At 48.5% G+C, this 72,089-nt stretch overlaps 1 protein-coding gene across 3 annotated transcripts; it reads right to left on the reverse strand.

Annotated features, from left to right (window-relative positions):
• Positions 1–430: 430 nt before the first annotated feature.
• On the reverse strand, positions 431–60,073 carry meis2b (Meis homeobox 2b). 3 transcript variants are annotated; one of them, XM_048985939.1, is made up of 13 exons: positions 59,386–60,073; positions 58,671–58,900; positions 57,740–57,881; positions 57,445–57,495; positions 56,848–56,898; positions 56,052–56,201; positions 48,992–49,106; positions 32,690–32,835; positions 17,695–17,771; positions 7,593–7,651; positions 5,567–5,677; positions 4,831–4,926; positions 431–2,229 (listed from the first exon to the last, which is right to left on the reverse strand). In XM_048985939.1, exons 1-12 carry the CDS (start codon positions 59,395–59,397, stop codon positions 4,868–4,870), a joined length of 1,203 nt encoding a protein of 400 aa, XP_048841896.1. In that variant the 5' UTR covers positions 59,398–60,073; the 3' UTR covers positions 431–2,229; positions 4,831–4,867. The 3 variants fall into 3 exon arrangements, with proteins under 3 accessions (XP_048841896.1, XP_048841899.1, XP_048841898.1); XM_048985942.1 differs by having other exon boundaries at positions 5,567–5,656; positions 59,386–60,070; XM_048985941.1 differs by lacking the exon at positions 59,386–60,073 and adding an exon at positions 59,112–59,359.
• Between the last annotated feature and the right edge of the window lie 12,016 nt (positions 60,074–72,089).

A 72,089-nucleotide genomic window follows, 5' to 3' on the forward strand; every position in this document is an offset into this window, starting at 1 on the left:
CTCACACCATTTCCGGTGTTGTGGTAATGCGTCAGCGAAAACACACTCGCACACACACTAGTCACATCATCATTCTGAACAGTTAGAACTTCCGAACCCAAAATTCTGCATTTGGCTGCATTGTTGTTTGCTGCGCTGCTGAATGCACCACTGTCATTAATTATTAAATGCGCGCATTTTGCTCTCGCGTCGCCCGTTACCTATTGTGCGTAGCGTTTGTACTTTGCCTATAACGCGATGGCCCTACGTATTAAGAACAAAGGCGTGGAGGGGAACAAGTGCGCACCACCTGTCATCCTACCTGACAGTTACAAATATACATAAAAAACAGAGACACACAGAGGCACACTACTCTTAAGATTTACTACACTGTGGGCAAAAATTGCTACTCAGGTTAAACTAAATACACGTGTAAAAAAAATCGTTGCTGTTCCTTTAAAAATTTATAATCAACCTTTTACACTTGGGTAATAAATAAATATATACATGAACACAGCAATCCAATAATAATAATAATAATAATAATAATAATAATAATAATCTTCCACCATCGCATGGAACAGTCATATAGGGAGAAAGCAAAATTTGTAATCAATACTTAAACAGACAAACATCTAACAAATATCAAAAATGAATTATTTATTACAGCATTTGTGACTCAACATCTTTAAACATAACGTCACAGTCCTCATACAAGTATGAATGTCATATTTGACAAAGCTTACGGGAGACAGCTTTTTTTTCTTTTCTAGTGAGGAACACGTGCTGAAAAAGGAAGGATTCATAGACATACAATATCAATGTCACAGCAGATCTGAAACTAGCAAAAACATTCTTTTTTTTTCAATTGAGGTAAAACACATAGAATATCTAACAAGAAACAATGAATAGACTGAGCTCTGTACGAAGTTTATTACAATGCTCTCTCTGCTCATCCCTTAGCGTCGAGTTCATAATTTAAGTCCTTTTTTCCTTTTAGGTCTTTGGTGCATCAGCAATCAATAGTTTCCTCCATGCCAAAGAATCCAGCACCGCTCAGCGTCGTCTGTGCGGATCCAGAGGCAACAACTATCGCGCGTTGCTGTTATTCCACCGTCGAGCTTCCAGTGAGCATCAGGCTCTATCAGCCAGAGTCCCGGTTGTAAAAAATAACGGGCAATGAAATATGACGAAAAGTGTAAAAATAATAAAAAATAATATCGGTGAAACCAAGTCGATCCAGTGCTTGGGAAAGTCAGAACGACAGTTTTACCAACAGAGCAATGTTCGTCGGAGGAGGAGAGGCTGGCGAACCGCTTTCAGATGTTTTTTTTTTTTTTTGGGTGGGGGGGGTGGGATATGGGGGCTTACATGGCAGCCGCATCCAGATGTTCCCTCAGATCCAGGTCCGGGTCTCCTACTCACTTTGTTCTGGGCAGTCAAAGTCATGCTGGGGGTTCTGTCCATTTAGCTGCACGAAGACAGTCTCTCTTCAGCGATGAACATACAGTATGGAAAATGGGGATGGACTCTTATTCTAAAACTAGCGCAGGAAATGAGTTGAGCGATCCAAGGAAAAAAATGCACAAGTTTAAACTCTGATTTTCTATTTTACACTACAGTAGTTATAACTCTTGGAGCCTCTGAAATCTTTTTTTTTTTCATCGTATTACGTTCGTTTAAATACATACTCCGAAGTGATTGCTGTAAAAATGATGGTGTCACTTGAGAAACGGTGTGCGTACGAGTGTGTGTCCGTGCATGCGTTTGTGTGTGCACGTGTGTAGCGTGGACGCGCCTTTGCATCTGTAACAGAAGATGTAAGATCATCTATTTTTTTTAGCAAAAGCCCAAAACTTAAAGTCTGATTGGTCCTCTGTTGCTGTTAAAAACGGGAACAAAAAAAGGACGTGACAAAAATAATCACAGTTTCTCTAGATTCCCTATGTCCAATTATGATTAACTTTTTATTGTTTTTTTTCTTTGTTGTTTTTTTTCTTGATGTGGGAACGCCATTCGGTGCCAGGGGTTGACGGGAATGAAGATAGCCAGGCTCTGTGCAGGTATGGTGTAGGCGGGGTCCTCCTGGAGGTGGGCGTTATTGGGTGGGGACGGGGCTGGGGTTGGGATGGATCAGACGTGGGGGGGACTTCTGTATCATAACAGGGGATGGGTGTAATTCGGCAGTGCCTCGTCCATACCCACAGGACCACTCTGAGGTAAAGAGTGCCCCTGACAGGCCTCGTGAACCTGCAATAGACAGAGTGCGCAGATTTTACACACTGACGTGTTAACGTCGATGGTCATGTGACCAGAATGAGCCATGCAGCTGTACCTTTAAGAAAGCTATCGTTTATTGCACCATCTATACCCGTCTATATTACGTTTCATTGTACAGAATCGATTAATTGTTAAAACAAAATCGGTGATATAATTTGCAATTTGTAACTTTTAACATTTAACATAACAAAGTTAATAAATGGTAAAATACATTTTTATATATACATTTCTAAATTATAGAAAGGCAAACACAACAGTGTTTCAGGTAAAACATTCATGCAGGTAAGAAAAGCGAAAGAGACGGATAATAACGGGCGAGAGCGGCATGCCGACGTGGTGGACGGCAGCACTGAGATTCGTGGCACCTCCATCAGATCGGGAATGTGTGTGTTATGTGTTTCATGCCTGACGAAAGGATGCTCGCTCGCTAATGCTTAGCCTGTTGAGTGCGTGGTGATTTTAGCACGCTGCACGGAGAGAAGATTGAGCACCAGCAGGGGGCGCTTTCACATACAGTCTCGGCCCACAGGGAGCCCGGTGTTCCAGCCCACCTTCACTGGCGCTCCCGTGAAGGCAAACCGGCAAAACTTTGAAATATCCCAAGAGATCCTCAGCATTGCCACCTGCTCTACAATGCTCCGACGATCTTTCACAGTAGAAGACTGTTTAATACAGAACCATTTTTTTTATTACAGCGTTATGACCTCATTTGGTGTAGATGAGAGGTCCGGAAAGTTCCAGAAATAGGCACTGGTGGGAAATACGATGGCCTGCTCAGTACAGCCAATGTAAACGTCTATCGGACAGGCTTTTCTAGAGGCGTTAGGAAGGTGGGAGTTACACTCCAAGAGGGTATGGAGGCTGAGGAATGATGGAGCCTGGGTAGAGAGAGAGAGAGAGAGAGAGAGAGAGAGGGAGAGAGAGAGGGAGAGAGAGAGAGGGGGAGAGAGGGAGAGAAAGAGCAGAGTCCTACAGAAAGATGAGGCCTGGGCTGTGAGGAGGGTTAGGGGTCTGGACTGCAGACCCTGCAATATGACTCTTCTGGGGATTAGCTCAGCCTGGGGGGGGGAGGCATGGCGAGGTCTCTCAGAGGTAACCAGGCATGCTCAGTAGGTAGGCACTTCTACCTCACACCGCAATTAAGAAATTGCACAGGCATAAACAAAGACGGCCATGAGGGCCGAGATTAATGGCCGTTATCATGTTCTGAGAGAAGCTGCCCCACCCCCCAGCCCCCAGCCCACTCTGCTCACAATATTCACTTTACACTTAAGTTCATTCACAACGCAAAGCGCCGTCTTAAAATCCCACTACTGCGGTCATAAAAAAGTAAATTGATCCGATGTGTGTGTACGGGGGGGGGGCGCGCTCACCTCTGTTTAACCCGGGGTCGGCTGCCGGTAAAAGACCCAGCAGATGTTTACAGCGCTGTGAGGCAGCCTGGCCTGCTGTACGCAGCCCCTTGGTGGACAGAGGCGATAAACTTGGGGATGGGCGATAACCCGTGCCGCCGTACGGCACTGCCACGAGCCGGGCGGTAATGAAGTATCAAGCTTGCCATATTGTGTGGCTGCACAATCAAATCAGCAAAGGATTGCTCTCCTATGTATTCAGCCATTAATGTAATTGGTCATGAAGCATAAAATATGTTGTAATTAAATCGTCTTGAAATTATATGGCCTATATTAAGAATTATCCGAGCTGGGCAAATGTTGTCTCTGTGAGGCTGTTTTCGGGAACATTGCTCCTCGCGCCTCCGTCTCCATTTATCCCAAGCTGGGAGGAGAGAGGAGGCTGGGGCTCGTACCCGGGGCCGGCCGTCTGACCCCACAGAGCCCCCGCCTGCCATTTACATATAAAGGCTTCTGTTAATCAAGGTAAGTGTTTTTATATTGTGTCTCATTGAGCAGCGGCTCCTAGGTGTTAAATAAAAGCTGGTATGGCCCAGTGCCTCTGGGAGGCGATACGTCTTCATTTCTGAAATGTCAGCAGCCTGTGTGTGTGTGTGTGTGTGTGTGTGTGTGTGTGCTCGCGTGGGCGTGCATGACGTCGCCCCCTCCTGGCCTACCACCGGGCTGAGGCTGTTAACGGCAGCGAGCCCGGGATGATCCTCTTTTATGTGCGCCCCCCTGGTTAATGACCCCCGCCCCACAGCGACCGTGGCAACGTCCCTGCAAGCCAGTGTATGCACGCATCCGCCGTTGAGCTGCCGATTGGTGGATATGGCCGCCATACCCGCGTCCTTGTGAAAGCCCCCCCCCCCGACAGATTGATGGTGGCCGAAAGGGAGCCTCCCACCCCCCCCTCGGCGATGCTCCACTGGAGCCTGAATAATTCCCCCTGCCCAACGCCAGCCGTGAGATGTTATTTTCCCCTAAGTGTCCAACATTTGCATGGGCCCTGCATTGGTGGGGGGGAGAGAGCAGCCATGAGAAATCCTCTCTCAGAGCCACACAAGGGCTCCACCCACATTTGCCATGTCATTAAACTAAGGTATATCTTTAACAAGCCATGCAGCTTTGAGTTTGTGAGGGTGGGGGGGGGGGGGGCTGAGTAAAACGCGGAACTTACTTCCTGCTGTGTTTGTGTTGGCTTCGCAGGATGCACCTTACATGTAGTGCCATTGCCCGTCCATGCCCATATTCATGCCCATTCCTCCCATTGGCCCTACAGATGGAGAGAATATCACACATTCAGACATAAAGGGAGCAGTAACCAATCACAGAGTGGTAGAACCACCCAGTGAACCAATCAGAGCAGCAAAACCACCCACTGAGCAAAGGTCCCATATCCACAGAATTTCTCTTCTAACATTCAGGCACATTTGTCATACAGCATATCTGTACAAAGTGACCAGCAATTCACTTTGTGCATTAGGATGAACAATAACTTCACATTTGCATACAATGTATAAATTGAGGCTAGCTTGAGGTAGCTTGGCTTTAAAAAAGCTTCAGGTTTTAAATTGCCTAAGACAGTGAACGGAGTTAGTACTGATTCTGAGCCCTTGTGTGGCTACAGGGCAGGAAGCAGAGGATGTACACTCTGTGCCCAGCGATTGCGTATCACAGGAGCGAAATTGGCCATTCAGGATCTGAATAATAAAGTATCGCCACTTCTTAAGGGCTCGTGGATTAGTGCCATTGAGGCAGACGCCATCTGTTCTATAAATCTCTTTTTTTTCTACATGTGACGCTTTTTTTTTTGTACTGTATGGGTGAAAAGAGGACAAGCCGGACTGTAGGAGAAGGGCAGTGGTGGGGGGCAGTCTGACAGGCTGGAGGAGTGGGGGGGGGGGGTCACCTACCAGCTGGCCGGATCCCCATGTGCTGCTGACCATCCAGCACGAAGCTGCCCATGGGCTGACCCTCGGGACTGTAGGCCGCTCCCTGGCTCACTGAAGGATCAAGAAGAAAACCTGATTGTGGTCAGAGTGCCGACGCCAGGAGAGAGAGGAGAGAAGACACAACCAGAGTGTCAGCGCCCGTCCCGACCTGATCCCAGACCAGTCCCCGTCAGTGAGAGAGGCACGCGGCAGACTCGCAGGATGCAGCGGCATGCTGCGCCGAGGAGAAGCATGCTGTGGGACACGACTCTAAATATACGCATGCAAGTAGGCGATATGCGCATTAAATTAGCAAGTGCTGTACTTATGCTACAGATATTCAGTCCAGCGCTGAATATTGAATTTTTTTTTAGATCTGCCACAGCATGCGTCCCTTCAGTGACCAACGAGAGGGAGCTGATGAGGATGGACATGCAGCACACGGTGAGGAACCAACATGATGGGGAATGTCTGACATCACAGGATACCTGACCAATCACCTTCAGTGAGCACACAGAGCACACGTCACACAAAGCATTCTGGGATGCTTTGTAAGAATGGCTGCGCTGAATATCCAGAATTTGCCCTGCCGTTATTTAAAGAAGCGCTAATACTTGAATTGTTTGTCGGTGAAATAAAACTGACATTAAGCTTAAAAGAGCGTGTGTTTTTGGTCCGCAAAGAAGTGGGTTAAGACCATTTAAGACCTTCTTAAAGTCACATCAGTAGACAAGAGGCAGACTTAATACAGCGTCTGCAACAACATGACAAAACTTCTCACCATGACGACAGTCATCACTTCACGAGTGCTCTACTATCATTACTTTGCATAATTCCAATGCAATGCAGTATTAGGAAGCCCTGTACTAATTTAGATGAGATGGGTGCAGAATTGGGGCAGCCCAGCATTGGTAATAAATGGCATATCCAAGGACTAAAGTTTATTATCCAGAATAATCTGCAAACCCAGGAGATTAAGACAAGCTGGTATCTGTGCAGCCTTTTGAAGGTCTGCAGCTCGTGAGAATTTAAAGTATGCTTTTAAACATTCAGATCACAGCCTCGTAACTGTAGCAGAAGCCCCCGCTTTCTCAGTTTCTCTCGGTGCGCCTCCTCTCAGCGCTGGTTCGGTTTCATTTGCCTAGTCCCCCCCCCCCCCCCCCCCCCCGCTCGGGCAGCTCCTCCACCGGAGTCGGACGATTATGCCTGGGCATTTTCTCACAAATCCTTGGGTCCACCTGCGTGGAGGACTTCCCAGAAGGTTCCAGACACGGTCCGTTGACGACGAAGCTCTGGATTTCCACTAACCACATCCCAAAATCGTGTACGTGTTTTGCAGCTGTTGTTCCCCTCTGTACTATACCTCTTTCACAGGCACGGAAACACGCAGACTTTTCTTACAACATCCTGCTCGCATGCAACAGTGGAACCAACAGAAAGGACTAGAGAAACATGCAACTATACACTGAGAAACGTGAGAGAGACAGAAACAGAGGGTGTGGAACATGGACTTCAACCCATGATGGTTTTCTTTACATTTCATAAAACACTGCATGTAGCTTTCAGTTGTCTGTTAATTTCTCTAACTGGCTGTTTTCTAGCAAGCATATTGCTACCGAATACCTAAAGTAGTTCGACCGGATTGGATGAAAACGCAAAGCGGTGCGCTTCTGTGTGTGTGAGAATCGGGCCAATCGGGCCAAGGGGAGATTAAGGCAGCCGCTGAGGCGGAGGTGGCTGCGAGTTCGCACTGCCACCAGCGGAACCACGTGCGTGCGTCAACAATCCTGACACCCGCGCCCAATTACTGCCCCGTGGGGAATCTCTCAGAATGCGCCGCTCCAGTCACTACACTGGACGGCGTCCAATCTGGGTCAAATAGCTCCGGTGTGCTGTGATCCTGGAGCGGGGGCCGAGGGGCGGATTTAGAGCAGGCGGTGGCCTTTGGCGGGCGAGGCGGAGAGATTTGGCTGAGGTTCGGTTTTAGAGATGAGAGGCTGGGGATTACCTGCTCTGTTCGACTGATCGATCATGGGCTGCACTATCCTTCTTCTCGCGTTGATGAACCTGAGGGAAAGAGAAAGAAAATTTACATTTTTTCACCCTTTTCTTCTGCGGCCGGGGATCCATAAATGACCTCAGATGGCATCACTCCCTTAGCGGGCAGAGCGCAGACAAAGAGCAGGGCTGCGTTATGAATGTTACAGAACAACGAAATGCCAGAAACCGGGGGGAAAAGGTAATTATTTAAAGAAAGGGTGCCCATTGGTGGCTTATTTTAATGTCCCTCGTGATCAATTCCTCTTTTCAATAAAGCTTTTACTGTCCTTTACAACCTATTCTTCTTGCTTAATAAAGCTGTTGATTACATTCAGTAACTATGGTGACCGTGGAGAAATTCCACAGCCATAAATAAATCCTGCAGCTCTTGTTCAGTCAGGGCTTGACTGCAAGGAGCCGCAACTTTTTTCCCCTCTTGGCTGGCTCTCTCTCTCTCTCTCCCTCTCTCTCTCTTTCTCTCCCTCTTTTACTAACTCTCCCTCTTTTTCCACCTGCATCCCCTGGGAGGAAGAAGATAAACATGTTATTCTCTGCAGGTTATGACTCATTAGAAGCTCTCAATAACAACAATAGTACGGTGGAGGGGTGTGGTGCTGGAAGTGTTTTCTCCGGAATCCGTGGCACTGGCACCCAAAACCCTCAAAGAAAGCCTTCTCTACATTCCTGTATTCTGGACTCCTGTCAGTGTGCCCCCCCCCCCCCCCTCACGCTAGTTCAACGAAGAGTAACAGGTTTATGGCAGGAAAGTGAAAACCGTGACATAAGGCCTTCCATGTTACTCACGGCTCCATGCACCCCGATAACTGCAGAGCTTTGTGAGCAGTGTGAGTGAAAACACGACTGGGCCGTGCGAATGTTCACGAGGACACGACGGGAAAGGGCCTGGATTAGACGGCCGCCGGCGATTCAGCCCGGCACTGCCGTACCTGGGTGTCCCCGGCGGGGACCAGGCCTCCCAGATTCACAGGCATGGGCAGCCATTGTTTCACTCTCCAAACAAGTCGCCATAGTAACAGCCAAAGTGGGGGCTCATCACTGTTTTTTTGTCCCCACTGTGTTGGTTTATCAGTTCAAGGCAACTGACATTCTCATAGGTGGGGGTTATTCCCCCCACCTACCAATGCCAGATCATTTTTATTATTTACATCTGCTACCCCCATGCCCACCCCCCCTCTACATGCCCCCCCCCTTCATACCCTTGAGCATAACTCAAGCAGTCCCTTGGGCATTGGGGGGGACGTTGACCGGTTCCTTTAAGCATGGGAACTCCACGCTGTACCCCCCAAAAACATGATTAAAAGCAAGGTTATGGGGTGGCAGGGAGGGGGGCTCATTCCTTTGGATATTCATCAGCATATTTACATTACTAAAGACAGGGGGGAGAGAGGAAGAAAGGAAAAAAAAAACATTCACGGCCCAATCAATGTGCAGAGCCCACGTAGGATCACAAAGGAGTTCAGAACCTTCTACGCGCACACACACTCCCTCCATACCTGGGAAAGCGGGGTGATGCGTAAGTGAATGTGTGTGTGTGTGTGTGTGTGTCCAGCCTTTAGCTCCTCCAAAGTACCCTGGCAGCTTCAGCTCCATTTATTCCAGAGATGGGGAGAGAGAGAAAGCGAGCTTCTCCCCCCCCTGTCCCTGTCAGTGCACGGCCTTTCCAAGCAGTTACGCGGCAGGATTTATGGCTGCTTGTTGTTCTTTACAGCGCACATAAAGTGAGGAGAGGCTGCGTTGAGTAACAGTGTGAAGCGCTGGGGCCCTCCTAGGAGCAGCCAGTGGGGGTGAGAGGGCCAGTCATCTGATGCCCCCCTGCACAGGGCCCTGCGAAGAGCAGCCAGAAGGGGCACGAGAGCCGAGCGTCTGAATCCCCCCTTTACGGGGCCCTGCCTCTACATCCAGCGGCATCCAAGCACTAGGGAATGCGGCGCTAACTCACTAACTAGACCCGTAATCAGGACTACCTCACCAGTCTTTCCTGTGGACACACCTGGCAGCCCAGTCCTGCTGTCAGCATTCCTGCTCAAGGGAACATTCATGCCAGACCATGCTGTCCTGGAAGCCGGCCAAGAGAGAGGGGCCTCTCATAGGGCTCCGCCAATGAGCAACAAGAGTTGAAGTCAGCCCAGCCAATGGGAGGCCACGTCACCAGTCAGACAGGTTTCCAAACTTTGTGTCTGTAGGCTCATCCTGAAATGCATGTCATCTGCATGTCTGCCAGCCCAACCTGAACAGAAATCCCTTTTTTGAGAAAAACGTCTTTAGAAAATAGCAGAAAATCTGACTCTCCTGTTCCATTTTCACCAGCGAACATACGCATTAATGAGACAGATGTTGGGAGCTATTAATAGCATCGTCTTAAAGCCGGGGTTTTAAACAGGAGGGTGACTCTTGGGTCCGGCGCAGCACTGGGAAGGCCGAGGACTACCCCAGCGACCGCTTGATCCTGTGCAGGATGGGAGTATTGCTCCTGCTGGTGCCTCACAGACGACGACTTCCTCTCTCAGAGTGCAGAGATCATTACAGCCAGACCGTTAGGACAGACTTAATTGAGCTGTTAAAGAGCATGACGCAGCGAGTCAGACCCCTGGATTGGGCGAACCCCTGTGCCGGGAGGCAGAATCAGAAACGATTGGGGGGGGGGGGTCTTGAGGACACAGCCCCGCCCTCAGATATCCCCTGGCTCTCATCCACTTCCTGAGCTGAGCATGCTGGGTAATGTACATTGCTCCATACGCCAGCCAGCAATCTCTTTCCTCAGATTGCCTCCCACCTCCTAGTCTCTTGCCCCTGAGGCGCGCCCCCCCCCACCCCCCCCGAGCCAAGGGATGGGCCGGCCTGTAAATGCCCATCAAAGTGGCGTGTCAGAGAAGCGAGGAGGGGGCACCGGGGTGTCACACTTTGATCCCACCAGGAGCCGCGTTTTCCCCACACGCCGGGATTCTCCTCCTTGGCCGCTCCTGCGCTCCCTGTCCTACGGCAGGAGCGTGCGGAGAAACGGGGGTTAGGGGGAGGAAGATTTGGGGGAAAAAAGCTCTCCTCTGTTCTCTTGCAGCGTCAACAAGCTCTGACAACTGAAGCGAGTTTCTCTTGGCATCCGCAAACCTCCCGGGCATCGCCTTGGACGACTCACCCTTGTTCCTCCTCCCCCTCCCCTTTCTTCCTAGAGATATGATAGTTATTGTTCAGTTCAGCCTGGTGTAGGGAACAGGCCGCGGCCAAGCCTGCCTGGGGCGTAAATACACCTGTGTGAGAGAAGCCTTGTTGTGTAACCCGCCACACCGCTAACCCGCATTAGCGAGGCCTTGTACACCCTCGCTCTGATGGCATTCAATTCCTCCCCCCAGTCTCTGCCGGACGGATGGTGCTGTTCTGGAAGGTTCTCCCGGTGCTGTTACGGTGATTAACCCTAGCAGAGGAGCTCTGGGGGACTGGCTTATCCGGCGTGCTTCTTAGCCACGTGTCCAGGAGCCAAAACGCGCCCTCTCACTCTCTGTCAGTACCCCCCCCCCCCCACCCTGTTTTACACATCGGCCCTCGGAAAGCCGGATCGGCTGTTAATGATCCGCCCGCTTCCCAGTGCTCCAACGGCACGGAACCTGCCAGCATGCTTCAGGTCCGGAAAGTAAAAGTCCAGACCAAGATTTTGTTTCAACCAAGCAGTTGAGAATTCTGTGAATGTGACTGGCTGGCTGAAACAAAATCTTGGTCTGGATTTTACTTTCTGCACATGAACCATCCATCTCCGCCTGCCAGCTATGGGGCGTTAGGGAGGTCCTGCTAGAGAAGGTGGGTCCAGCTGGGGACCAGCCCCCCTCAGCCAGGGCTAACGAATCCCCTCCGAGATCACAGCCTGTTCCGGAATCCCCCTCCTATGTCCTGGGGAGGACAGGCTGAGAGGCAGGTACCCTGGAACGCTGACATGTGATCTCACAGCGGGTAGTGTGTAAGGCGCTGCAGGGCTTCTGCACTGCACTCAGAGTGCGAGGGGAAGTCATGTATCCTTATAGCCTGCTTCTGATTAGACCGTAATACTCCAATAGGCCCCCTGCCCCAGGGCTGCACGTCTACCGGTCTCCCAGGGGAGCCGGGCCGCAGTCAGGCCGGCCCGCCGGGTCAGGTCGGGGTATCGAATGTACCCGCGTTCGTCGGGCGACGGTCCCCGCTTCGGCTCGGCACACTGGCGCATTGTCTGGGAATCCCCAGGGCGGCTGCCTTCGTAACGCGCCTGTGCCGAATGAAAGCAGATCCGCGCTGCGGCAGTGCCGTCCCCCGGGCGAGAGGCAGCCGGCTTTGCCGGGACTTACGGCATTAGCAGTGTGCATTACCCACTGCGCCATCCACACCTGCCTGCCTCTCTGCTAATCACCTAGGAGCTTAACCCCGTGGGCCGGGAGTGTGTAGAGCGGGGGAACCGGGGACGAATGTCTGCGAGGATTCCACAGGCACGTCGTCACCTCATCCTCAATTATTACCATTATTATTATTATTATTATTATTATTATTATTAATAATAATAATAATAAGAAGAAGAAGAAGAAGAGGAAGAAGAAGAAGAAGGAGAAGGAGAAGTAGAAAAACAGGATGGATAATAATAATAATAATAATAATAATAATAATAATAATAATAATAATAATAATAATAATAATGAATGAACTTTCCAGTTCTGAGTCCAGGAGTCCAGCACAGTGCATGGTTCTGACTGGAAGAAAGATGGACCCCCCAGGAGAGACAGACACCAGATTCGACGACTCAGAGGCTCATTAAGCCGAGTCAATTCTAATGTACACTTATAGAGTAACTCCCCCCCCAGCCGGAAAAAGAAAGCGGCCAGGAAACGTGACCGGAAATGGCAGAGTGATGAGGTGGGGGGGCTCAGATCCTCAATGCTCCCCTACTCCGGGAGGGAGCAGGCAGAGCTCCTTCCCAGGCGCTGGCTAATGAAAGCACCGCGGGGGGGCTTCAAATTAGGGAGGACACGATAATCACACTCCAGTCGATATGTAGGCTGACGACTCCAGGCGGTGAGAAGAAGCACTGGGGGAGGAGGCGGGTTCGGGGGTGGGGGGGCGGACGGCTGGAGAGCAACAATAGGTAGCAGACTGTCACGCCATCACAATGCAGACGTGCTGTAATGCGGCCGTGGGAATACTGCTGATGGAGAGGCGTGGCTAACATGCAGGTCGCTTCAGGCATGCGACACACAGGTAGGTTTGGCCTAGTACTGTGGTGGACCCCTCCTGAAGAATCCCGCCTGTGAGGCAGGGCAGTAGCTGGAGATGGCTTTGTTTTAGGGAGCCCCCCCCCCCCCCCCCCTTTGGCAGATGAGCTGTCATGGCGCTGGTGGGCAGAGGGGTATTAAGTAAACTAACATGTAGTTTTGCTTAACGAGGCCATGCATGGGCAGGACTCACCAGGGCCACAAGGGCGGCGAGAGAGGGATCATGGCAGAGAGGGACAAAGGGGAGGGGGGGGACACGTTTGAGGGGGGGGTGTAAGAGACAGGTAGCTAAATGAGACCCCGCGTTTCCCGGCAGGTCTGTGGGGACTGGGGTCACTGGGGCCCCAGTAGACACCTGGAGGCCAGCCTATCACACCTGGTCACACTCTATGCTGGCTTTAGGCCCGCCCCCTCCAGGAGGCCCACATTCTGTTACCGTGGTGACCTCCAGCCGCGCACACATAATAAAACAACCCAGTGGCCTTTCCACCTCATCCGTTTCATCAGCTGAGCGCTCCGTCTGACTCCCCGGAGGTACATTTTGGAGAAACCTGTTGTAGCCCCGTTACAGGTAATTAATCTTGATTGCTCTCATAGAAACACCCCATTGTATAAACGGCAGAAAAAACTAGGTTGGCACTAGGTTTGTACGCCACTTTCGGTGAGAGAGCCGGGTAGGCATCTGCAGTGTGGATTCAGGTTGCCGCTGCCCCTGACAGAGGGCCTGACTGCCACGTGGGGAGAGCAGGGGATGCTGGACCACCATCTTTTCACAAACACACGAGTCTTGCACTAGGGGAACAGTGAAGCCCCCTTTGCCTTGTATGAAGCGTGTTTTTCACCCGCCTGTCCATGGGTCACACCTCCTTCCTCTCATAAATCACTCTCGGCTGCTGCGTGACAGAGTACTGTGTTTTTTTTTTTACGCGCAAGGTGGTAGACAAAATGCGATCGCATGCTAATTACCGCTAAGTCCATGGCTTGCATATTGCCGCGTCTCTGAGGGGGTGGTGATGGTTAAGTTTCCCCCTCCAAACGCCCACCCCCAATTGGCATCGGTGCCCCGTCTGACCGATGCCACACCCGCTAGCTGCGTGCATGCGGCTGCTTCCAAGGACAGCCCTTCCCTTTCCAGAAAGTTCCGGAAAATCTATGGATCCGCGGCAGCGGCGTTCCTCGCCTCCCGCACGCCTCCACCTCCACTTGCCACATCGCAAATCTCACCGTGGTTCGTTCCGGAGCATGACACCACTGCTCGTTTGCAGCTCCTCATTAACAAACAATACTGCTGTGAAATTGGTTTAATGACAAAGTAATAAAATTGCCATTCGGCTCACAGATGGCCGCGGGCGCCGGAGCCTCTCGCGCGGCTTACCGGGGCCGCTGGCGTTCCATCCGCGGCTTATTCCCGCGCATCTCGCACCTCTTTTCTTTCCTTCCTTGCAAACGAGCTCCCCCCTCCTGGCCGTCTCTGCGAATAAGAGCCTTCGCCCACGCTGCTGACAGCCGCTCGCGCTGAAATGCACGGGCCCTATAATTAAACAGGCCGGCGATAATTTGCAGTTGTGTGGGACGGAGGAGACAAAATGGAGTGAAAATAAACCGTCTGTCTTGGGTCCCCTTCAGCCCCTGCACTGGTTTGTTTCGCCCCTTCAGAACGGCTGGTGGGGGGGGGAGGAGAAAATTGCCTGCTTTTTTCCAGTCTTTGCACGATTTGCATGAGATTTACATAAGATGACCCCCCCTGGAACAAAAGTTTGGGCGGCCATCTTCCCGATGAAGCTCGACATATAAAGCGGACTCTAAGGGTGATGCCAATGCCCGCCTATTATGAAATAACTCGGTATCGATTGGTCGGCCGGGTCTTGTCCAGGAAATTACCCTCTATGTTCATCCTGTCGACTCGGGGGCATATAATAAGTACACAAAATAAAAATCAATAACGGCTACAGTGGATTCATTAACAGCCCGCTTTATTCGTCTTCCCCTTCCAGTTTCAGGTAAAATTATGGATGCTGCTAATGTATGTACAGCCGGCAATTCCTGGTCTCCGTCTCCGAGTAGCGCGGCACAGTTTCGGAAATACGGCTGGGAAAACAGTATTGATTATGCAGGGCTAGCGGCACCATGCCGTAAGATGAAAAATGAACGAATAAGCGTCCGCAGAAGGGCATAAATCTGGCGAATACAATAAATTAATTTTGGATGCTGGGCCTTGGGATCCATCAGCAGAATGGATCAGACCAGTTATCCGTCAATCGTAGTGGGGGGGGTGGAGTGGGGTTGCTGAGCTTGAAAATGTCTGGCAGCCCCCACAGCCGAGGTACTTGGTGGTTAGCATCGTCTTTCTAAAACGTCTTTCTCGTTTTAGCAATTTTGCTAACCAGTGATAATATAGCATTCCCTTGCTCCCCATTGCCTGCTTGTTAGGTACACAACATGACCCCCCCCCCCCCCCCCCAAGTGATACGGGGCACAGGAGGTGGCAGATGGGGGAACAGGCTTTCCTTGAAGCTCTGAAAAAGGCCGGGTCAGAGCTGTTTAGGCCGAGATAACAGGAAACTGCTAATTCCATTAGCCTGTTAGCCTTTGCCCTGCTAGCCAATTGAATATGGCGCACATCAAAACAGGGCTCACTTAAACCAGGCTTCACTTAAATCTACGGCATGAGCACCACATAGCACCAAATACCTGAATATTAAGAAGGGCCTGCATGGTGTGATCCAATAGCCACAAGCCTTGGAATGGTACCGGCCACATTCCATCCAATGATGCTCAGCCCACACTGTTCAAAACCCCGCCCCCTGGCTGACCAGGCTCCGCCTTCCCTGCAGGCCACTCCCTCGCCAGCCAGGTGAGGCGCTGGGTGAGCGGGCGGAGGGATGCGCCGGCCGCTGAGGATCACACAGAGAGCCCTTGTCCCTCCCCAGGGCCGACCTGTATCTCCAGACAAAGCGCCGATTCAGCGCCTCGCCCCTCTCACGGCGGGGTAGAAACTAAAGAAGGCTTCCTAGCCCTCCAACCTACTCCATGACAGGCTAATAATTCAGCTGCCTCCCCCCCCCCACCCCCGCCCTCCACCTTCATCCGACCCGCAGGACTCAATATCTGCACCCGATGGAATGCAATCCAAAGAGTAATGTCTTATCTGTCCCATCCTGTGCCTCAAAGCGGAGCATCTCTCTTTGGCCGGGGAGGGGGGCGTAATCACCCCACCCAACCTCAAAGAGTCGCTGCGTCCCAGAGCTCAGCAAAACGTACTGGCACCGTGACATATTCACATGAGGATCTACTCCCATAGAGCAAAGAGGTAAACAAATCCGCCACCATATTTAATCCCCCCCCCCAATGACAAAAGCCACCCATAGCGCCGCATTGCGACGTTATTGTCATTTGGAGCTATAGCGCCCCCCCTCGCGGCTGCACGGACGCCCCGGAAGCTTCCTGGCTAAATGGACGAGATGCTAATTAAGGGCGTATATTAAAGGCGTAAATTAAATGTCATCTGGACATGGATTTTCTGCGGAGAGACCCTCTCTGGCACTGAAGCGTATTTACAGTGTTGCAGACGGGGGCTGGGTTTTCCACCCATGAATCGGGAGGCTGCACCCCCCCCCCCCCCCCCACCTTTCCTTGCGGGCCGAGGGTTTATTTCTGCATTAATCACCATGGCTGAAGCGAGGCAGCTCAATTTTCTGGCCCTGTTAGTGAGGCGCGACGCGCGGCGAGACTCAGAGCAGGCGAGCGGGCCCTAAGCCTTGGTTACTGCTGTAATTGAAATGCTATCCACACAGTGGGGGACAAGCGGCGGCAGATAAGGGCAGTTCCTGTGGCCAATTTAAAGAGCTTGACTTTCCCTGGGAAAGGGGAAAAAAAATTTTTTTAAATAAATAAATTTCCCCCACAGATAAGGCATGCAAACCGAGCTAATTCTCAAGACATGTCTCTCATTGTGATCCCGCAAAAATGAAAGGGGGGATGAATCGCAGCAGCTACTAAAAAAAGAGAGAGAAAAGAAAAGAAAAAAAATCAATTGACCCTCGGGTAGCTCATCAACCCGAGTCCGATAAAGCTAAACGCTTCATTAATGTCTGGCTGTCTGTAACCCTCTGATATAGCACTTGGTAAATGAATCAGCCTTGATAAATATATTAGTAAGAGCTGCATATAAAAGGCACGGGCTTCTCATCTGTGAATAACACCTCCGCTACATGGAATTAGAATGATAAAACATGGTTCCATGTAATTAAGTCTGTATAAAACCTGAAATCGGTGCAAATACCTTCCCGGAGTTTTGAAAGGAGCCTGTCAGTTCAATTAATCTGAACACTGCTCCCCGAATGTACAGAACGAAATTAAGCTAAACATAAAAGCAAGCCCGTGTTTTGATAAGTAATGCCTGTATCATCTCTTTGCTTCTGTGATCATTTTATTTAATCCGCCACCCCCAGTAATGTGTTAAGCCATCAACAAAGGGAGAGCTGGCCAGGGCGGCCATGACTTAATCCACCATATTGCAGGAGTAAAGTGCGGGGTGGGGGCGTTGGGGGGGGGTGCTCTTTTTCCGTTTAATGTATCAAAGCAAAGGGATGTATCTCAAGCCACAGAAAGCTGCGATTTGCTGTCCAACACTTCCATGATACATATATAAATATATGTATCATATTTAAAAAAAAACGAGGACACCCCTACAGCCTATATCCACTTCTCCCACCCCCAAGGGGGGACTGGTGGGGGTGGAGCAAGCCATATAGCCATGGAGACATGAGACGTGTCCTCTAACGGGAGAAAACCGGTCGACTGACAGAGATGGATCTCCTCACTCACCAGTTGTTGACTTGTAATATAGTGAGTCCCGTGTCTTGGGCGAGCTGTTTCTTCTGTTCTTCAGAAGGGTACGGGTGCTGGGGGGGGAGATAAGACCAGGGGGGAGGGCAGCATTAGCATTTCCAAATCACCAGTGGGCTCTTCCTAATGGGGATTTTTAAAAATGATTTGTGATCATTTGTGACCTTGTGTTTCACGCCTCCTCCCCTCCCCCCTAGGTTGGGACCTCCCACGTGAACAGGAGTCTGTGACACCCCTCCATGTTGCAGAGGGCCTGAGGACGGGGGGGGCATGTACCCCAACCTGACTGGGCCCCATCATTCACGCATGCAGCCCACAGGGAGGAAGTTACCCACTGTTTTCTGTTTTTACATTTCACACCGAAAATTGACTCATTTTGTTTCACGTCTACATGGAAAACAGTATGAATGCTGGAAACACCGGGTCATTCATGCCTACAGCTCGGACTACAGACGGGTTACGATGGGGTTACGTTCAAATAAACCCATCGAAAGGCAAAAATATCATAGCAGAGTGCACCTAACCTAACCTAACATCACAGCCTAGCCTATAGCCTGCCTTAAACATTCTTACAACACTTACATTTGCCTACAGTTGTGCAAAAAAAAGCATATTTTATAATTAAATGCAAAATATCTCATGTAACTTATTGAATAATCATACCCATCATATGGTCCACATATCGTGACCCGGGGAATGTCTGGACTACAACAAAATACACGAGGACAACATTCATTTCGGTTGGTTTGCTTGTTGCCGTCCCGCCAATCAGCTGCCGCTCATCTCTACATCCCAGAACCGCGGCACTTGGCTACGCCGTGGACCGACTCGCCCTCGACAGTTATACCGCACCTCATGTCAGACGTGAGAGCCGAGTAACAGATCCACAGCCCCCCCTCCCCGCGCTTCGCCAGCCCATATAATGAAAGGTCGGAAAAAGCATTTGAAGAATGTCTGCAATTAACAGGAAAATGACCCTGACACAGGACAGATAATAAGGGCAGCTGGCACGGGGGGATTATTCAGATTTGTACTTGTGTACGCCGTGGCTTTTAATATTCCAAAATTAACAAAGGAAAACGATAACGATTGCATACAAGACATTTTTGATTTCCAAGTGATGACATTTCTTTGGCCAGGGAGCATCGGGTCTCCATCGACATGTACGCGGGCGTTTGTGTGTGTGTGTGTGACACACGGGTGCTAGCATTCTGATTCATCCATAAGCGCGCATGCGGGTGGGTCCCAGACCTCCTCCCATTCCTATCAGCTTCTTCTGCAAACGGCTGAAAGGCCAATCGGTTTCCGGCAAGTTGAGGCGAAATGCCCGGATTGGACAGGCATTTAGTCCGCGTCGGAGCAGGCCAGAGCCTGCAGACCCTGCAGCGTCAGCCCGTTCGCTGCGGCGCCGGTGATAAATACGGAGCCCAGTGGGCTGCCTTGTCCACTAGCCACATAATGAACAGCGAGCACCAAGTGGGACATCTCATCAGGCTGGGGCAGCGGGGGAGGTTCAAATTCCACCCACTTTCATCCCTCCAAGGAAAAAAAAATAATGTGAAAACATTTTCAGCCCTACAATGTAAACCCCAGAATAATCTTCATCCAGTTATGAGATTTGTAACGACATGGATCCAGGTGCGAGAGCAGCCTTTTTGAACCAGCCACCCCCATTATACCTGTTGGTTTATCCCCTTTTTTGCAGGTTTCCACTCTGTTATAGCTGCTCTGAAAAGGGAATTGAATTTTAAACATCTGTGCCAAATCTCAATGCTGTGTGAACACGCAAAAAAAAATCCTGAGAACTATGAGCCACAAGCCCCCCCCCCAACCATCCCCGAAAATCGTTTAACCTTAAGGATGCAGAACATGTAAGCTGGCTTGTATGCAGCTGCTTACAAAATTTACTGCCAGAGGGCATCATTACTGGATAGCCAATAGCAAACTCTCATACCCTAAACACACACACACACACACACAGACAGACAACCAAGATACCAGTGCACTCACACACAGGCATGAGTACTACGGATTTGAATGGAGTCCATTTATAGACCTACAAGCACTCAGTCCCCCATCCTGACTGACCACACTATAATATAAATAGCTGACCTTCCAGGTGCAGAGATGCTGCAGACAGTGCGGGATGAAACAACATGCTTTTACGGAAAATGCTAGGTGTGAGGAGGCTAAATACTTAAAGAAAATGCTGCAAGGCAGGGATGTTTGGCCAGCTGAAGATTAAATATAGCAATTTCCCACTGAGCTTCTGGCTTAAGAGGGTGTCACAAGTCGGAACACAATTCGTAATTTAAAAAAGTGTGCAAATACACACACTTGCACATACGGCCTGTGAGGAGCCACCGATCATGTCACACGGAGAATAACCAAGCTGTCGATTACGCGGCTCGGTCAGATCACGCGTTCCCCCAGCCGGATGAAGGGCAGCAGCTGAGACAGGAGAGGGGACGGCAGGCAGGGCAGGTCATGTGACGCGGCGGAGCCTGACCCAACCCGGCTACTGCGTGCTAACAAAGGCAAGGGCGTTCAAAGTGAGCCAAGCACGTGCCGAAGCTGTGCCTCAGAGCACGGAGGACTGAGGACAGCCGACTCTGCTGGAGGCTGTGGCCGAACCACGGCTTCCCCACGACGCCCAGCCCAGCCTGGGCCGCCCCGGTTCCACACAGCACACTGAGAAACTTTTCAGTGACGATTCTTTGTTTCCTTTTCATTCCCCTGCTCTAAGTGACTTGGGGCCCCTTTACACTTCATGCCTTCTGCGTATTTATCTTCCTGTCATGGAACTTGCAACTGGAATGCAAATCAAAATATATTAAGGATTAAAAACATACATTCACTAAATACAATGAACTCTGTAACATTTACTGTTATTTTGCATGACTGCCTCCAGTCTCTCTCCCCCCCCCCCCACCCGCCCCGGCAATCCTGAGCAGTATATATGGGTATTTTGCATAACTGAGAATGAAATATCGGAAAAAAGATTACTAGCAGGGTTACTACGATTTTAAAATCCCAACTTTCCTAACACTGGTTCCTATTAGCAAATGCATTTCTTTCATATAACGAAAATGGGATTTCTCATTTTGGAACTGGGATGTGTTAAACACATTTATTACCGTCTATAACTTGCTCTCCCATTAGAAAATTACACAGTTTTCATGATGCAGAGCCCCACGTCACTCATGGCCAGAGGACTTGGCTCTTCATCCTGGCCATAGTAACACGCAGGTACCTCCGCAGACAGCTCACGGTTCATCCAGAGCAGACAGGCTCCATTAGCACAAGGACGCTGCCTTGAAGGTAATGGGGGTGTGGGGATGATGCCCATCCTGTCCCGAAAGCGGGCAGGGGGGCGCCGCGCCCTGGCAGAGGCCATAAAGCCGATGGAGCGCGCCCTCAGCGCCGAACCGGCCGGGGAGCTCGATAAACGCAGGTGCTGCTCCAGCGGCCTGTGCACACATTGTTAAGCAGAAGATCCACATCCTAACGGGGAATTAATCAGCGGGGCCTCATCCGGTGCGGGGGAGGCCCCAGTTGGTGGCGAAGGGCCACGCCGTCCCGCTCACACACCTACCAGTACCTGCTGCCCCCCCAGCTGCGAGCCTAAGCGGGCCACACTGCCCTGGGAGAGCTATTGGAAAGCTGGGGGTACAGAAAGCTCATTAATCACTCGCCCAAAACACACAAAGTCCCATCTACTTCTGACACGTGCACACGCTCCTCTACAGCTTCTGCTCACAGCTATCGGGCTTATAAAAGAAAAAAAAAACTGCCATTTAGATATCCAGATGAAGTGATCCTTCTACCCAGAATGCACTGCAGCTGGCAATAGGGCATCATTTGGTATACAACGACAAGACTGCTACCCAAACCCCAAGCAGATGAGCCATCAGCCGAACGCAACAACCAATCCTGACACAGCAAACACTGGACATATACCTGGCTGGTCTTTTCCATTTTAACACTGACACACAGCTGCACCTCAATCATAGCAATCTGTGTTTACCACACAGAAAGACACGGACGGGATACACTCTCTGCTGTCTTTCTGCTATCCCAGAGTGGTTGTCTTGCTGAAGTTGTCATTACAGATGCTGTTGTTCGCCCTGCATTTCAGGTGTCAGCCGAGAGCTAATTGAAACATTTTAAAACCAGCAGGATTTGCCACAAAGCCACCCAGCCTGACCAGGATTTATAACAAACTATCTTAATGGGCGACTGTCCATTACATCCAGCTTTTCGATGCTTATGGAGGCTACAGAAAGGACACAGATTTTTACACCGTTACCTATACATATTTTAATTCAGCACAAAACAGTACTTAATTAATAATAAATGCTTAACTAAAATACTTAATATTTTGTGGTTAATGTGGGTTATTTCTGACATGGTCTGTGGACTCCTGCATGATTTCAATAATGATACCAGATTCAGCTTTCATTATGCTGTCCAACTCGCTACAATTAAATACACTATCAGAATATAAACACTGCTGCTCTTCTCATTTTTCCTTTTAACTCTGAAATAACACACGGCCCAACAAAGGTCCAAGTGTTGCAGTGACGGGACGAGCCCAGCGGTGAGGAAGCCGTAATAACCGGTCCTGGTCCGGTCTCCCTGCTGCCATGGAGACGCAGTGGGCTAACCCTTCATTTCCTCCGCGCTGGCCGGCAGTCTCTTCCAGAGGTCACGCATCTCGCTTTTCTCGGGATAAGAGCAGCGTGTCACCTTCCCGTCTCCGTGGGGTGGAGGCCTAAGTCGTTAAGCTCGCTTAACGTGCTCCATATATAAGTTTAACATAAATACGGCATGCTTAACATATCAGTCCACAGGACACGGGCTGGATATCGCATCTAGAGGATCGATGTTTACGGGTATCCCATCCCTTCCACGACGCTTCTCCCGTTTAAAACGAGCGATGAATCCGTCAGCCGGGGCAGCGCTGAGTCGGCCTGCCTGTAAACGACCTCGCCGCTTTGGTTAAAGGGAATATCGGCGCTAAACATGAAGAATGGCACTCCCCCTCGTATCTCAATTTCTTCTGTGCCTCACAGGCATCTGCACTTACGGTATCGATGGTGCGGGATGGCGGATAGATCCAGGCGTCGGTCCGGCCCTTTTTCAGCCGCCTTTCCCGGAGACCGTTTCTCTGTTATTAGCACGGCACAGTTTCAGGAGTCCACTTTATCGGTCATAACTCGCGGACAGATTAGACCGCACGCGGCGGTCGTTTTCCGACTCCTCCGGAGGATAAGCTGATTTTCACAACTCGAAACCACTGAGCAAGCAGTTAAGGTACTTCTATGCTTCGCGCAACGGCTTTCGGGAGCTCGGGTCCGCATACGTTAGCATATTTCCAAGCGACGACGGACACCTGCGCCCTCAGATATCCTGCATTACACCGTGCCGTTGTTGCCGAATGACCAGGCATCCAAAGGCCTTCAGGCTCCTGACATACCAAAAGCCAGCTGGAGGGAGATTCGAGGCTAGTGTGATTCTGGGCTTTAGGGGAGATAACAGGGCAAAAGGAGGGGGTGGCGTGGGAGGGCCCCACACATTCCTAAAGATACTCAATGCTCTTCTGCCTACAGCAGATCGCTCGCTCCTTCCTGGCCCGCGGGCGTATAACAGCCCAGCCCTCATAGCCTCCTCTACCGCCGGCTCCACTGCGGCTCCTGGCAAAGTCAGCAAGACGCACAGGGCGGCCAGACAGGGGCTGACAGAAAGCCCCATGGCCCCGAAGCAGGATCTGCCAGGTTGGCCTGCGTTCGTGTCAGAGAGGGAGCCCAGAGCATCTCCACAAACTGCCGCTCTCACCGCTAACGACGTTTGCCCGCATTCTGCCCTAAATTAGGAAGCGGAGTGATCCCTCTCCTATCTGAAGCGATTTACATGCATGTTAGTGTACATGTGGAGGCCTGGGCCCATCCTCTCCATGCTAACCACTCAAAGACCGGGAATGTCAGCAAGTTTCCGGCGAGATTAAGCCATCCGTCTCTGCGCAACCACACATGAGACGCGTGTTAGTGGAGATAGCTGAGCCCTGGCCTTCTCTAAGCTATCCCGTGTAAACCGGCAAGCCAAGGGCAATCCCTCCTAGTTTCCTAACGGAATGAACATGCATGTTACAATGAGGCAGGGATAGTAAATTATCCCACTGCTTGCAAATCCAACACAACATGGCTCTTAGCATGATTTAAGTAGGCTAATGTGCTTCTACACCCCCTCTAAACCAATGAATGTGTTTTAGCACATCTTAAGAAGGCTAAACCTTCATTTTTTCCTTCCAGCTGAAAGCCTTAAGTGCGTCACCGTGTATTAGAAACCGGCGACCATCTCCCGTTTGCGTAATCCAATGTGTTCGAATCACGAAGGCTAACCGTTAGCCTGCTAACGCGAGGCGACTGGGGCCCATACCGCATAACCTCAATTCACTCCGATTCAAATACGATCAGCACGCCGATCTACATCTTCCTACTTTAAGGAGCTGTCTACCAAGAACACTTTGTTTCCAGGCAATAGCTAACTAAACTATATTTAGTAAAGGGCCTATAAAGTTTGCCTGTAGAGCCGTCGTGGCGCAGAAACATTTAGCTCGACTTCAGAAGGCCTCTGCTCCTTTTCCCCATAAGAACACTTTGCAGCTCAAAGCCCTATTTTTCATGTCTCAAGAGAAACAGCGAATATCTGTTTTTTTTGTTTTTTTTTTACTCAGCAAAGTGTCCTTTTGTTGTCTGAACTATTTCTCCTAAAAAAAAAAAAAATTGTTATCGGAGAAACAAACAACACACAAAAGAGATTCAAAAATGAGACATTTGTGGGTCATTTTAGAAATTATGGAGAATCTGGGCCTTTGGGGTACGATCACCGGAGGTCAGGCAGTGGAACTGGAGAGAATTTAGCGACTCCCGGTGTGTTCCAAGATGGGCAAAGAAGTGGGGTGTCTTCAAGAGCCTGCAAAGATCTATTTTTTAGATCCAACTGAGCTTCCTTTTCAAAGATTGTATTGCATCCTTCAAATCTGAATCGCTCATGTAGTATGGCACTGGTCTAACTTTCATTTAGGGGAAATGGAACAGAAAGAAAGGGAGATCTCATTATACATGTCCCTTGCTCCATTTTAATCTCAGACTCTAGAGGAAGAGTATCTAATGCAATCGCATGGACACGCTACGGAGCGGCCTGCTGGTGCACTTTGTGAAACGGTAGCAAATGTGCCCTATTTAGATAGCTTGCCCGCTTTACGTTTGACCTAAGACAAGGTGGAGTCATTAAACCCCAGGCTGGAACGTGACCTGAGGCTCCGAGGTTCTTGACGAGCATCTGCGTTGCTTTCAGACGCCCACAGAGGGTCCATTCGAGCGATGTAACGTGACCACAGAGCACGGGGGAGGGAGTGGGGGGGGGGGGGGGGGGGCCGGGACCAAGGCTTGGTGTGGACAGCTGTTCCACTGTGACCAGAAGGGCAGTTAGTGTGCAAACGCCTCCAGTAATGGGGTGGCCTTTTGTTCCATTGACTGATGGAGACAACTCTGTTCCCCTGATTCCTGACCCAGGCGTCCGACGCCAAAATAACCAGGACACAGAGCTCCCCTTGGCTGCTCATCTCCATACTCTTTGTACATTGTTTGTTTTAAACTCTCCTTAGAGAAGCAGGATTGTCAACAGCGTGGGGGCATGGAAGCACAGCGCCAGTCCGTGAGGTAAAAGCAGCTCAAATTCAACCACCGAATCCAGTCACCAAAATCCTGCTTCAAATCTGTCAGAACATGCCTGAGTGCAGATCAGTCTAATGACTGCAGATATGTGTCACTGGACCATATAAAGAACATCATTAAAGCTGTTTTGAGATATTCCCCATCTCTGGGCTGTGAATAATAATAATAATCAGGGATGGACATAACTGGTACGCAAGTACGCATTCACCTTTAAAAGCGATGCATGCAACAATCGATTGTGGTAACAGTGTAAATGCGTACTTATTTTATGTGCATTTGCGCTGACATGAAAATAAAATACAATGCATTTAAATTCTTATATGCTAACTCTACTTCATTTGCAGTATACAGGTTAAAATGCTACGTATTTTCTTGTCATAGCAGCGCAAATGCACATAAAATAAGTATGCATTTGTGCTTTTACAAACAATCCATTGTCGCACACATCGTCTTTATAGGTGAATGTGTACCTGCATGCCAGTTATGTCAATCTCTAATAATAAATAATAATAATAATAATAATAATAATAATAATAATAATAATAATGGGGTGGCATGGTGGTGCAGTGGTTAGCACTGTTGCCTCACGCCTCTGGGACCCGGGTTCGAGTCTCCGCCTGGGTCACATGTGTGTGGAGTTTGCATGTTCTCCTCATGTCGTTGTGGGGTTTCCTCCGGGTACTCCGGTTTCCCCCCACAGTCCAAAAACATGCTGAGGCTAATTGGAGTGGCTAAATTGCCCATAGGTGTACATGTGTGAGTGAATGGTGTGTGAGTGTGCCCTGCGATGCGCTGGCCCCCCATCCTGGGTTGTTCCCTGCCTCGTGCCCATTGCTTCCGGGATAGGCTCCGGACCTCCCCGCGATCCAGTAGGATAAGCGGTTTGGAAAATGAATGGATGGATGGATAATAATAATAATGATAATAATGGACTTTAGTAAGTAACTCTACAAATATATTAGCTAGGGTTGGTGCAACCAGAGAACCAGCCTGTTAAAGCAAATCTCTGTAACCGACGCAAATCTAGATCTAAGCAAGCCGACTGAACAGCAGTTGTCTACAGAGTACTGCAAGAAGCCGTGTGCTGATGTCTGGTGAGGGACATTGTTTAGATTATTCCATGGACCCCTAACAGCAATAAACTCAAATCTGTAACCAGGAGACAGTGGAGGTGCCAAAAGGGAGACTAAGAGTGATGGAAAACTGTAAGAGAGTGAGAGGGAGATTAGAGAAGAGAGAGGGAGAGAGGGAGAGAGAGAGGGAGAGAGGGAGAGAGGGAGGGAGAGAGGGAGAGAGAGAGATAGAGATAGAGAGAGGGAGAGAGAGAGAGAGAGAGAGTCAAAGGCACCTGGGATGGAAACAGCGGGGTCAGTCCCTGTCTTTGTGTGGAAGGTTGCGAGCGGTGACATGGGTCAGAGGTCAGGGGGCCCTGTAACTGGAGCCAGGCTGCAGTTAGATCCTTCAAACAGTGGTCTAAAAAATTTGGGGGAAGGGACTGGGAATGTAGCAGGGGGCAAGATTACTATCACAGTCATTAGACATGTCTAGCGGCTACTTTGGAGTAAAGGTCTGGCCTCGCGTGCACCGAGGTAGCCAGGATAACAAAATGACACTCAGCTTCCCAGCATGCCACAGTCTAACCTGTGGGGGACTGTCATATCCCAGCATGCACCAGGCAGTATCGTACTGCAGTACACCCATCACTGGTCAGAGAGGAAACAAGCCGTGCCTCATTGGGTGCTTATTGTATGGGTTACTACAGCCCTGAACTGCTTAGTCAGGTATCTGACGAGAATAAATAATGAGCATTATAAAGAATCATGAAAGTGTGGATTCCTCATGTTTTTTATTCTCTTTCTCCTTTACAGTTACAGAAGAAAATGATGGAAATTCTTGCTGGAGAAAACACTAAACACTAAAGATAAAAATGTCGCGGATATTGTTTCAAATACAAATGTATCACTTATTTTGCAGTAATCAAACAATTGATTGCTCATTTAATATGGATAAGGACTGTTCAACATTTAAGAGTACTGTCTGAACCATTTCAGAACAGAAACCTTCATAATTACATCTTTTGTGTTAAACATAAATATTCTTACATATTAAAACACAAAGCCTGCTCATTGCGGGAAGCCAGAGCAATGAATATTCATGCAGAAATCAATATTCCCACAGCAATCAATAGTTGCAAAATTGCTATTCAAAAGCTTGTGTTATTCCCAGAGCGATTGACATTCACACTGTGATTGATCTTTGTACCGCTTCACATGTGGAACTGGGTCTCTCGCTATAATGATCTTCCGTTAATTAATGCTTGTTCTGGGGCCAATTGCGACACCAGCTTCCCCTACCCTGTACAGCACGGTCATTGGGCAGAAGGCAAGGCCAAGAAATACCACGGTGAATCCGGAGAAGGGGGCGATGGGACAAGGCAATGGCAGAGCGCACCCAGGGTCATGTGACCTCAAAGATAGCCCCACCCCTCCCCCCACCTCCCATCAGGGGTGGGAGTCACCATGGGTGGCCCAGCCATGATCTACCCCAACCCAAGAAGGCATCAGTGAATTGGGCCAGCGAGGGAATCTTTACAGCCCCCTGAAAAGGTGACACAATAAACACTGGAGAGGAGCCGGCTGGAAAGGGGCCCGTCTTCCAACATTTCCGGCACTCTCTGTCCCCTGGTCGTGCCCATCTCTCCTGGCCATTCCCACTTTCCGGTGTGAGCGGAATATCAAAGAGCCAAGCTTTATGCCAGATGCGTAACACCGTCCCAACGGGACCCTTTCAAATCCCGTACTGCCGCATGGCAACCAGTGATTAACGGCGCGTCGTATCGACAAGCCTGGCGGGGGTGTCGCCAGGAGGCCCCCGCGCCTTGGCCATGGCGACGGGCGGGGAGTTTCCATGGGGGTGGGGGTCTGCCCCCGAACATTATTCTGCAGCTAAGCTAACCAAACACAAACAGCACAGCAAACACACACACAGGCCCGAATATGTCTTCTGTCCAGCCTTACACTGCATCGTCATGGTAACTAACAAAAAACTCTGAGGTGGGGGGGGGGGGTCCTATTGATGAAACAGGAAGACCTGATCACCCAAGTCTTCCACAATCCTCCTTATGTATAGAAGGCTTGAATAAAAACCTGCCACTTTCACGGGCAGACAGTAACCTCCTCAGGTCAGGAACAAGGTGGATTCCCTCTAATCACTGCCAGGAACAAACAGTGGTCAGGTGACACACGTGGACCTTGGCAATCCCAGCTTCACTGGGTCCTAATGACCTTCATCTTGTGAATCTCCATTTCAAAACTGAATTAACTGTTTCCCCACTGTCTCTGCATGGCACCAATACTGTAACTCTAGAGAGACACCTAAAAAAAAGGTGACTAAGAACTTACTCTATAAGAAAAGGAAGACTTCGAATCTTTAGTACTTTTTAGTCCTTTGCAGTGGATTTCAAAAAACAACATATTCTCGAAGCTATGTGAGTCGTACACAGACATGCTAGCCAATGTCAGCCTTCCAAGTGACTTCAATCACAAACTGCCCTTGTCCGACACATGGTTACGGAAGCATGCAGAGATGCACAATGCACACACACACACACACATACACACACGCGCGCAGGCAGATGTCACACACACAGCAGCGGTATGGGCCTCACAATGGCTGCGGATTAGGTAGGAATAAACACAGCACAGAGAGCAGGGGACCATTTAGAGCGCGTAAACACACGATCCTTTCGGGGGCAGGGCAATTGTTTTTGGGGTTAAGACAAACATCCGTTACCGGGGGAAGGGAAAGGGTTGTACAGACCCCCAGCACACCCAGGAGATGGTTCTGACCCAGCATGTCATCGCCGTGGAGACTGGCAACTGCTGCCCTGTCGTCTACATAGTCCAGGCCTGCTAATGGTGTGACTGGCCAGGTCTATTCCTTAAAGCTAGGAAAGGGGGAGTCTGGCTGCATTCGACCGCCGCGTTTAAGTCAGTGTGGGAGACTAATTCGGCTCAAAGGATGAATGCGCATCTAAAAATAAATATGGTAATAAAGAAGAGGAGGGTGCCACAGCGAGCCTGGGGAGTGAGGCTGGGATTCCCAACACACACCCAGCCAGAGCACGCCGAGCGCTCCGGGGGTGAAGCATCGCACGGCAGCCTCGGCGCGATATGAATTCACAAAGCGCACCACCCCCCCCCACCCCCCCACCGACGCACAAAGCGGTCCATTCAGCGCTGGTGTCTCAGAGGTTTACGTTCGTGAAAAGATAGGCCGGGGACTGAGTGGTATCTTTGTGTCTGAGTGCTTCCTGTTTTCGCTATGCGGCTGACCCTTGTCTTCAGGGTACAAACAGGGGGTGAGCAAAGGGCTCCCCGGCAGGGGGGGGCGTTAGGGGGGGTGCCGAAGAAGGCTAATTGAGAGGACCGAGGGGCTTGGCGACATTACACAGAGGGGCGAGCCCCCCCCAACCCCCAGGACCCCTCAGAGGGGTGAGCCCCCCTCCCACACTTTGAAAGGCAGTGTTAATCTGTTCTAACACAGAAGTTTACCTTTGTGATAACATAATCTCCCTGGAGTATTGACAAGCTTATACCAACAATCTGGGATTCCCCCTTTTCCTGCTAGGAGCGGCCGAATCGAGGAGAAGGCAAGAGGGAAGCTTCATTGTCAGCCTCGCAGGCCCGTCAAACCACACCACCTCTACCAAAGCACCCCAGAAGAAGTTCTCTACGTATTTTTTTCTGCAAAAAACGGGAGGGGGGGGGGGGGAGGGGGGTGGTAACGTACATGGCGCCCCCATTATCGGTTTCCTTCCTCAGCTTCCCTGAGATTTTCTCCCATTGAATTGCAAGCCCCCATTTTGTTAAACTGAATCCAACAGTTAACAATTGCAAATGTAGTCTGTGATTTTTTTTTTCTCTCCCTTTCTTGAAAAAGGGGTTTTGGGGGGGGGGGGTTCTTTTTTTTTGGGGGGGGGGGGGGGGTTTCTTTTGACCTTTTTCAGAATGGGCGACAAAGGATGGAGGTTGAGAACATGTGTTGGGGAACCCCCACGGCTCGCGGAGAAAAGCCCAGCGTTGGGGGGGTGGCAGCCCCCCCCCCCTTTTATCCATCCCCAGTTAATGAATGCGTGAATGCCAGCGAGTCGCAATTGGCCATTCAGGGGGCCGAGGCCCCCCCGCGTCCCCCTCTGCACAAACATGTCCCGAAATGGAAAATACTTCTGCTTAACAAATTAATATAAAAGGCGGGATGGCTGCTGGCACTGCGTGTGTGTCCGTGTGTGTGCGGTGTGTGTGCGTGTGTGGTGCGTGACTGAGGGAGACCGAGGGGGAGAGACAGGAGGCTGGGGGCCAGAGGGGATAATTCAATTAGCGCCCTTTTTTCTCCCAAAAATAAAGGTGGGTTTAAGGGATTATTGCTTGTACGAGGTTGGTCGGGCCTTTTCACAAACAGAACAAATAAAGGTTTGAGAAAACATTTAAAAGATGGGAACCGGGTTAGGGGCTGAAAGCTGGATTTCCATGAATAAAAAATGTGGCTAACGACAGGCTATGGGGCTCTATGACCCTTTCAATGCAACCTTAAAAACAATCGCGTACAAAACAGGAGCGAGGGCCACGAATCTGTCCCTGAATCCCCCTTTTTCATTCGGCTGCGAGCCTTGGACAAGGGAGGGCTTTTTGGGAGTGGAAGCCTAATGGTCACCCATGAAAGGTAGGGGGTCTCGTTTTCGGGGGAGCCCGGTATACACGCCAAGGTCCCGGAAAGTCTCTGCTTGCTACAGCCATCGCCCCCCCCCCCCCCCCCCCCCCCCCCCCGAAAAGGTGTGAGAATTGCCACCAGAGGTGATGCGGCAGGGAACAGCTGTGAAGTCATTTGGATAATGGGGGGTGTAATAAGCACCTTGCGGGGGCCCTCGACGAGAGCAGGCGGCCGCCAATAATGGGGTACGCTGAACCAGGGGCCGGACGATTAGGTCTGAGTGTCCTAATCCTACTGGAGGACAACCAGACCCACTGGGATAACTGGGATAAAGTGAACTATGGGATGGGGTGTGATCTTTCCAAATCGCCTCACCCCCCCCCCCCCCCCAGGATGCACACACACCTGCCTGGTGCCACACTGCTGTCCCTCACCATAGCACAGACGCCATTAGTCAATGTCGATCTAATCACAGGTGTGTGCCGTCCAACGAGCCTCTCAATTCGCCTGCTTCAGAGGTACAGGGCTAAGCAGGTCTGCCTGGGCTGTCAAAAAACCCCCAAAGTCATTCAGAATTATCTTACAGATAAAGAGGCTCGCCTGCTCCAGCACAACGACAAGCGTTCCAATGCATGCTCGTTATAAATATAACATGCAGACGTATGTGCTGGGGGGGTGTAACACCTAGCGACTCTGATGCTGCGGGAAAACAGAAACAAACAAACGCAGACCTCTCTCTGTCACACACACACACACACACACACACACACAGGTTTGTAGTTATATCTTTGTGGGGACTCTCCATTCATTTCTATGAGGAAAACTCTAATCTCAACATGCCGACCTTAACCCCTACCCAGCCATAACCTTAACCATAAGTAACCAAACAAAATGGCATTAATAGTTTTCTGATTGCATTCACAGGTCTTTGTAGGGACCTGAAAAATGGTCCCCATAACTTCAAAAAAACATCTGGTACCCACAATGTAATATCGAGCTAATGTACAGACACACACACACACGCAAACACACCCACCAACACGACAGGAACTGTCCTCAGCTGCTGTTCTCCAAGGCGCCATCCGCACGCCAAAGCAGAGCACGAGCATCAGCACGGAGGGGGGGCTGGTTGGGAGGGCGCACTCTCTTTGAACTGCGGTGGCCCCGGGACAGACCAGACCAGACTGCCGGTCTCTTAGCCGTGGCTGAGGGGCACAAACACAAGAAGCGGCACAGAACTATGTGCGGCATGCAGATGGAGAGACCGCAACCTAAACGGGCTCTGTGTTCTGCGGATGGGCATGGCGGTCACGGGGCGGGGGGGGGGCGGGGGGGGCAGGGGATGCCGGCGATATGAGCGGGATGGCGGCCCGGCTGATCATGGGGAGGCATCAGCAAACATACAGCTGGGGAGGGGGGTCGCCTGACCGGGTCGCGTCAGCCGCTGACAGGCGAGGGGCGGCTGATTGGCGGGTTTGTTTGCCGATGAGGAGGAGCGACGGGAGGAAGATGGAGCAGGGCCTTACTGTGAGGTGCTGGAACAGCCATGCCCGCATGATGTTGGTGGCCACCTTGGGGAAGATGCCTCGCTTCTTCTGCCGCTTCTTGTCCTTGTCGGGGTCGTCCTCGTCGCCTGTCCCTGGGGAAGCCACGCTGTTGTCCAAGCCGTCTCCTGGGAACAACAGGGGGGGCCGTTTAGGCTGTGATGTACCTCCTCATCACCTCGTCTCTCCCCCCCCCCCCATGTCAAACAGAAAACCAGGACAGGGTAGAGCGGAGCAAAGCTTCCGGAAACTCCTGGCGGTGGCCAGCTGCAAGCTCAGCTCTGCGCACTGTGTTGGGCCTGTGCCGTTAATTCCATTACGGCAGCTGGGCTCATGCAGGAGAAACCATTGTGAAAGCAGGGGGGGGCACCCTGGGAAAAAATCATACATGCGTGGAGTGCAGAAATCAAACCCAGGGAGGGAGAAAAGCAGGCCAAGGTCAGGCAGGGCTATCAGGTCGCTGTACTTTTATTACGATCCCAGAACTGCAGAGTAATCCCCCAGCCATCACCGCCACATGCCCTCACTCCCCCCCCCCCAACTGTAATCAAGGCCCCTCCCCCTAGCCCTAACATTTGCATGCCAGGCTCCCCGCCTCTGCGTCCATCATTGTTTGGTTCGGCGGGGCAGCCGGCCGCACATCAAGGCAGGATGTAGCCTTTAAAGCCCAGTTTCCGCCGCTGTTCCCCTCTCTTTTCTGGGCTTTTCGCCGCCATTAATTGTGCATTAGGAGAAATGATTTACTTTTAACAATCATAGTTACTTTTCTCGCCCTCAGGGCAAGAATGCCTTGAAAGCCTGCCTTCGGGGCATCTAAATTATGTATCTGAAAAAACTCCCGCTCTTGGGCACAGAAGGACCCCTACTTTCTGAAGCCTCACACTAGCATGTCTGCCTTTTTTTTGGGGAGACATCAATCAGGGGCACCTATACAAGCCATATTCACGCATAAATATTTGAACTAATGACTTTGAAAGGGGGGGGAAGTTGAAAGACCCAACTGGTGACATATTCAAATGCCAGAGACAAGGACGCTGGCCTGGCTTCTTCCCAACCGCCCCCCCCAGCCCCTTTTTTTATCATTCGTTGCTCCCCCCCCCCCCATCTCTCCCTCGCTTCCATACTGTGATTTTTTTTTTCCTTCCACATTAGCATGGAGCCACACCAAAGAGGAACGAGGAAGCGGACAGAGAAGTTTGCGCTCCCAGCCAGAGTTGGAGAAACTGGGGGTGAGGTGGGGGGGCGGGGGGGGGGGGGGGGGGTCCTCACAAGGACTTCTGGGAATAGGGACAGAGCCTGTGAGTTTTGTAATTCTAGAGCAGACATTCATTAGCAGCAAATGCCATAAATCCCTCAGTAAGTAAAACCCTTGTCTACGAAAGCCTACAATAATAAACGGAGGCTGGGCCGACAGGACCTGGCATGGCTTCCTGACCGGCCCGACCCACACTGGGCGCTAATTCCTCTGTTTACCTTCAACCTAAAGTAGAATAACAGCAGAATGGACCTCAACGATAACAATAACGGCACGAACTGCAGTAATGCAGACAACGGGCCCTGTCTGAGAACCGGGAGAACACCTCCACAGTGGAACTGAAATGGCCGCCACGCAGAACGTGACCATACGACAATGGTCCAGGCCTTGGAACACCTTCGCAGAGAGCATAAGGAACCAAAAAGGCCGGCGACTAGAACATGATCATACCGGCAATGGGCCTCGGAATGCCTCCACAGAGAGATTACAGAACCGAAAAGGCTGGCGAGAAGAACGTGACGATATCGAAAATAGGCTGAGCGTCGGAATGCCTCCACAGAGAGATCATAGAACCAAAAAAGACTGCCGAGTAGAACGTGACCATACCGACAATGGTCCAGGCCCTGGAACGCCTCCGTAGAAAGGTTACAGAACCAAAAAGGCCAGCGGCTACAACACAACCATCCCGAAAATGGCCCGAGCTTCGGAACGCCTCCGCAAAGAGCTTATGGAACCAAAAAGGTGGCCGTATGGAGAGTAATGATGGTGGGTGCCGCAAACATGGCAGGATCCCGACACCTGAGCAGAGCACGAGATAACAAAAAAGTGAGAGCGGGCCGCGGCAGACAGCGGTGGTTACGGCTCCATTAGGGAGGCGATAACAACGTGCCACAGCGACGATTATCTGCAGAAATGGCTCTCCGGGATGACAGCAAAATCAGCGCAGGCCCTGACGACAGCCTCGGCCTCCACAGTAACACCAACAGGATCGGGGCTGTCAAGCACAGCTGGGCCGGATGCTACCGGCAATGCGCCCCCATTTTCGGGGCCCGACTGGGGCCTCCAGCCACAGTGAAAGGAGTCTGTGGCCCAAAGCTGACAGATTAATATTATTGATGTTTCCATTTTCAACGCAACATAATAGCCCCCCCTCCCACAAACGATCTCTCGTATTCACGGCTTGACAAGTCACTCGGTGATCCCCACATGCCGGCCCTCCGGCGTGCTCCTGACACATGTGGGCGCACGCTCACTCTGGGGGTGCATGTACGCATGCACATCAAGCCACCGTGATTTGGGGGCTAAGAGGGTCAGATTGGAAGGACAGAGGGAGAGAAGGGGAAGTGGAGAAAGAAAGCTGGAACAAAGAACTCATTACATGTGTGGAGCACTGGTGATCCACCCCCCCCCCCCCCCCCCGCCCCACCCGTACACTGCCCCCCCCCCACCCAGCCCCCTGGCCCTCTCCTTTCTTCTGCTCCAGTGAGGGACCGCCGCAGGGCAGACCGTCCCAAACATTAATGGCTTCTGACGGTTCCCTGGCAACTCTACCGCTGCAGCCGACACGAATGTGCACTCTGGAGCTCGGCCTAGGGGAGGCGTCCCGTCGCCGGGCCCATGTGACACAGCTTCGGACCGGCTAAGGGGTGGGGGGGGGGGGCAGTCGGGGAGGGCCTGGGGGAGGCCGGGGGGCTGGGAGTATAGCTCGAGGCACTTTGGGAAAACAGCGCCCTCGGAGATGAAAATAATTCGGTGGGCCCCTCCCCGGTGAGGGTCTGAGAGTGGGGGAAATGAGAACACACGCATGTTGTTATGTGGACAGAGGGGACAACAGCAGTCAGGAGAAATTACACACCCCCCCAGAATAAAAGGCCATGTTGGTCGCGGATGGGGGAATGGTGGGGGGAGAAGAACCGGCAATGAAAAGGCAGAATATCAAACAATCCGGCTGGAACAGTGTTTAAGGCAACGGCTCTTGACTGGAGGGGAGGGGGAGGGGGGTGCACATCATCGTCTCTGGGAGGCCTCTGTGGAGACACCAGCCATGTAAATAATAATAATCTCACACGGCTGGTTATGAAAAATACATTTGGATACTTATCCATCTCCAATTAAGTGCTGAGGCCAGCATGTACAGAGTGGGACCGGCCCGAATCTACATTTCAGAAAAGAATGATGATGATGATGTCACCATGCATTCAGCATGAGGGCTTTGCTGGCGTGGACAGCGCAAGGTCCTTTCCGCAGCGTACAGACCCACTAGGGCTGAGCCCTTGGGCTTACAGGTCGAGGGGGGAGATTTGCTTAATTCAGACGACGTGGTTCACCACAGGGAAGTGTGGTGGTGAAGAGACAAGCAGAAGTTTGAGCTCACATGAGCCCTGGGTTTCATGTGAGGCAGAGTGGAGGTGGAGAGTCAGCAATTAAACTACAGTACCCATAATCCCTGTGTTCAGCAGGCCACCTCAGTAACAAGGCCTTCAGTCCTTCCTGGAGAAAAGTGATGCAATATTTTGCAAGGATAAACGGTAGCAGATGCATGTGATACATGCGATGAAACTGTAAGAAATAAAATTATAAAGTAACCTTCTGTCTGCAGTCCTGCCCTGATTTGCTTTGATTGGGCGGGAGTGCAGCATGGCTGGTGGGGATGCCCCCCCCCCCCCCCTCCGGCCAGTGAGATGGAGAGCTACAGAGCGAGCCCGGCAGGGATTCTTGGGGTGGGGGGGGAGCGGGTTCTGTTGGGGCAAAGGGAGGACAGGACCTCCTGAGCAGGCCACCCCGCTGGGCCCAGTGAAAAGGAGCAGGACGGAGAATAAGGGGGTGGGGGCAGCCGCTTTCAGGCGGCGGTAAGCGCCGTTTAGCGCCTTAAGCCCCCAAAAGGCCCTGGATTCCACCAGGGGCGAGCCCGCCTTTGTGAAGACCCCCTCTATTTACACAGGACTTAGCACGCGGCATTGCCGGTGTTGTGGGGGCGTGTCACCGCTCGGAAACACCCCCTCTAGCCCATGGCAGGGCTGGCGCAGGATTGGCTGGGTGAGTGGGCGGAGGGGGGCGTGGCCCGACGAACGTGTGCCCCTCGGGCCGATGCTCCCAGCTCCCCCTGGGAAATGGGGGGGAGCTCTTCAGTAGGCACGGCGGGGGCGGGGCCAGGCAACAGGCGCCCAGCAACAGGTCCGCCCCGTCACCAAGGACACCAAGGGGGGCACTGTGCTCACACCACTCCCCTTTAAAGAGACGCATGTATGTCCAGCAGTTGTGTGCAGACAGAAAAAGGAAGAGCATGCTGCCTGACACACAACAGCGCGATGCCAGCCGCCCCCCCGCCCCCAAAACACCACCTGTTTCATGGCACCATCCCAGCCTGTGACCCCCCTCCCCACACACACACACACTGCAAAGCCAGGAGATTCGGCAGGTGAACAATTAACTTCCAAACCTCTGAGGCAGGAGAGCTACCCTCAGTGTGGTCAACTGAACAATATAATAATAATAATAATAATAATAATAATAATAATAATAATAATAATAATAATAATAATAATAATAATGACATACTTTGATGTGTGCGGATATGCGTGCAGCTCTGTGAGCAAATACCTCTGTGTAACAGTGTCTTGCTGGAAGGTGTAACAGCGTAACACTAAGTGGCCCTTTAATGTACAACGGGGGGGGGGGGGGGGGGGAGTCTGAGCTGTAATTAGATGCATGTGGGAGTCTGAGCTGCAGCAAAGTCCAGGGCTAGGGGAACCCCCCCCCCCCCAAGGAGAAGCTATCTCTCTGTCATTCCAGGAATGTTGAAGATAAGCTGACCAATAAGAAGGTGTGTGTGTGTGTGTGTGTGTGAGTGCATGTGTGTGTGTGTGTGTGTGCGTGTGTTTAGCATATGTGGTGTGGGGGTTGGTTGGAATCTGGGCTGGCCCTCACTTTTAACCCCAAACTAAAATCAGTGCTAACCCCCAACCCCCACCCGACCCCCCTCCCTCCCCCGGGTCACAAAAAAGATCCCAGAGAAAGGAGATACGCTGCAGGGGACAGCGGGGGCCCCCACTCTATGTGATAATCATCTGCCAATACACCTGAAGGTCCACAGTGCCTGCCAGCACGCAGCATCAAAGGCTCTGGGCTGGGTAATTACATGTGTAATTAACCTGATACCTGTAACAACAATTATCTCATTAAATCATAAACAGGACCTCTGAGAGGCACACAATGTGTGCTCCCGGCCTCTCTGATTGCTCTGAAGGGTTTTTCCGCCCCCCTCTTCTCGTTACCCTGCTAATCACTCCATGATGATCGTTTTGCAAGTCACTAATGTGAAGAGCTGGCCCTCGCATTCGACCCCCACCCTAAGTATCACTTCATTAGAATAATTAATACCTGCCCAGTGTCATAACTTTTTTTTTCTCTTAAATGTTTTAAAAAAACTCAAAGTGGCAGTGGGCACATTGCCCTGGACAAAACAGTCTCATTCAAGGACAAGACTGAGAAAATAATGGGCTATCAAGGTGACAAAGTCACATGAAATCAGGGCACACAGCAGAAGTTACTGCAAAGAGCGCCAGTGATTCCAGGTTCAGTCGGTCTTCATACTCGTGTTTCAGTTGGTCTCACGCTCCGGCTCGATGTGCGCGACACGTTACGCTGCCCGTGGCAGACAGACGAGGGAGAGGAAGGTGGAAACGCAGCTGTCTGAGAGGAACAGCAGCTGCTGTGGCCATTGGTGGACAGGTCAGGGATACGGAGATGGGCAGTCACGAGAATACACACAATTATCAATGATGGAACCAAACCACTCAGTTTCTGCTAGATAAGGAACCATCCGATATCTCTTCTTCCTCTACAGATGTCATGGGGGTGCTTTCCAATGGGTTCAAAACTTTTTGCAATATTCCCCCTTATTAAAATGACGATCCTCCCACAAAAACAGCACCACCACCCCCCCACCCCGACCCCCCCGCAAAATAACATTAAGGGACAGCAGAAAATCTCTCCGCTCTCGAAATAAAATGATCCCCTTTACAAAGGGCCTGAATTCTATTCTAAATACAGGATCCCACAGCTCTTTCTCTCAAAATGACAGCAAGGAGTAAGTGCTCGGCCAATTTTTTGATGCCCTACCAGAGAAAGGCTATTGCCCCCCGCCCCCCCCCCTGCAAAATAATAATGGTTTTCGCTGAAGGCTAAAATTGGCATTAGTCCCTCTCCAGACAATAAAAAAATCCTCCTTCGAGAAGTAAAACTTCACCTGAAATGAGCCGCGCAAGCTCGGATAGAGACCTTAAATGGCAGGTCCTTCCCCAACCGGGGTCCCATTCCGGGGGGGCGACTGCTGACTGCCCGACCCCCCCCCCCCCCATTAACCCAGTCAGGCACCATAACATCCCCCCACACCTGTCCCAACTTCCAAAAGGCCACAGAACCAAAGGCAGGCCGGCGTTATCTTTTCTGGAACGTTCACCCAAATGAAAAATGGCGAATGGGGAGAGAAAAATCATTTTTCTTAAAAACTATGCTTGTTTATACCGAGAATTGGATGTAGAAATAAGGAGAGCCGTGGAAAGTATGTGAAAAAAAGAGGAGTTAAGAAATGCAGACTGCCTTACAGCGCTGTCTGCAGCCGGCAGTGTGGCTTCATTCAAATCTCTCAGGAAGATATCAAACGCTTCTCCAGAGAAGAAAAAAAGGCTCAAAATGGCCTCAAGTGGAGTCGAGTACCAACCTAATTGGCACATTATGGGAAAGTCAAGGCCTTGGCAGAGTCAGCCAGCCTTATTTAGGGGAGATTCTCTGCCCCCAATTACACCTAACATAAAACAAACACAAACATGTCCTCTTCATCCTCCTCCTCCATCTGGGACGCGTCGGAGGGTGGGGGGGGCGGCATCCGACCGGAAAACGGAGCCAAGTCCTCGGACGCGCAAATCAGCCGCGGGATCTGGCTGTCCCTCGGTCTCGATCCTCCACCCCACGCGCGGGAAAAATAAAGTATAAAGCCTCCCCCTCCACCCAGGCTGCGAGGTCCCAGCGCAGAGTCAGCGCAAATGTCCCAGAGGCAACGGCGGAGAGCAGAACTGATTGCGGTGGCTCTGCTGCTCCTGCTCGCCCGCTAAACTTTGTTTGCCTTCATAATGAGCTCTCTGAGAGCCTCATTCATCAGCTGCCCCCCCCAGCTCCCCAACCCTATCCTGGCCTCTCCGAAATTCGCCACACCGTGTCTTATCCTGTTGCGCGTGTGTGTGTGTGTGTGTGTGTGTGTGTGTGGTGGGATGGAGGCTTCATCTGTGTGGCTTCACTGGGGAACAGAGGGTTAAGAGATGTGGGGGGGGGGGCATCATGACAATCTGGGATCAAGGTTTCCAAGTTAACACCGGTGACCCAGGGGAGCAGGCCAGCCGCAGGCAGGCCACTAACCGGAATGCTGCTGGTTCCAGTCCCAGGAAGTGATAGAGAACGGCACTCAACTGAGCCAAATAAACATCGGACTACACAAACAGATACAATGTAAGACTGTAAGCCAGATAAGTCGCTTCAGGGAAACGCATCTGCTTAGCAACAACCTAATAGCGACAATAATTTGACTGGCAGCACGAATTGCCGGGATATTCGGGGTATTCAGTCAACATGTGAGTTTTCAGCCATTGTGAATTCCTGGCCCGTCCAGCGAAGCAGGCCTGCGTCAAGGGGGCTCCCAGCCCTGCTCATTACGCAAAGTGGGGGCGATACTCTGGGTGCCGGGGCCAGAACCAAGAGACTAGCGAGTCGACAGATCTTTGCTTTAAAATGCAGCTGTTTTATTCTGCTTCAGTAATTAATTCTTTTTCCAATACCATATTGATTAACCGTAGACCCTGATAAAGTTCAAACCGAGACGACTCGCACACACACACACACACACACATACACACACATACATATGCAAACTCATTTTCATACATCTCTTCTGTAAGCCTGACCACCTCACACCAGACTTCAGTTTCCCATAAATTAGCCTGGGTCTGATACAGAGCTGTTAGCAGTTAGCCGTTAACCAGCAGCTACGTCTCCAGGCTCCTTCGCTGAGTATTATTCTGTATCTGGGTTATTCCTTACCTCTCCCTGCTGCCATTCATGCAGGAGCACACACACACACACAGGCACAGCTGACATACACACTCACACACATGCTCGTGTTTGTATTCATATCTTTGTGGGGACCGTCTATTCAATTTTATGAGAAAAACGCCAATCCCAACAATAACAACCCTAAACCTACCCAGCCCTAACCTTAACCATAAGTAACTAAACGAAATACAAGACGTTTGGCATTTTTGTTTTTTTTGATTGCAGATTTTTATAAAAATGAGCTTCTCCATGTGGGTAGCAAAAAACTGGGCCTCACCGTGTCTAAATAAGAGGATTTTATCACATTGTGGGGACATTTGGTCGCTACAACATACAGTAAAATCCCGTTATAGCGGACTCGTATATAACGGAATTTCGCTTATAACGGACAAACAATTTGGTCCCCAGGGCCGCTTTTAGCTGTAGTATTGTTCGCTATAATGGACATACAGGCTCCGCCTACAAGCCGGTGATATCCAGGGCAGATACGTAGTCGGGATTATTAATAGTCACGCTCTATAAATAGGCATGGTGTAACAGCAGGCAGCACTGATTGGTCTGTGTGGCTGTCCATCACCATGCACACTGCGTCAGCAGGCGGCGCTTGCAGCTGGAGGGATGCAGTAAGCATTTATAGGCTATAGATACTTCAAACAGCCAGGTAAAGTTGGATTACTACATGTACAATATAATAATCTATAACACAAGTGTGTCTGCTGGGGTGTGGCATGAGTAAATGGTGTCCTGTAGTTGTGTTCTGGCCATAAAAGACTTTGGAAACAATGGACTTTGGATATAACGGACTGTTTTGCCAGGTCCCTTAAAGTCCATTATAACTGGATTACACTGTACTATAAAAATGACCCCCCCCCTCCCCACACACACAATACTCCAAGAGAATAAGCCATGCCCTCTCAGGGAAACCAGCCAATAAGGTCTCACTGATTCCTTCAACCAATGGGCTGCATAATTAGCCAATCGCCGCTGCCCAGAGACTTTTAAACAACATGGAAGTCATTCCCAAGAATCTCTAGCTGAAACACTTTTGAAAACCATACAACTAAACAGGCACTTTTCCAGCATCATTGTACCAGCATGGCAGGTCCCCATCGTCAGCAGTCCCCGGCCTAAGGGTCCCAGTCTTTCCATGAAGGAGCAGAAAGTGACGTGGGGCTTCGGGTTCCTTTCGGGGTCTGCCGCTGGTGCAAGGCTTGTTACAGTGGTGAAAAATAGCATGCGGGAGCCATGGATCGAGTTGCGGACATGGGGGTACATTGACCTCTGCTTAGACATGTGGGGGGGCATTCCTTGCACGCCACGCCGTCGCTAATGGGTAGCCTGACATGGGCGGCCCCGGAATGCCGGCCCTCGCTCCGGCCAGCAACGTTCCGAAATAGTGCCAGCAGGTGGCGGCTCCCGGAATGCTGCTGTTAGCCGCAATCTTGGCAGAGAACAGACGACGTTTGTGATTTTAGGGGAATTTTTTGCACCACTGCTTCTGGTATCATTAGGATGCAGAAGCCACTTCCAGAAGTACTTAATGGGCCCGCTCCAGGCCGCCCCGGCACCAGTTAACACGTCGGCCTCAGGTTGCCACTCCGAGCGCAGCTCTCTTTACACAGGCAAGGAGCCGTAAACTACACTATAAAAAAGCCCGTAATTGGTTTTGAACGCAAGAATTCTCCCCCGGGAGGGAAAGCTCAACTGCAGCTCCCCACCAAACCCCGCAGGTGGATTCCAGGGCGATCCCCAAAAACGGCGAGCCAATCAGCTCACAGAGTTGTGTGTGTGCGTGTGTGTGTGTGTGTGTGTGGTGGTGGGTCACTCTTCCCTGAGTACAGGCCCTTCATGATGGTGCCGGAGAATCACAGGTAACTTGACACAATACATCTCAATGGAGGCTCTAGCACACTCACGTGACCATCCACACCAGAGAACTGGGGGGGGGGGTCCACCTACACAACAGCAAATGTTTTGAGCACCAGGATGCAGCAACTAGAAGCCAGTGCTTCTAGAGATCACTTCAGCGTTCAAGTGGACCCCTTGTCCCGACCAAAGGATTAAAATCTGCTTATTACTGCTCGACTCTGAAGGGGGCGACTCCGATCCCATGAGACGGCAGTGGGTAGGACGGGCTGCGGCCCAGGAACCGGCCCAGGTGGGTCTGAAAGGCTGCGGTGTGATCAGCCGCCCTGCGGAGGGCGCCGCAGTGCACGTCACAGCCAGCTAGGGGATGTTCCCGCACCTCACGAGCATTCTGGGCGGGGCTGACTCATAAGCAGAGGGGAGAGAAAGACGGTGGTCCAGGCCATTCCCTTTAACTAGCCAATCTGTTAACCCGGGTTAACGGTGGGTTTAGGAACAACGAGTGTCGCGGAATCGCTGTGACAGTGGCGGCGGCAGGCGAAACACAGGATTCATTCATCCCATCTGTTTTTTTTTTCACTCCCTCGTTCTTTCATCCTTTGAAAGCATCTCATCTTTCAAAGGTTCCTCCGATTGTTCTAATCAATGCCCCAGCCATTGTTGCCTGACTGGGGAGTGGCGGGGAGGGTGCGGGGGGGGGGGGGGGGGGGTGGGCGAGAGAGGAAAGTGAAAGCTAACTACTACTGGTGCAACTGTCATAAAACCAGCAGAAAGACTCACCGTCGGGGAGAGTCGCTTAGCACCGGCAAACAGCGGCGGCTGGACCAGGAACCATTTAAGTAGCCAACGAGCAGAACAAAGACGCGGCGAGGTCCGCCCGCCAAACCACCGAGCGGCTTTGAAGGCCGGCCCGTTTCCACTGCTCGCAGGCGCTAAGGAATAACGGCGCTGACAACTGGGTATGAGTGTTGAGAACAAAATTACACAAACAAGGGTTTTAGAGGATTAATCGCGAAACAGCAGGCAAATAATCATTGTTTTCATAGCCTGTCTGTTCTCCGGCCAATATGTTCTTTTATTTCTCTGACGTGTTTTTTTTTCCCCGTGTAATTGATGGCCATCTAAACAAATCTGTAATACAAAATCTTTCGCATTTTTTTTTTCTTCACATCGCCCTGTTCCACTGCAAAGCGTAGTCTCACTGCAAAGTAAAGTCTGATGGCCTGACTCGGCCCCGCTTGGCCGGCTTTCCGCTCACAGGGCTGCTTACTCGTAGATCTCACCAAGCCATTTACCGTACTCAGCATTTCCCGCTCGGAATGATGGGTGATGGGGTTCTACAAACTCGGGAACGCGGGAGCAGCTGTGGGGATGGGCAGTGACGGTATCCCTCCCTCTTCAGTACCCAGCATGCTGAGGAGGGAGGCTACTGCTGAGGGAGGCTTTAGCCACGGCCCCCAGAACCTCGGATGCGCCTCCCATGCCCTCGGAGGAGGAACCCATAGGTATTCCTGGAAACAACCCACCCCCACGGAGAGCTCCTCCTAAGCCACCCCGGAAAACAGGTTTTAAAGCCCCACGTTGTGCACACCAGGAGCCTCCCCAGCAGGGCGAGGCTCACACAGCCCTCAAACGCAGGGTCACCAAAAGGTCATGGCTGTTCTCGAGCGGCAGGCTCTGCCATCCAGCTGCCTTGTTCTTCCTCTCGAGAACCGAGCTCTGTGTTGCCGCACCGGGGCCCTCCTAGGGGTCACCATGACGGACGCACGGCCATCAGAAATGAACGTCATGAGGGGTATCCCACAAGGCCTCTGTGTGGTGGCTTTCAGGTTGCCAGCAAGAGCAGGCTGGTGCTTTGTACCAATGCCCTGGTCTCCCATCCTCTCTCCTCTGGTCTTTCCTTCCTGCGTTTAATACACAGAGTGTCCAGGTTCCCAGGAAGTCAAGTCTAGAAGAGTACGGTCCCTTCCTCCTCCCTGCAGAGAGCGTTTTTGACAATCCCCTTCTCTGGAGATGAGAAGACTCTGGATAATGCGTTCCCCATGGCGCACTCGCCATCAGCTCATGCACGAGGAAGGCCCGGTAAACGTCGCTCCCACGGCGGGGTCGTGCTGGCAGCCTGCTTGCGATTACGGCTCAGAGTAACCAGCTGTGGACGTCCGACGAACATCTGAAAGCCCTCCAAAAGTTTGAAAAAAGAAGTAAAGAGTGGGAGTGCAGCATGAAGCGAGGACTTTAATAGGTGCAGGGTGAGGGGAGTGGGGCAGGGGGTGGGGGGGGGGGGGGTGGAGGCTGAGGAATGACGTCACTCGAACTCTGGCTGTCCTGCCGGTGAGCACTTCCCTATTCTTTGGGTGAGCTTTCATTTTTTAAGCGGGTGAGAAGGAGAGAGAGAGAGCGGGAGAACGAGAGAAAAGGAAAGAGATGATCAGTCTGTTCAATCGGCCTTTGGAGGCATGCCAGATGGTCAGAGGTGCTGGGAGAGAATGGGGGGAGAGGGAGGGAGATAAGAAAAAGTCCGGGGAGGAGAAGAGACGCGCGTCTGTTAGTGTTATTAGCAGAGGCTCGGCGGGCTGGGCACCGTGCGAAAGGCTTCACGGATTCTTGTTTAAACTTGTCACACCAATAACGTTCATTTTGATCCAACGATTTGATGAGACTGACAGACTCCAAAAGGCTGGGGGGGGCTTGAAGTCAGCGAGCCGGGCTCTTTCCTGTAAACATCTCGGGATACGCGGCCCGGAGAGTAGCTGGCCTCAGATACATTTCCAAGCTATGTGCATTAACCATACTTTCCCCCATAGATTCACCACTTGCCATGAATAATTTACCCACTGTTATGCTAATGGTCTCTCCAAAGTATCCCTTCCTGATTCTCCTGCAGAGGAACTATTCTCTGTGTTCAGCAATTATCCAGGCCCAGAAAGGGGTAAAAAAGAAACAGAGAGAAGCAACCCCGCCCACTGCCCCCCCCCCCCGCCAAGGCTCTGCGGCGGCCAAGGCCGGCCGTTAGCATTAGCGTTAGCCGGGGAGCCCCGCAGTCACAGCAGCCTCTCTTCTGGGTTTCACTCCCTCTATGATGTCATTTTTCCTGACGATAAAAGGGCTGAAGCCTCGTGGACGTCTGCTCCCCTTCCTCGTGCATGCCGGCGCCCCCATGACCAGAACCGGGGCGGCACCGAAAGCCCGTGGGTCAGCCGCTCAACGAGGAGCTAACCGCGGCCAGCTCCTCATAAACGTGACCGCAGTGGCGTGTAAGTCCTCTTATAACCAGCGCTTCTCCCTAACCCCCCACCCACCCACTCCCACCCCTGCGGCTCCTTCTGTGGAGAAAGGCCGCCAACCCCCCCATCCCAAACTAAAGCCCCGCGTTGCCGTGGCAGCGTGGCCCGCTTAGGTGGCTTGCCGTGTGAAAGCGAGCAGCTCTGGGGCAGCTGGGAGTGACGGCGGTGAAACAGCGGGGCCAGCGGCTGGCTGATTGTTTATCTTTTGTTTATGGGGTAGTATTCAGCTTTAATTACCCTTCTAAATTAAACTGAAGCAGCCCCCCCCCCCAGCCCCACTTCCACCTCCACCTCCAAGACTACTCCCATCCAAACAGCACACACATCAAACTTGGAGTGTAAAACACAAAAGACCAGAACATTCTGCTGACCCACGTTTCCCTCCTCGATACCTGCTTCCAGACGCTGCTCAAAACACGAGGCCCCCGCACCGAAACAGCAGAGGATGACCAAAACCAACATGACCCAGCTCCCCGGGGGGGGGGGGGGGCTCACTATCCTGCATTCATCACAGTGTGCGGTTCCGGTAGGATCGCGGCAGGGGCGACTAACATATTGGTGACGCCGCGAGACTTTGCTATCAGACCTGACACAAGGATAAACAGAGGCTTCCGGATTCACCCCCCAGATGGTCCGCGGTCCCACCGTTCCCAAGCTAACCTGGACGTACCGTTCGATGGCCCCTCAGATGTGTTTTCGGCTCGAACCGCATGGCCGCCAAAGTCAATACAGCTCGGCGGACGCACGCGGGGCCGCGGTTTGGCGCACGCCCCGGCCCCCGCGGCCCCATGGGCGCCCTAATGAGAACCACTCCAGCGCAGCCATGACATCATCGCTACGGGAGATGAAAACAATGGCGGACGGGCCTGTCACTGCATCTCCCTGGCAGGCGGCCGGTGAGACCACGGCAGACGTTATGTAATCAAAGCCATTTCGGCGGCCTGTGGAAAAATGCGAGGGAGCCCAAGCCCAGCGGCAGCGGGGGCCCGGCCCGCCGTTTGAAGAGGGTGGCCAGAGTTTTCGCGCCGTGCACGCACACACACGCGTGTATGAGCACGCACACAGACACACACACGCACACATATAAGCATGCACACAGACACACACGCGTGTATAAGCACGCACACCCTTCAAACATGCCACAGAGGAGTCCGATTTCCTTCGCTGATGAAATTCCACAGGCCGCAGCCCAACTTCGGTTTTTGCTTGAAAAAAACACCCCCCCCCCCCCATTAGTTCTTTCCGCCCAAAGCTGGGGCCTGTCGAGATCCCTTCCAGCCCTGCTAATGAGTCAGGGGCTTTTTCTTGCAGGAGGTTTGCGGGGCAGGGGGGTTACCCCAGGTCGCGGGGTCGTCAGAGAGATCGGATAGCGGGGGTTAGTCTGGCGTGGAGGAGGCGGGGCATCAGCAGGGTCTCTGAGCGCCAAAATGCTATGGTGGGAATTTGGAAAATGAAGAGGCTCCCAGCCCCAGCAGAGAGAAGGAGAGCGCTTGCCGTCTGTGCCTGACGTTGGAATGACCCCCCCCCAACCCCCACACCATCGGCAGGGCTCCCTGGAACACGGCCCCCCCGCGTGGCTGTTATCGGCCTGATGACCGAGGTGCCGTCCGGCAGCCTCAGTCTGCATTGATCAGCACTTACTCAATAGGGAGAAGACTCAATAAGTGCTCAGTGGATTACAAGTCATTTGTACTTATATGTGTAAGATAATCAATAGACTGTGCATTGCAGCCCCCCCCCCCACCAACCAACTCATTCCCATATGACAAATTAGAAAACTACGGAAAACTATAGGACACAAACCAACTTTAACCTAAGAATTCACTTAAGACTGGGTTTCTCCAAGGGCTTGACAGTCAAGTGACTGAACATAGTGGGACACCTCAGACGACTGAACCATCACCCATTAGCAGTGTTTGGAGGTGGAGCTGCTGGGGGATGGGGGGGGCAGCACATTAACCGGAGAAGCTCTGCAAGACACCGCAATAGCTGGTCTCCCAGTGGAGATCGCTTCAATTATGCACGTCCCAGGACGAGGCCCGAATCAATAGGTTTGGTTGGCTGCTGGTGGACTGAGATTAAATGTGACACTGGTCTGGCCAGCAACGCCAAATCTACACCAACGTATGGCCAAGAGCTGAGCATCCCAACCTCTAATTTAAAGCCCGCCTTGCCACGACGGTGGAGATACCTCAGGGATGTTTTTAACAAAATAAACCGCAAACACTGAAAGGCACACCAGCTGCAAACCTCCCCGTACAGTTGATGCGGTCTTCGATTATACCGCCATCAAGCAGAGGCGTGCATTTATTAATGAGACACATCCTCATCTCCTTGCCCGCCGCGGTGATGGAACATTCCGGAAGGTTGTCCAGAAACGCACAATTTGTACATGTAACTTAGTACAAAGTCAATAGGAAGCAAGTCAATAATTTCTTAGAAAAACCACATGAGCGACCTCATGAAGTCTTTAAAGATTTCTGCTACAGATGTTACATGAAACCATATCAGTTGACTTTAAGGGGTGAAAAACTATTGGCAAGTCGTCTGTTCCGCAGTCGCGTTGAGCACTGGACTATTCCCAGTGCATGGACATAGATGACTCAAAAGTCAACTGGTCAGGACACTAGTACGGAATTGTGGTGTCGAGTGGTAATTAGACTACTGGAGTCAACGAGGTTGTGGCTGAGAACTGGCTCGACTCGAGTGACTGCAGACAAACGCTGACGACACTGTCAAAAGATGTGGAAGCTGAGGCGGGGAGTGGGTACTCACCGAGCTCGCTGCTATTGTCCCCGCTCTGAGAGGCGTGGCCACCACTGGAGGGTCCCGGCGTGCCAGCGGAGTGTGTGGAGTGGGCGTCATCATGGTCCCTCCAGGAAACGGGGTTCTGATACAACAGCGAAGGTGAGCCGGACCGACAAAAGAAGGGGGGAGAAGGTTGAACTGTAAGCAAGCATGAAATAGGCATTGAGTATGAAAATACCAGGCATATGGGCGGCAGTTTAACCCCAAATAACAGTCATTGGAGGTCAGTCCTGCTCAGTAGCCTAAAGTGTTCAGTAACCTCAAGTGGTTAACGGTGTTTAGCGGTCTAAAGCAGGGGTGGGCAAACCGATCCAGAAATGGACATTGGGTATGCGGGTTATCGCTGCAACTCCTTAATAAGATTACTAATTAGAGGATTGATGGGCTGAAGAGTCCTCACACCTGGGTTTGAACAGCTGACTTGAGGTTACCCCAAAAACCTGCACACACACCAGCCCTTTGCAGATAAGATCGCCCACTCCTGGTCTAGCATGTTCTAAACTGTTCAGTTGGCTGAAGTGTTGGAAAAGTTCGAGTCATGAAGAATTCAGAGGAGTCCAATGCCTGATTAAAATATACCACTAACCTACCCTGTAATGTCACACGTGAATGAGTCAGTCTTCATTCACCAGTAGTAAGAGTAAAATAAGCCGGATTGCAACACCCAGCCAAACGATGATCCCATTCAAAACAACATTATGAACGTAAGGTGGCGGTCCAGCGAGATTTCACAACGCATTTATAACTATGCAGTATATTTCTTAAGAAGCTGATGCATGTCCCAACAAGTGGCCATACATCACAATGCATAATTAACTCCAAGCAATGGTTTGACAGCTGAAATTAAAGCAAGAATCAGCAGCAGCAGCCTGGCCTTGAGGAAGGGACGTCTCCCTCGCCCTGCACCTTCCCCATCACCCATCATACGCCTCCCCGGTGCACACTGGAGAACCTGCAGCTTCCATATGTCACCTGTCTGGGACGTCAAAGCTCCCTCGAATAGAGTCCAAACGATGGCAACAAAGCAAACAGCAAACCTCAGCTGCCTGCCCCCCCCCCCCCAACCACACCGCCACCCCCCCCCCTTTATAACCAGACAAACAACAAATTACACACCCGGCTAAGGCATGCAAATCCGGTTACCATTTTCTGCAGGCTTCTGGCGTGACCCCGAAAACGAGCTGGATGGGGGCCCTGCCGTGCGACTCGCCGGGACCGTTTGAAGGGGAGGACGGGTTAAACGTGGAGCAGAGGGGCCACGGAAGTGCCCCAGCTCTGGGGAACCCCTCCCTTTCATCCGACCCTGCCGGCGAAAGCACTCGAGCGACGGTGGCAGTGGAGACGGCAGAAACGCCTCTCCAGCCTCTTAGTGTCAGCTGTTTGCCGGATGGCAGACAGAAAAAGACTGACCAGAACAAGAGGAGAGACAAAGGCGCTGCGTGAGGCGGGCCTACGGGCCCCCCGCGCCCCCTCTGCCGCGCGTCCGCGTCTCACATGCGGATCAGAGGTGCGAGAATAACCTTAATCATCCCTTAACACCTCTATTGTGTTTCAAAGCGGCCACAAGAGACTGAAGAGAAGGTCTGAGGAGGACGCCGAAAGCTCGATCGGGGTTTATGGAGAACAGATATCCTCAACTACATTCTTCTGAAACAATTCCTGGGCCCTACATGGATCTGAATGGAGAAAACTCAGAAAGAAGCAAAGTATGCAGAGAACAATATGGACCCAGTGGACAACTGAACTCCACTGAACAGCAGAGCCATCCACAAACAAAGCATCTCTGCACCTACCGAAATTCAAAACATTCAGGTAATCAGCCATAATGTCAAAAGGAAAGTTCGAAAGCATGTTTCCCTGCCCTTCTCCAGGTCTTCCACAGGAAATGCGCTCTGCCTCGCAGCAAACATAGGTGTTTAGCCGACTGCCTGCGGGAAAAGTTCAGCTCAAGCGCCTCTCCTGTTTTCACGATGAAAAATGCAGCCTGGCCAGGCCGCAAAAGGTCACGCGCTGGACTCGCGCACGAAAACAGTTGTCAGCACTCCCAGGAGGCCATTAAAGTTCAAACGTGTCGTAAAGCAGCGTCATGCGGCGTCCCCTGCCAATCGGGGCAGGAGCCCCAGGACCACACCGGCCACGCATGGTTGCTCCTTGGGGTTGGGATAATGAGGAGTCAAACACAGCCCACTCCGGGCTCGTCCCTAATTGTGCTAGAGATCGCTGTCACCAGGAGAGCTCAGAGAAGGTGGGGGGGGGGGGGGGGGGGGGGCGGCACGGGGGAACAGACAGCAGGCGACGGGGGAGAGGACAGAGACAAGGGGGGTTCGGTCCCCGGAGGGGGTGGCCTATTCTATCGCGCCCCGGTTACAGACTCACAGCCGATAATGTGAGCTGTAATTAATATGGAAGCAGGGGAGAACACGGAGCCAGGCTTGGGGTGTCGTGTGTGTGCGCGTGTGTGTGTGTGTGTGTGTGTGTGTGTGTGGGGGGGGTCAGAAAACGACCTGCTCGCTATGCCCGGCCCTCGAGCGGCCGCCCCACGCGAGCTTCTGCCCCCCCCGGAATCCGACATCAAAAATGATTTAGCGCCCTTATTTGATTTCGGTCCAATTCCCAGGAAAGAATGGAGACAGGCCTGCAGTCTCTTATTACATGACGGAAACCTTTCGTGTCTTAATATATAGAATGCCTAGCTAAGACTGCACGTTTGGGCTACTCATCGCCGACCGCCGGAGCAAGAGGCCAGCGCTGGAAACACGCTGGACGATAAATCTTCCGGGATGACAGTTGGGAATGCGCCGCATCACACTGCACGACCAGTAAAACTTCTTATACCATTAAAAAAAAAAAAAAAAGATAATAATTGAAGTGCCCTCACACGGCAGCGTCAGAAAGGGCCTTTTCCTTTCACCTTCTTTTTTCTTTCAAACTGAAACATATTTGCAACACCATCAATTACCCAGTGAGAATGAAAGTGGAACATTAATTGAATGGTTGCAATTTACATTTGAATGGTTTAAGGAGCGTTATTGAATGCATAGTCAAGTATCGCGACTGCCATGAAGTTAAGAGGGAAATCCAAGCTTGCGTTATTAAAATGCTCTGATATAAGAATGACTGACTTTCTATGAAGCATTTCTGCTATTAGTTTTTATTTATTTATTTATTTATTTATTTATTTTTAATAAAACACACAAGTCATTATGCTTAATTTCTGCCCCAGAACTGACGTAAAACGTGATTTTTTTATTCTGGTTCCACATAAACAGTTGAGTTCTGTGTAAAAAAATACAAACACTAAAGCAAAGTTAAGGGCATTTCCTCAGCTGTTATAATATTATACGAGCTTTGGGACATTACATTCCCAAACTTTTTATAATGTGAAAAAAATGTCAAAACACAGTATCTATCACACAGCGACTGAAAATCAAGAATTCCTTTGGTCCTAACATTTTTAAATAAAATGTATCTATTATTCATTCCCAAAAGTGCGTATTGACAGACATATTGGGACTGACTCATTTCAGCTCTTTTTCTCTATATTCTCCTCCGGTCACTCGCTTTAATCTCAGAGTCCTGGATTTCTCCTTCGACAAAAAACAGAAACAGTCTCCACACCGGCAACACTGAAGTGTCCCACATCCTCCATCACTGATTGCTTCGCAATATGATGCATTACTATTGATCACTCACACACGGCGGCTCAAGCCTGATGGTGTCACTGTCCGTGGTAACGGACTCAGCAACAAGTACGCCTCACCGCTACATGGCGGCTAACCAGAGACCGACCTGTCAAGCTAACCGCTAACGCTGCCGCTATCGTGGGCCAGCCGGCTGGGCCTTCGACCACAAGGACCACGGCCGCTCTCAAACACTGATGCCGATCAGCAGCAGGGAGGAAGATCAGGCTCCTACGTGAATGCTGGGAGAAAGAGGGGACTTGGAGCATATGGCAGAGATGGGGTGAGGGGGGGGGGGCGGGGGGGGGGCATGGTAAACCCAAGCAGCAGAGAGGTTTGGGTTAAACAAGCAAGCTTTGAAAATCCACGGCTGGCTTATAGCTCGTCCACATTCAAGCGGTTAAAAACTTCTGATCTGGCAGTTCCTGCTCTCCTATAAATACCGATATAACTATGTCACCCACATGCCCTGAATGACGCGGAAAATACTTTTGCGCAAACAGCCAGCTACTCTCTGAAAAAAAAAAAGGAGAAATAGAAATGTACAGTAGTAATTTCTCGGCTTTCACACACCGGTGTTATTTACTCTGTAAACAGAGCGGCGAGGAGAGAAGCGGCGGAAAGAGGCCTGCCGTCAGGACAGGTGTGTCACGCGATTCCTGGCTAATATCAGCCACGGCCAGCGCGTTAGCAGCCCATTAACAGCGCATTCACGAGTGCCGCGCGGGCCGCGGACAGTATCATCCCCATGTCACGCACAGGTGAAGCCACAGGCACGACAGGAAGTCGCGCTTCACATAGCAGAGCAACACCAGTACACTATTACACAGCACAGTCTCACGGGCTAATAAAGCAGGTCAATTGAAAGGGTCGCCCCAGTGCAGTTTTAATTACTCATTATTCTCAGTGTCCATTTTGCCAGGTACTATTATTATTATTATTATTATTATTATTATTATTCAGGGAATGTAGGGGAGGAACTAAAGATGAGCTACAGGAAGAGACTGCAAGGAACGGACAGCGAAACGCCGCGGTAAGAAAAGGCCGCAGTCCATTGACAATCTGATAACCCTCCCAGTTCAAAGACAAAGCATCATTCAAGTGCAAATAAAACACTGATTATCAGGGCCTCCCATCAGCTGGAGGAGGGAAAGAGAGAGAGAGATGGAGAGAGGGAGGGAAGGAGGGGTGAAAAAGAACACAACCGACTGTCTCCTACATTGTGAAGACCTTCATCATAGCCGCTACACCAGCTCCCACCAAATGAGATGCAGCCTCGGGCTGTGTATTAAAAATGCATATCAAAGCTAAGGAAAATGGACAAGAGAAGTTGTAACTAAATAAATTAGCATATCTAACTACTAAAATGCCATTCACACTCTGGCTTAAGTAACCATAATGCATAATACAAAGGAGTCAAATAAAAATAAATACATAAAAATACAATAAAAATATCAGCCGGAAAAAAAGCCCGGTGTTTACTTGTTCAACTCCTAGCTTTCGGTGTTAAGTTCATCCATAAACTACAAAGGCATTGACTGTGTGCTGTTTTAACAACTATCAAAAAAAAAATCTTATGGAAAGATCCATGTCTTTTTGATTGGTGCCACATCTCTGTAGCTTTACAGTCTAATTACCTTCTTAAATCCTGGAACATGCCTGAGGTCCCTGGAGGGCTAATTTAAGCTCCTGTCTTCCATTCTAGTGTACATTTAACATGAGATGCTAAACTACGCGGCTGTTTATATCCCGCGCTGACATTTTCTTGCAATTTAAGTCAAATTATCAATACTGAAAAGTATTGTAATATCAGCAATCTGAAAAATTCAATGTAAACAAGTACTTCATTCTTTCAGCGTCCGTTTTTTGCGCAATAAATTCAGGCAGGTATTTGGTTCTTTTAACAACCGTTAGTCATTTTTTTTAGTCTAAATTAAACTATACAAATAAAGCGTAAAGTTCTTTTACAAATAAATTATGGTAATAATTTATTACTCATTACAATATTTACATATATGAAATACTGAAACTCGATATATGAAATATTCAATCGGGATGAACTGTAATACGTCATTAAACGACTTGATAGCCATGCCTGACTCTGTCAGCCATCTGCCACGAAATTAACCAGGCTCGTTTATCTAATCTCTTCAATATTTCCACAGCGGGCCACGATTCTCCACTTAGACGTGAAACGAGGTTTGCCACGCTGGGCTCTCAAGCAGCGCTCGCCGCGCCGCGATTAGCGATCGTGCCTCCGGAGCGCGCGTCCGCAGAGCCGGCCGCACACCCGGCGAGCGCGGACGCGCTTTCAGCCTGACATAACAGATGCCCGGAAGTGTTTCTGCCTGACACTTAAATCTGCTCAAATTCCTAATAGGCTTCAGTCCCCGCTGCTGATCTATTAACTAGCCTCCAAATACACTTGTCACTTGCCAGCTAATAAGCGGGAAAACTTTCGAAATAGGTCTATTAATTTTTGGCCATCGAAAATAAGAACAACAAAGTACTTGATCGGAATTCCGTTCCCTCACATCATGCCAGCAAATTTTACAGGCTTATACAAAAGCATCACTACTAAAAACGTTACTACTAGGCTATGGTTAAGAAACAGGACAGCAACATTATAACAATAAATTATGAATATGTGGTGTCTTATATTACAATGACAGCTCACTTTGAATTTATCATGAAAAAAATGTTTTCTTCACTTTTTGCCTCATATTCAAATTTTTCAGTTAAGCAAGTTGGTGTCTTCGCGTCCATACCCCTTTGCTTGTAATAGATTACAGGGATCGATATTTTGGGCAAAGTTCAACACAAGATGCGTGGACACTGACAAGAGCATGAATACTGCAAAATAATCTGGAATTAACAGATGAAAAGTATGCCTTCAAATCAACATAATTTACAGCAAGCCCAATGGTTGGAAATCTGCAGATGCTTCAAAGCAATAAGATCCCATATATTTTGGTTTCGGGACGGCGAATAAAGGCAACATAGGTGATGCGGTATCTAGCAAAATCTACCACAACAGCATCGACAGTAGTAACAATAACCCCGATAAAAGCGGCTTATAACTAACTCGTTAATTATTAATTAACGGAACACAGTTATTGTCACTTAGAGTGGCTTTTTGAGAAAGCGGAAAAAGAACCGAATTCGTTTCCCTGACCTAACCGTTTGTTTAATTACACTACATATAAATTTTAATTAGATTATAAATACAACTAGTGTATGTGCGATTAATAATGCATTTATGCGCACCATTTATTTTTAAATAGACAACAGTATCAGTTGGCGACGCACACCGCACTCTTAAAAAAATAAAAACTAATTGTACTTACATGATCAGCTAAATTAGTTGAAGATCCTGAGAGGTCGTCAAGGTCGGACTTGGAGCTGCCATCACGGTCATCAATGACAAGATCAATGGGCATTTTTCCTTTTAGACAGCTAATGTACCGGTGGCAGAAATTATCGCAGAGTTCGTGCACCTTGGAGGAGAAACGGAGAATACGTGTGACAGCTGCAGATTTCAGCGAACCGATTTTAAAATGCTCCTATTTCAAAGACTGCAATATTCAAAGCATAAAATTGCTAGAAAAGAAATAATTAATCACATGGCACTAGAGCAACAGGTTAAAACGTAGGAGAATACAGAATTAGATCATAAGTGAGTATAGGTGTGTGTTACACCATGATCTCCAGGAAAAAAAAGACGATCCAACAACGACAACAGCAGCACAACAGCAACAAAACAATGACAATAATAATAATTATATAATATGAGATTTAAGATTAAAGATAACAAGGTCAAGATTACATATATAGATATTTGTTGTATCAGATTATTTAAATAAAAGTAGCTTTCGATATACTAAGCCTAAATAGGCCCAACATTACCGTTAAACAAACCTGTATTAACCTGAACATCGATTATCAAGCCTAGTGCATAATTGCATTATATATATATATATATATATATATATATATATATATATATATATATATATATATATATATATATATATATAATACAATTTGCTATCGTGCAGTACTTTTTAGCTTTTCATAAACATGTTAAGGTACATGTTATGTCACGCATCAAGCATTGCGTCACATATTTGCGTTACAGTTTACCTTTTCCAGTTCTAAAAGATGGAATCGCAATACTTGTATGGCTTGTATCATCTGCAACGAGAAGTAACAAGTTACGTTCATCCTCCTTATCACAGACGATTCCTTCAAAAGACAAATGTTAGACTTTCTATTTTTTTATTTATAATTTTCTCCCCACCAGAAAAAAAAATAAAAAATTAAGAAGATATATCAATTGTGAATGCAAAGGGGATGAATGTAGATTCGAGCAGAGTACATGTTATTGGATAGCGAGAAGGATTATAACACATTAGATCACGGCCCGTGACATTCAAAGAGGAGCCTTTTTTCATTTAAATGGTTAGCATTAGCAAAGAAACGCTTCCAAGAAGAGTCACTACGGTTAGCCTTCCCTAATCAGTGACTTCCCCCGCGACCTCCTATAGCGGAGCACCGCTTTGCCACTCGACAGTTTCCCCCTTGTTCACTTCAAAGAAAACTGCCAAAGAAACATTTGTTTTGTGCTTTCGTTTTGGATAACAAAAGTGCAGCTTTCAACCTCAAAACAAGACGCACTGAAAAGAGCCTCTCTGCCACTTGAGAATTAAAACGTAAAATGAGAACATGCAACACGCTTACCAAATTGTCCAACTCTGGATTTGAAGAAAATAAAGGTTTTTCTGCCCGAATCTAAAATAAGAGAATGTTATTTGGCATCGTTAATACTATTATTATTGCAGCGCGCACATATTCTGTTTTAAACTTATGAAAACACGCTCTGAAAAACTTACGCAAACAGCACCCCTGCATACAATTTCACTATAAACATGATCAGAGAATTAAATTAAAGAAGTGTTACAGGCATTGCTGGGCGCATCATCTTTCCTCGCATATGTACACGTTTAAAGGACAGTGTCAGATATTCAAAAGTGACCTGTTTGGCAAACACTGCAATATCCTCGTTGAACGAGTCCGAAGAACAGACATCGCCGCCTGCTACACCAGGCTCCCGCGGCGTGCATGTGGCCAGCTCGCACTTCTCAAACACCAGGGCGAGCAGGGGGAATAACGGGTGACTACAATAAGAAAACACCACAACAGTCTTTGCTCAGCTTCAGTATTAATAAACAGAAAATTAACGCCTGGAGGAAATTGATAAAAGGGCTTTATTTAGCCAAAAACAATAGCGGTATTTCATCCCTTCTTTCTTTAATTTGAATCCTAAATATTAATGCATTTTATCTATCGTATTATTTCTCAGCAAGCAGAGTGACCAAATTAATCCCTGAACTACTTTAATCAGAATGGGTTTGCACGGGCCGTGTGCCTGTCATTAAAATCTTCTAAATATATAAAAACATCAACAAAACCTACATTAAAACACTTGTGTGTCATGCTGATTGGCCTGTAATTTCAGATGTAAGTACTTCGAAATAATGTTTTGTAATTATATTTTAAACACACGCACGCACAATATAAAACCTTGAAATTAAATCTGAGACCAGCGGGTTTGCTGGCAAAGCGTACGCATCTGCAACTCCTATATTATTGTTTTTTCCCCCTTTATTTTCATGTTAAATATGATTTATCTCTGTATTTATACATAATTTATAGTGTTCAAAAAACAAAACAAAAAAAACCATAAATTAATTGGGGTATATTTCACGGAACGTTGGTTTTAAGTTCCTAATCAGAGCTAAGCAGCAAATTATGCCAATATTTTTTTACACGGCAGCGTGCATCCGAGGTATTTAAAAGAAGTTGAAAGTCACTATTAGACGTGACTACTAAGAATAATTCAGCAATATATTCTGATCTCAGACAAACATTTTGAGGATGATATAAAATATATTTTAAAGACCTACCCGTAAATCTGATCTTTATCCCTCTTTAAAACATCGTTGACAGCCGAGCCCATACTAGTGGGCATTACGTTGTGCGGTGCATGTGCCCCATAATGCTGGCTGGCATGGAGTGGAGGTCCGTGATTCAAGTGATGGACTTGGGGTAGCGGCCGAGGAGCATGCGGGTCCCCGTACATTGACGTCGGGACTCCGACTCCGTCCATCCCACCGTAATGGGCCAGTTCATCGTACTAGAAAGAAACAGAGCGGAGAGTGAACGACCCAAACGAGTAGCGCCGATCACAAAGAAACAACTTATTTTAACTAAAACAACAGCTTCCGAAAGCATAAGCGCGGGTAGGTGGAAGAAACACAACGCGAGCCTAAATCGTAAGTCTTGATCATAATGTCGATCATTTAAGCTTCCTCCGCAGTAACTGAGAACGGTAGTCGTGAAATTACCAAAAACATTTTTAAAATGCGATTCCCAAGGAGTGAGCCACTTTCGTGAAGTCGCCAAATTATTTAGTAGCTCCTTTAAAAAAACAGCGTAATATCAACTGCAGCAAAGATCGCCGGCTAACCAATCGCTGTCTGAAAGATTGACGAGTATATACTGTAAGAATGTTTAGTTATAAATATTTTAAGTATTAGTCGATATCAGCTGAAGCTGGCGATCGCAGAGGCCACCCTACAGTGGATGTGTAAACGCGAGTGTTGGATATTTTCAACGCACCCTTTGCGCCATCAGGCTGCTCTCCAATAAACTCCGGTATGTGCCGCCTATTCAATATCCCAGTCCGCTCAGAAAGTGGTATAATCGTAGGATCCCTTTTGCAGCCAACTTAGAGAATTCTCATATTATCCGCTTTGGTTAAGAACAATCAACACCAAGAGTTTCGCTGGGCTTTTCGGGGGTGTTTTTTTCCGCTTCTCCCCCCCCCAAAAAAAAAAAAGAAATTAAAAAACAATGTAAAAGCACAAAACACCAAAGGTCACAATCGGCCCATCAACAACCGGCATGTAACTAAACTGTCGTGTCCCATGGCTTTTTGCCACTCCAGCTGTCAATCTGAACCAGGGCTTGTCAATGTAATGAATGAATGATGGTTGGTGATGATGTTCATGCGAGGATGAATCTTTAAGCCCGATTTTCTTCCAACAGCTCCCGTTTCTCCCTCTGTCTTTAGGTCGCTATCTTATAATTAATACCGTGGAAAAAAAAGAAAAGGCAATTTAAATGAAGACTCTGCCGTTGTGATCTTCTCTTTTCCTTGTGGGTAGCTCGTCTGTCTGGCGGTCTGATGTGAGTGAGTGTCAGCGAGTGTTGTCAGGTTGACTGCTGGCTTGCTTATAGAACCGAGTCAGTTCGCAGCGCTGATCGGCGGGAGAATGAAATGACGGAACCCGGAAGTACTGGTGGCCATAGCCAGTCCTACAACAGCTCTTGAAAGAGAGGAGAGACCAAAAGCTTGTGATCTGCAGTCTATACACGAGGGCTGCTTCAACTCCGCACGGGGGGAGCCAAAACACCGCATCTCCTCGCATAAAGAGTAAAAGCTGATCCGAAAAGCACGCGTCTGAAATCTCGCTAATTCGCTATCCTTATTCGTATTATTAGTCCGTCTTTTTAAGAAATATTACCGCTATCGCTGTTTTTATGCAGCACCGTACGGCGATAAGCACTCACTTAATTGTGCTGCTATAATGTTTGTAAAAGTGATACTTTCTTGCATTAAGGGTTTCTTTCTATGATCGAAAGAGGTGAAGCGGAGGCGATTCAGTTCTAAGCAACAAACACGGGATTTACAGTCAGAGTTAAGCCGCGTTATGACTTTGCGCTTTAACACTGTCGTTAAATATTATATATATATATATATATATATATATATATATATATATATATATATATATATATATATATATATATACACTAAATAATGAATCGACGAGTTAAAGTCACACGTATTTCCTCAACTTTAATATATTTTGCCATGTTTTTTAGGTATTTCTCAAGCGCTGAATTTGATCTGAAAAGAGGTTCCATATTATTTTTGTTGTGGTTGTATCCTGTGTGTTTACTGATCCTATCACCATTTTTACTAATTGTGGCTCTAATTACGAAGGGTTTTTTGGCAAATATGATATGACTTTCGGCTTTGCGAGCCTTTCCATAAGAGCATAAATAGGGCAGTATAATCCGAATTTGAATGATAAAAATACGAAAACAATTACTATTGATAAAAAAGAGGACAATTATTTTTGTGGGGTTTCATCCAGTCTCTTGTCACGATACATATCCATTCCTTACCTCAGAGTAGTCAATTATCAGAGGTCCCCGAGATCATCAATCATGAGGAGCGCCTAGAGTTTAGAGGAGGAGCAACGTTTCAGTCATCGATACCTCTAGCCTGGGCCCGTCTGCATGTTGTTCACAATCTTTGCGCATAAAACAAGCAATGTATGTACTATACTTTTTTGTTTAACTATAGTAATATACCTTTTCGATCACAATACACCATCGTGTGGGGAGATATTTTCATATAAATGGTAAAATGTACGTCCGCATTGCACTTTTGACGTCGGGAATTAAATCAGCGATTAGTCTCCTGTACTCGGGAAACTGGGGGAAAAGGCGAAGCAGCAAGGTCAATGAGCGCCCTAAAAGACTGCCGTGCCAATGCTCGAGTTTATCACTGTGATAGCAATTAAAGCGTCTGATTAAATAAGACATCGTATCAACAATTATGTTTGTTAGACATAAGGGGCGGTAGGCACCCCTGTACGGAAAAAAGTCGAAGTGTAATAGTTGACAAACTGCTCTGGGCATCGCAGCGTGTTCGCTGGAGTTGGAACCGCGGAGCGGCGTGACATTCGCTCCAGACACAGTTCTGGAAGAGATTCACCTCCTGTGTAGAAAAACACCGCAGCACGCAGAATTTACACTGTGTTACTCGTGCTTTAAAAATGTCATCTTTTTATGATGAGGTTGGTAATAATACGCGAATTTTCCCGGACAAAAAAGGTGAGTAAATCCAGTTTCTTCTTAAAAAAAAAAATTACAGAACAACTGTACTTTTACTTATCCATTGCCGTGAAACAGAATTATTAAAGTGTAATCAAAGTGAAATGTTAGGCTGGTGGTTAGATTAGTAAATTGGGATGTAGTTCTTGCAATCTGAGGATGGAGTCGGAATAAATAAATAGACATAACAACTGATTGTTGGTTTTCTGTAGCGTAAGTTTAATTATCTGTATGTTTTGTAGTGAATCTCTGGAGATATCTCCAAATAAATCCATATATTCAGCTGTTGTAAAATTCATGTTATGGCTCTTATAATGTTGTTTAACTTTTGGAAAAAAGAACGATTATCGCTTCAATCAGCTCAATGTTTGTTTTCTGTGAACTGTTTTGTTGTAAATTTTAATCATTGTAAACAAAAAGAAAAACACTTTGTCTGGAAAACTAAGGTGTCCGTTTCGTTGTTATTGCTTGATAATTTTTTAATCCTTTTCTTAAAAAGTAAAAACTAAAGACGTTGTCCGCAGTCGGTTTAATAATAATAAAATATAACGAGGTGATTATTCTTTATCAATAATATTCCACAACCAACACAAAACATTTACGTGCTTTAAGGTTATCATTGTCATTTTATATTTTATGTTTTATTTAAAACATACTGGAATTGTTAAATGACTTGTATTTTGTATGACTGTAATACTTCACCAAAATACCTCCGTGTAGATAAGAGACCTTATGATCTAGCCTGTATAATACAATTTACATTATATCCGATATCCCGTATTGTATGCCGTCTTTTAGAAATGTATTTTACCTTTCAACGAAAGCGTTTGCAGTGAAACTGTACATTTTGTACATTTTGCACATTATATTTAAGATGCATAAAAAGCAGATAGATAGATAGATAGATAGATAGATAGATAGATAGATAGATAGATAGATAGATAAAGAGAGAGAGAGCCCTCGGGCTGTTTTTAAAGACGCTATAACTTCTTCGGCATCGTCAACACCGACAAAGGAATGCATTTGCAATCAAATTTTACCACTTTCTGTCAAATAGGGGTCATTAAAATTTTGGGCTCTCAAGGGGATTCCTGAAACAACAAAGTGGCGATTCGCTTTTCCTTACACTTTATGAAGTATGTTTCAAACGCACAGAAGAAGAGGCATCGTTACAGGTGTCTTACAACATAGCAGCCAAATGATGTAATTGATCATTGATAAAGAATTTCCTTGCTTTCTGTTGTCTGTAGACAAAGAAGGCTAATAGAGACTGGCCTAAAATCGCTTTAGACATGCTTACTGTGTGAGCGCTCATTAGGGGCTACGCGTCCGTTTCACGAGATATACCCCTAAGAGTCAATCACAAAGCCGAAATACCGTCCTCTGTCGCAGAAATGCGACACACGGAGATGACGAGCGTTTCCCTGTCCAAATGTTTTCAAAAGTCTGTCTTATATCTACAACATATTAATAATAGACTTTAATAAAAGAATATATAAAAAGCTATATTTGCATAGCAGAACACCCGAACGTTTCTTAATATGAAATTTTGTAATGTATTTTTTTTTACATTTCTTGTATCATCGCTTCTTTTTAAAATTCATTTTACCGGATTATAAATGTATTAAAACGTTCAAAAAGTACATTACAGTATTGCCGACGTTATTTATATTCAATAGCTTGTTTAGATAGCTCCAGTACTTCCAATCACCGAACTGTTTTTTTAATTATTATTTGTCTTACAACAATCTGTCGGACGGCCAAAATTGTATATACCTTTGATACATTTGTCTTCTCTTTCTAATCCTCTTCTCTATGCGTTGTTTTATACATTATTGAAATATTAATTTTTATCGTGCTTAGTAACGTTCTTGAGATAGTCACAATTACCTCATCAAGTTGAACTCTTATTGACCTCAGCTGAAATGAGAAAGGGGTCTGGAATGAGTCATTCAAATACTTGTAAAAGTTTGTCGGCCGACTGTAAATCCGTATTTCCACGACTCTCGATGTCCATGGAACGGGGAGTCATAAGGAGCTCTTAAATGTAACTGTGCCCCCCATACCCACCCCTTTTTTCTTAAAAGAAGCAGAAGAAGAAGAAGAAGAAGAGGAGGAGGAGGATTTTTGAGTGGCTCGATAAGGTTTTGTTTACTTAAATATGCAGCCCTATACCGCCATCTGGCGAATTATTTCTAGTTTTATGGAAGAAAAAACCTGAGATATATAGCAATGTCGATATCCTCTTATATATAAGGCAAGTCGTAATTAATTACCTTTGGTGCTCCGATTGAATTATTCATATCATTAATATAGATAACGTAACACGGAAAACCGCTTTATCCCACTGTCCCAAATGCCGGCCTATGACTGTTTCTCAAAAGACAGTGATGGAGTCTGCATTTGATGCAACTGGACAAATTAGAAGAATCAGAATCAAGTGTTTTATTATTTATCATCTGTATTAAAAATGACCGAAAGTAAATGTGCGAGTGGCATCTATTTCAAAGAGTACATAATCTTTGGGTACGCGTGTAATCTTTTAGCGTATTGGATGTCAGTCAGTAGGAAATGAGTCCAACAAGTTTTGTAATACTTGAGCGGGGCCGATTTGCAGATCAGCAGAAACTTTGATAACATTTTCGTTTCAGGTCGCATATGTACTTTTTATGGCAAAGTATTCAGTCTCAGGAATCAGTCCGTTTATCTTTCCTCATGCTTGTTTTTGGAAGACAACACGTCCAGTAGTTATTAATTATAATTGTGCGTCGATTAATTACAACAAATTATATTTCTTACAGCGCAAGGTGTATGATTTTTAAGAAAGCAAATGGCGAGCAAATGGTTTCAAAAAGAAAGAAAATCAACCACAATGAAATACAGATTTTTGTTATTGTTAATATCTATGACGATCACACATTAATCCGGATTTTGAAGATTACTTAAACGGGCAAGCCGTTTTTTTAATCTTTCTTAATTGTAATATATTTAAATGTACTTATACATTTATCAAATAAACTATATTATTATTATTATTATTATTATTATTATTATTATTATTATTATTATATTAAATAACTATATTATTATTATTGGTATTATTATTATTTAATTACGGCATCGACGTTATTGTTTAATTTTCAGAAAAGTAAACACAGCTAGTTTAATACAATTGACTGAATTGTTAATGCATTCTATTATTGCCATTACTGGGCTGATACTGCAACGTAGGTCTATATCTTCTTTGCACGACCATTTTTTTACTTGTTTTTGCTTCATCAAAATAAACTTTTGTATTTCTGAGTGATCCTCGGCGATTACGTGCATTAAGATATTTCGGATCGTTATTTTTGCCGTCATTCTCCCAGTTCTGAATGACACACACATAAGTCCACTTCTGCCGCGATGACGGAGCTACAACAGTATGGAGAGACATGCAGCGCAGTTAAAGCTGTAATGGGCAAATCTCATCTGTATGCATTGAACTACCTTGAATCGAGGACAGTGCGGTTTCAGAAGATCATATGGTTTCCTTTTACATTGACAGATGTTTTTCTTTTTTTTTTTAAATCAAGATATCGAGGGATATCTATTTCAGAGAATGTAGGAAGCTATGAAATTGAAAGAACTTAAAATGCAGATGCCACGTCAAAAATTTAATATCAGATGCCCTCGCGACTGATGACAATTCAATATCAATGATTTAAAGTGTCAACAAAGTATTGCGAGCCTCCGACAACCAAACATTCCGTACGTCCTGGGAGACGAGCACGTTTCACCCCGCTTGTTTTCTGTAGAGTTTAATATTTTGTGTAATATTATTATCCTCTCGTGGCAATTCGCTTCGTCTTGTTTTTCAATAATGCATTCGTTTTCCTCCCCTTAGGTTAATCCAACAAATGCTCATTGGGATCGTAAAAATTCTGTACAATTTTTGACACTAATTGTGTCGTTCGCTGTGTCAACCCCAAACTGAGCTATTGCTCTCAGAAGAGCATCTTCACGGCGCGAACCTAAACGCGAGTAATTTTGTTGCAAGTTGTTGTTCCATAATTGTATATAATGCTATTGCACGGGTGTGTTGCATTGAGACGTTCGTATGTTTCACAACTCAGCAAGACGCAAAAACAAAGCCGTACTTAGAATTGATAGGCAACTCTCAACACCTGGCCGTATTATTATTATTATTATTATTATTATTATTATTATTACACGATAAAAATACATATTGCTTTACACGTCAAATAATACAATTAGTTTTATTATTATTAGCATTCAAAAATATACACTTTGACAAATTAATGTTTAAAAAAAATGTTTTGGGTTTTTAAAAAACAATATTATCATTTTAATACTTGGTTTAATATGTTTGCACATATTCCTTTCCTAGATCAGTTCAGTCTTGGTCATCATGGTAATTACGGAGTAAGACGCGGTAAAAAGCAGGTGAATGTAGACCGGATGTGCGACGTTGCGTCCCACCGGCCCCTTGCAGCCCGGATAAGCCATGGATGGTGTCTCGGAGGGGGCTGCGGATCAGCGCTGGGGACGGGGAGGCAGAACGCACGTCACCTGTGGAAGCCGCCAGCTGAGAGCTTCCTCCGCTGACATCTTGCCTGCTGCACGTCATGCCCTGTGCTCTCTGCTCTGCACACGCAGGCCCATTGTGACCCAGAAACCCTCAGTTTATAACCGCCAGCTGTTTACTGATGGGGCCTTCATGCTATGGGATTGTTTACTAATTATTTCTATATGTTTAGTGCCACAAAGTGTCCTCTGTGTAACACTGATATCGTCTGCGTTGTCGCTATAAGAAACAAACATCCCGATGCACTTAGAAACACAGATAGACAAGGTTTCACGCTGAAATGAGTAGTGAGACATTGTCCAAGCATTTAATATCGAAGGACAGTTTAACAAAACACACGCACAAAGACACTCAGCTGGAAAGGCGCAGGTTCTGGCCCCAGGAAGGGCAGCTAATGCAGCGAGATGCACGGGTTGAACTGCGCTGGTAAATCATCTGAGAATAAATGGAAAATTGCAGCAGTGCAGACTGTTAAAACACCGTCCTGGATGAAGATATGCGTCCGTGTATCTGTTTAACTGGAGACTCCGAGGGATCATTTGCATGTAAATATTAATGCACATGAATTATTAAGCCTGGGGAGGAAGTACAGATCTTCAACGTATAACATATTTCACCATATATTCCATTATCAGATCAGCAGCAGAGCGAGCAAGAAGAGCAGAGGCTGCTTGAGACTCTTCTCGCTGGAAGCCCGAGAAGAATATTAGACAGGAAACACAGACACGCACGCAAATGTCTCCAGGTCATTTTAATGGGATTCAAATACAATTAAGGTCGGTCACTAGTCACCATCGTGCATTGCTGCCAACTGAACGTTCGTGGGCCATAGCATATAACTGAGGAGCAAGGCAGGCAAATTTAATCCAGGCGTAACCTGGTTAATGGCGGGAGGGGGCAGCACCCCCCAGCTGAAGGCGAGGCGACCGGGGCCCGCTAGCTGGGAGCAGGCTGCTGTAGCCGCCGCTGGCTAACAGGACCAGCATCAATTTCACACACGCGGCTCTCGTGTCTGGCGTAGGTGTGCTCGGCGCCCAGTCGGCACATGGGAGTCACTTCTATAGAAAATCAGTGGACATGTCGAATATGCAGAGAGCGTGGGATTGGGATTCTTCCGGAAGTGGCCCGGGAGGTGTCGACGTCACAGAGGATCGGCAGGGGTGACGGTGACACATGGTGGATTGATGAGATCTGGGATCCATAGCTGAGCCTTAATAAACAGCATGTGTTCCAGCAGCACGTCGCATCAAAACCAGCCCCGTCTTCGTGTCATGATTCTAAACACCGCTGTGTTTCGAAAACGGCACATTGGGTTTGTCAGGAAAATCAGATAAAAAAAATATATATAATAATAATAATAACAAATAACGGCACATAGTTAATCTAGGACCACCAGCATTCTGGGCCGCCTGGCGCTCATTTTGACGATGAGGCGTCTGGCATTTGTTATTGAGAACCGAAGTCATAACAACATAACCAGTCATGGGGTGTGACTCCGTGAAAAGGCCAGTCTGACACATAGTGCAGTTTACACTGAAATCAGTACGAAGTGATGGTTTGACGGATCCGTGTAAATATATGCAGCCAAACTGAACGAAGAACAACATTTTTAAATGATCGTTGTTATTATTGGTAGCTAAAGTGAGCATGAAAATGACACTCTGTAGTGCAGTACGAAGAGTTCATGAACCCCAAATTAGCACTATTTAGAGTCGCCACTACGGACGCATCATATTGGTTTTGACTCCGCCATGTATGTTGGATCACGTGACCCGTGTCACATGACACAGGAAGAGCTGGGAGCAGATGCGAGTCGGCGGCCCAGGAGGGGCGAGGTGACATGGGTGCCGCTTTGCTCACCGAGTTCACAGAAATAGGGCACGCAGGACTCCCCCAGCTCCGGCTGCACGCCATAACAACACTGGGATCATTCAGGACGTGCTCACAGTGCCATTAATCTCATACTCATGCCAAAAATAAAGCATGATCAAGCTGGAATAATGCACCTGTGTCACTTCTCAGGTTTCCATTCGAAGTGAAGCATCTTTTTTCGACCAGACTCTCAATTACCTTAATTTTCCCATAATTTCCAGCCAACGGCTGCACTGATTGCTGCCAGCACCACCTCGCTGCCCAGACCTGCTTTATATGCTGGGCAAACGCCACGCAGGCTACTGCAAGTCACTGCCATTACCTTGAATCCCCTCTTGCTCAATTATTCTCTTTCCGCCTCGCTATTGCCCTCTTTGTTTTACCGTGGACGGTCTTAGTACCATATTCCTCGCTCCCCTTTGAGGAAAACAGAAGAGGAATTAATTACTTTCACCCTTCATATTTTTTTGAGTTCCACAAAATACATTAGCGGGCAAAAAAATATATATATGTTTATGGGGCTAACTACCTGTTAGATTAGCTTTAGGTGTTTTTCGCCATTTACGGATTCATCTATTTACGTTAAATCTTGAAATTGTTAATGCACGCCGCTGCTGGTTCTGCCGTACGCGGGCTACGTCAGGCAGGCCCGTACTGGGCCACTTCCAGTCCATTATCCCATGTTTGTCTTCATCTTCCCAGACAGATTAGCAGCTATGGCGGATGCTGTTTAGCCATATCTTTATCTACGCTTCACCGATCATCCCGCTTCGCGCCAGAACATAAATGTCATGTAAATTTTGCCTTGATTTATGGGCAGAATCTGAAAAGTATCTGAGAATCAGCTGCGGCCCCCTTTAACAAGCACCCCTGCGGATGCCTGTAGGAGGCGTGTTCCCTGGGCTAGTGCGTCAAGGCAGCCTAGCTGGGCAGTTATTAAAAACAACAAAAACATAACACTGATCATACCTTCTCCGACTTATATTGGGAGAGAATATCTCGGTGTGTTACCCAGATTCTCTTCACTGGCACCATGTTGCAGAATAACCAGCATCCCAAACAATATGGCGTCTGCTAATAGCTGGGCAGGCACAGAAATAACAAGATATTCCTGTCTCGCCGATGAGGGGTTGAGGGGCCTGGGAGCCTCGAAATCACCGGGGGGGGGGGGGGCTGATCAGGTAGCTGGGGCCCCTCCCTGCACTCGGACGCATCCGGCTTGCCGTCGTAGCTCGAGACTCCTTGCCAATACACCAGAGACTGGTTCCTGTGTTTGTCAGAAATGCCAAAAAGGCTGCTGTGGAATACAGTAAATAAACATAAAATAAATGAAACAGAAGACACCGGAGAGCCAGTTCGGTCTACGTCCCCGTTCGTCGGCTGGATTGGGCAGATTGGCGCGGACTGTCGGTAAACAGAAGCCACCTCTTTAGCATTCGCCGGTAGTTGATTATGAAAGGCATGAATTTGAATTATGAATATGGTGGTTATATGGAGCTAGGCAAAGCAGGCACATAGCCCCGGGCTAAATTGTTCCATTCCCCATTATCTGCCTACCTCTGCCCCCATTTCCATGTCTCCAATCTGTATGTCATCTCCCCCAAAAATGGAGGCCCTCCTTTGTAGCTACCTAGCCTTCCTGCAGCATCCACAAAGAAACTCCCCTTCCTTCTGTGTGGGGGCTGCTTCCTTGAAGTAGGATGTCACACTTGTCTTAAATGTGATGAATTGCTATCTTCAAGGCGTCTCTGCATCCCAAACACTCCCCCCCGCTACCCCCCCACCGCCGCCACCGTTGCTGCCGTCCCCATCCCACAAACCTGCCTCACTCCTCTCCCAACCCCCCATCCAGCCATCCGATGTGTCACCAATCATCTCGCGCACCGTGCATCACTGTAGATCATTAACATTGTCAGACATGACTAGGCCAAGAAAGGAGGCCAAGGAGGACACGCGGTGGGAGACAGGGCTGCTCCGCGCCCAGAGCCGCCGGATGCAGAGGTAAACAAAGGAGTCGGCACTCACAGAGGGAGCGCAAAGGCGGCGGATGGCGGGAGCGGCTAAGCTACCGCCGAGCATCAGCCATCCACAAAGGCGACGAACGGTAAACACAGGGTCTAGCTACACGTGGGGCTAACTAAAAAAATAATCAAAATGCGTTCATTCACATGATGGGATAAAGAATATATACAGCAGGTATACAGGGTGTCAAGGAAGGATCAAAAAACACAAATAGCAGTAACCATACTTAGGAAATATGGAAGGAAAACAGAGACGTTTCAGTAATAAAGAAAAATAATAAACCACAATTGTTGAACATGGAAGAGTAAAGAGCAGAGGCCTCTGCTGGAGCCTGCTGGCGTGTTAATGGAGCAGAGGCCATAGCGATGGGTGGAAATGGCAGCTGTAAGTCACAACTTCTCACTTTCTAAAATTTAGTACACATATAAAAGTAAAAGTTGAATCAACGATACACAAAAAATGTCAAATATAATATTTGGCTCAATTTCACTCCCAAATTTACACTCCTGGGTGACGGAAGTGTCGCATCCAAAACTGAAATTTATAACTGAAATATATATATACATATATTTAATGATATATATATATATATATATATATATATCCATCCATCCATCCATTTTCCAAACTGCTTATCCTATTGGGTCGCGGGGGGTCCGGAGCCTATCCCGGAATCAATGGGCACGAGGCAGGGAACAACCCAGGATGGGGGGCCAGCCCATCGCAGGGCACACTCACACACCATTCACTCACACATGCACACCTACGGGCAATTCAGCAACTCCAATTAGCCTCAGCATGTTTTTGGACTGTGGGGGGAAACCGGAGTACCCGGAGGAAACCCCACAACGACATGGGGAGAACATGCAAACTCCGCACACATGTGACCCAGGCGGAGACTTGAACCCGGGTCCCAGAGGTGTGAGGCGACAGTGCTAACCACTGCACCACCATGCCGCCCCATATATATATATATATATATATATATATATATATATATAGTGTTAAAGATATAAGCTGTGAAATTAGTATAAATTATATTTATTTATAATTTGTTTTTAAGTTTATAAAACAGAACAAGCTATTTTTTATAGTGATGATATAAGAAGATACAATTTGGAAACACTCAGGAATCCTGAAGCTATACGCTGTGTTATTTAGAGAAGCGGCATGCACTGATTGGTCACTGCAAACCACCTGACACGTGACATCACCACGGCAGACACTGGCACCAGGCTGTCATTTTTAAGCGCCGGGCTCTCATCAGCGTCTATTTAGCGACTGACATTTTCCATGTCACGGTATTCAATTACTAAAACAATGGTAAGATAAATTGAATGAAGTAATAATTATATAATACAAACCTCCTGACAACTCTGTCCACCCACATGCAGATTCCTACAGGAACGCTGCTCTTTAAGAAGAACAAGAAAACTGAAAGTCAGAAAATGATTGATGGCATGTACAGGACATGCTTGGCCACTCTGTTTTTAATTGCTCAAGCCATTAATCTGCTTTATGCTCGTGAAGGTGATAGAAAACCCAATAAAATGGTCATTATAGCACTGGTCAGTTAGCCATCTTGGCTGACCTAGAACTGGGAGCTTCCTTCTTTATTGATGTCAGGTACATCCTGGAATTGACTTCATAAAACGGATAGTTCCCCGTTCTGGATGATGATTGGATGAAATGTGCTGAAAATCATCCTTTCTTCAGCATGAAGCAGCATTTGTGTCAGCAGACTGTCAGCCGTCTGTGCTGGGTACAGCCGTTAAAAACATTTTGGTGAGTCAGTGTTGTTTCGATTCAAAGCCACACGGGGCTAAATGGAGCAGCTTTCAGTGGCAGCGTCCAAATGAAGGTGAATTAAATTAAATGCGCGTCACATTAGCTAGCTGGAACAAAATTCTTGTTTGTTTCTTGTTCTAAAAAT

Source organism: Brienomyrus brachyistius, chromosome 19, assembly GCF_023856365.1.
Source record: "Brienomyrus brachyistius isolate T26 chromosome 19, BBRACH_0.4, whole genome shotgun sequence".
Lineage (NCBI taxonomy): Eukaryota > Metazoa > Chordata > Actinopteri > Osteoglossiformes > Mormyridae > Brienomyrus > Brienomyrus brachyistius.

Coding starts and splice junctions, on each gene's coding strand:
- meis2b (XM_048985939.1), bottom strand. Junction 49,107..56,051: donor CAACTAATTTAGCTGATCAT/GTAAGTACAATT, acceptor CTGTTGTATCAG/AACCCCGTTTCCTGGAGGGA. Junction 5,678..7,592: donor CGATCAGTCGAACAGAGCAG/GTAATCCCCAGC, acceptor GACCACAATCAG/GTTTTCTTCTTGATCCTTCA.